Here is a 55,283-nt window from a genome sequence, read left to right as displayed (position 1 = left end):
CTCACAGCCAGCAGTTTTAACCCTGAATCTAATAAAAGATTGAGTTTATATGTTATGTCTTTTCATTTCATTTTTCTAATAACTAGTTTTTATTGTATTTCACGAAAATATCAGTCCATAACAGATGGGAAATTTTAAGATGTCACCCTTCATTACAGACAGTTTGAGAAGAACTGTTCTACAGGCAATACTTTTAGTCATGTGACATAAGAATGCATCAGCAGGGACTTCCCTGGTGGCACAGTGGTTAAGAATCCGCCTGCCAATGCAGGGGACACGGGTTCGAGCCCTCGTCCGGGAAAAGCCCACATGCTGTGGAGCAACTAAGCCTGTGAGCCATAACTACTGAGCCTGCGCTCTAGAGCCCATGAGCCACAACTACTGAGCCCGTGCACCACAACTACTGAAGCCCACGTGCCTAGAGCCTGTGCTCCACAACAAGAGAAGCCACCGCAATGAGAAGACCACACACTGCAATAGAGTAGCTCTCTCTCGCTGCAACTAGAGAAAGCCCGCACACAGTAAGGGAGACCAAACGCAGCCAAAAAATATATAAATAAATTTATTTTTTTAAAAAAGAAAAAAGTAAAATAAAATAAAAAAATTTTAAAAAGAGAATGCATTAGCACTGGGGTTTCTGGTGTTTTTTAAAAAAATATTTATTTATTTGGTTGCTCCGGGTCTTAGTTGTGGCAGGCAGGCTCCTCAGTTGCGGCTTGTGGGCTCCTTAGTTGTGGCATGCAAAACTCTTAGTTGCAGCATGCATGTGGAATCTAATACCCTGAGCAGGGATCAAACCCAGTCCCCCTGCACTGGGAGCCCAGAGTCTTAACCACTGAGTCACCAGGGAAGTCCCACATTGTTACTGTTGAATTAAACCAGAGGGACTGAATGGAGTTGCTGAGATCACACTATATATGCAATTTTAGAGTCTGCTTTATTCATTTAGCTGTGAAAAACATTCTCTATGTCTTAAAAATTTCTTCAAAAACGTTATTAATGTCTATAACATAGCCCATATAGTTCATGTATTTAACATTCCCATAATATTGGACAGTTTTCCATTTTCATTAATTTATATAATTCTGCAATGTATATCTTTGGGTATAATATCTTTATTTACATTTCTAATTATCTCCTTAGAATGCTAGGACAGAAATTACTAGATCAAAGAGCATGAAATTTTAAAAAATTAGGTTTTTGCAGATTATAATACATACTCATTGTAGAAAATTTAGAAAATATTTAAAAAGCAAAAAAAGGTTAAAATAATTCATGATACCATCACCAAATGATAGCTACTTGCAACATTTTGATGTATTTTCTTCTAATCATATTTGTAATTAGAATCACACTATGCATCTTATTTTGTAACCTGCTTTTTCCATTTAACACTGTAAACAATTCACCATATTAAATGGGATATACAATAATTTACTTAATCCATCCACTATACAATAACCATCTAGAGGGGTAAGTTTTGATATATAGAAGAATGTTATGTTGCAAATCCCTTGTAGGGGGGCTCTGTTGGCATTGTTCTCTCTGGATCATTTTTTTTTTTTGGCCGCACCATGCTGCACGCGGGATCTTAGTTCCCTGACCAGGGATCGAACCTGTGCCCCCTGCCTGCAGGGGAAGCCAGAGTCTTAACCACTGGACTGCCAGGGAAGTCCTGAGTCGTTTCCTTTAGGGTACTGATCCTCTCTTCCTCCAAATGACTGGTGGGATTAATGGTTAGCAGAATCTGCCTCCCCCTGACCAGGACACTCCTGCTCAAGGCTATAGAATAGATACAGACTCCCTTCCCTTCTGCAATCAGAATTTGAATTCTGAGGGCGGCACCCAGGAAGTAAAGCCAGTTGAAGCTGAGTCACCAGCTGGCAGCACCCTGGAGAGACAGACACCAGTTTCTGGCACTGAGATCCCTAGAGGGGTCAGCGTGTCATCTTTCCCAGCTCAAGTCATCTCACTCCTTACAACCCTGAGTGCTATCAGCGTCTCCTAACAGATCGCTGCTTGCTGAAATTCCTCAGCGCCATGTTTTATTATTTACAAAGATTCCTTCCTGATTCATCTTTGTACCTAAATCTTTGTGCCTGGGTTTATTTCCTTGGACTATACTCCTAGAAGGGAAGTTGTGTCAAAGGGTAGGCACCTTTTAAAGGCACTTTTTGCATATGACCTAATGTCCTCCAGAAAATCTGTATCAATTAACAAAGAAAGAGGGCACAGGTGAGAGAAAACTGGTACACCCTATGCGGCCAGTACTCCTTGATCCAGAATGAAGCCCAGCCTGACTCTTGCAAATCAACACAAATCTGCCCTCGTGGGGCTTGCGAAACCTCTCAGTTGCCTTCCTACCACTCCCAGTGTAGCATGACAAGGCCCCTTCCTCTGCAAGGAACACACATTTTAAAAATACAGATTGCCAAATGCAATGTGGTACACTGGACTGAATCTTGGGACAGAAAAAAGGACACCAGTGGGAAAACTGGTGAAAATGAATAAAGTCTAGAGTTTAGTTAATAATAATATGTTAATATTGGTTTCTTAGTTTTGACAAATGTACCACAAGAATGTAAGATGTTAACCTTAGGGATATACAGGAACTCTCTGTACTGTTTTTGCAACTTTTCTGTAAATTTAAAACTATTCCAAAATTAAAAGTTTATTTAAAACTCTATTACACCAATTTATAGTCCCACTAAGAGGGCATAGAAGTGTTAGTCTTACCACGACCTTGCCGACAGCAAGTATTTTTAAAAATTCAGTCCTTCAGCAAATATTTATTAAGTACCGTCTCTGTGCCAGGCACTATCCTAGGTACTTGGAATCTGTCATTAAACAAAGCAGACGTAGATTGATGCCCTCATGGTGTTGACATTGCAAAGAAAGACAGATACTTTAGTATGTTAGAAGTAACAAGAGCTTTGAACAACAAGGATTTACTGTATGGCACAAGGAACTATATTCAATAGCTTTTAATAAACTATAACGGAAAAGAATTGAAAAAAGAATATAGATATATACATATATAACCAAGTCACTTTGCTGTACACCTGAAACTAACACAATATTGTAAATCAACTATACTTCAATTGAAAAAAAAAGAAGTAGGAACTTCCATGGTGGCGCAGCGGTTAAGAATCCGCCTGCCAATGCAGGGGACACAGGTTCGAGCCCTGGTCTGGGAAGATCTCACATGTCACAGAGGAACTAAGCCTGTGCGCCACAACTACTGAGCCCGTGTGCCACACTACTGAACCCTGCACACCTAGAGCCCGTGCTCCGCAACAAGAGAAGCCATCGCAATGAGAAGCTCACACACTGCAACTAAAAGTAGCCCCTGCTCAACACAACTAGAGAAAGCCTGAACGCAGCAATGAAGACCCAACGCAGACAAAAATAAAGAAATTTAAAGAAAAAAAAAGAAGTAATAAGCACTTTAGAAAAAGCAGAATAAGGGACAGCATGGGTGAAGGAGAGGAATAAAGGGTGGGTTACGATTTTCAGTAGGGTGATCATGAAAGGCTTCATTGAGGAGGAGACATCTCGGCAACGACTTGAAGGAGGTGAAGAGGTAAGCCATGTGGATATCTGGAGAAAAGGTTTGAGAGATAAGGTGGAAGGACAGATCGTGTATGGCCTTGTGGAGGTCACACAAGATGTGGCAGAGACCACTAAACGCTCACCCCAAACCCCAATTACTCTGCTACATTCCCCAGCCCCTTGTAGCTAGACAGGTCTATATGAACAGTTAGGACCAATGAAATGTGAGAGGAAGTATAGTGTGTCACTTCCAGGCTCACAGGCGACAAAAATCCCACATGTGATTTTCTGGTCTTTCTTTCCCTCATCGGTATCTGTGGTCCAGAGAGTGCAGCTACAAGATGGTAGAGCCTCCATCAGCCTGGGTCACTACTGAGTGGCTACATGGAGCAGAACCTCCCCCTACTATCCTGTGTGTGACAAGTGTCATGAGCTGAGTCACCAGCTGGTGGCACCCTGCAGAGACAGCCAGGCACTGTCTGGCACTGAGACTTACTATCTTCAGCTACTGAGATTTGGGGGGTGGTCATCACCGCAACACAACTTAGCCCATCTGGCCTTATACAGAAGGACTTGGCTTTGACCCAGTGTTAACCGAATCCACTGATCGTTTGAAAACTACAAGCGTCATTGTTTAGTTTTCATTTTTTATAATTACTGAAATAGCAGATTGTATTTTCTAAGATGGCCATAACAAACTCTCCCAGCCCCCTTGCTCTCCTTATCATGGCATCGGCACTCCTCCCATTGAGAGTTGGCATCTATGTTCCCTTCCCTTGAATCTGGGCAGGCCTAGAACTACACTGAAAGTGAGGCTCTGGGACCTCTAAAGCTAGTCACAAATGATATGGCTTCCATCCAGTCCTGTTGGAACATTTGTTCTTGGTAGCCTACTGCCATGCTGTGAGGGAGCCAAGGTGACACAGAGGAGTCAAGTGTAGGTTCCAGTTGACGTTCCCAGCTGAGGTCCTAGCTGACAACTAAACATGTGAGGAAGCCTTTGGGAGGACTCCAGCCATTGTCTGTCTGCAATCCCATGAGTGACCCTAAGACAGAACTGCTTGGTTGAGCTCAGGCAAGCCCAGAACCATAATGATAATGATGATGGTGATGTGATGCTGTTTCAAGCCACTACGTTTTTTGTTTTTTGTTTTTTTAATAAATTTATTTATTTTATTTATTTATTTTTGGCTGCGTTGGGTCTTTGTTGCGTGGGCTTTCTCTAGTTGCAGTGAGTGGGGGCTACTCTTCGTTGCAGTGCGCTGGCTTCTCATTGCAGTGGCTTCTCTTGTTGTGGAGCACGGGCTCTAGGCACGTGGGCTTCAGTAATTGTGGCATGCAGGCTCACTAGCTGTGGCGCATGGGCTTAGTTGCTCTGTGGCATGTGGGATCTTCCCGGACCAAAGCGCAAACTCATGTCCCCTGCGTTGGCAGGCGAATTCTTAACCACTGCACCACCAGGGAAGTCCCCTAAGCCACTAAGTTGTAGGGTGGTTTGTTACATAGCAATAGATAACTGCAAGAGTGAGGCTGAATATTTTCACTATTTTTACCTAATATATTGAAGTTTTTTTACACCAACATGCCACTCCTTACCAAGCCTGGCTTTTCTCTTTCCAGATAAATATGTGAAAAAGGGTGAGACAATGGATGGAACTACCAGACATGTCCCTCAAAATGGACTCAGAACAAAAATGTTCTGGGAATAGCTGTTTGGTTAACCCACGTAGGTATTCAATAAATATTTGTTAAATGAATAAATGATCCTATCCATGGGGAGTGGGGAGATGGAAGATGTTGGTCAAAGGGTACAGACCTCTAGTTATAAGAGGAATAAATTCTGGGATCTAATGTACAGCATGATGACTACAGTTAACAATACTGTATTCTATACTTGAAAGTTGCTGAAAGAGTAGATCTTAAATGTTCTCACCACACACACACACACACACACACACACACACACACACACACACATGATAATTATGTGAGGTTTATGGAGGTGTTAACTAACCCTGTTGTGGTAATCATTTTGCAATACATACATGTAACAAATCATCACATTGTACACCTTAAATTTATACAATGTTATATGTCAATTATATCTTAATAAAGACAGAAGAATAATAATAATGCTGTGCAAACTAACACAACATTGTAAAACAACTATACCCCAATAAAAATAAATAAAATAAAATAATGCTGTCCACATTTCTGCATCTTGTTTATATATATTATAATCAACCTAATTAAATGCTTTCATGAAATTATACAACATTCCCCAGAAATACCAATCTATTAAATAATTTTATTATAAAAGGCTTACAGCAAAGTTTTACTTTTTTCTTCTCTTCTGTTTCCTTTTCATTAAACACATAAAATAATGTATATTGTATCTCAATGTAAAAGACTCAAGTAATAGATATGAAGGTAAGATAAAACATATTTGCAACCTATTTTCCCCAGAGGAAAGGTTTATTGATAGTTTGGTATGGATCCCTCCAGACTTTCTTTCTATATATTATTTGCATTTATGTATATGAACTTTCTGTGGCAGAATGTATTTTCCAAAAATGGCCATGACAACATTTCCCATCCCACATGCTCTTCCAAAACCTTACCACACCCACTCAGTGGAGGCTCTGTCCTCTACCCCACAGCCTGGGCAGGCCTCTGGGCCTGTCTCACTAAGGTGTGACAAAAGTGGTGCTAGGTGACACCCAAGGCTTGTCATAAGAAGCAATATTGATTCCCCTTGGCTGTCTGTGTTAGGACACATACTTCTAGAGCCGTAAGCCACATTGTAAGAAGTCTGGCTACCCTGAAGCCCCCATGCTGGAGAGACCACAAAGACAGGCTACAGAGGGAATAGATCACAGCTTTTCCGGACCCCTGCTTGCGTGAGTGTTCCCACCCCATGTGCCAGACATGTGAGGAAGCTTTCACCTTAACCCCTATCAGAGTGTGACAGTGTGAGACCCTGAACGAAAAAGCCACTAACCATTAGATAATTGATTAATATACATATACCTATGTATATTTTGCTTACTTGCATAAATGACCTACTATTATATAGATTGCTCTGAGACTTGCTTTTTTCACTGAGCAATTCTGAGACTGATGTGTGTCAGTGGTCTCAGATCCACTCCATGTTTTGTAAGGCTGTGCAGCATTCCATAGCATTAGATATTCCATAACAGGGCATAGAAGAGTTTCAAACATCATTTAGCTGTGGCCTGCCTCTTCAAAGGAAAAGTATTCTTGGAAGCCCACTGTTTAAAACAAGTGAAGCAAGCCGCTGGGTCCCAGACAGAGCCTCTCCTCACTATACTCCATGGAGGGGGGGGGGGGGCCTTCCTTGAAAGAACTCCTAGCTTTTGATGACACATTTAAAAATCACTCACCTTGGGACTTCCCTGGCAGTCTAGGGGTTAAGACTCCACCCTTCCACTGCAGGGGGCACTGGTTCGATCCCCGGTGGGGGAATTAAGATCCCACAAGCTGTGCTTGCATGGCCAAAAAAAAAAAAAAAACACTCACCTCATACAGGTTCCAACAGTAGGTCACAGCAGTGCTTCTTGTCTGTTTTTTATTCCCTTTTTCTTTTTTTAAGGTATAATTGGCATATAACATTATATTAGGTTCAGGTGTACAACATAATGATGATTCTATATTTGTATATATTGTGAAATGACCAGCACAATCCATCACCACACGTAGTTCCAATTTTTTTTTTCTTGTGATAAGCGCGTCTCAGTCTTGAATGTACATTCGAATCACCTCTGAATCTTGTTAAATGCAAGTTGTGGGACTTCCCTGGTGGTCCGGTGGTTAAGACCCCATGCTCCCAATGGAGGGGGCACGGTTTTGATCCCTGGTTGGAGAACTAAGACCCCGCATGCCGCACGGCAGGGCCAAAAAAAAGAAAGGTTAAAAAAAAAAAATGCGAGTTGTGATGAGTAGGTCTAGAGTGGGCCGAGATTCTCAGCAGTTCTGACCATCACCCAGGTGATGCTTGTGCCCACTTGAGTGGTCAGGGATTAGCAAACCCCAGCTAGCTCCTGAGGACCGCTGCTTTCCTCTCTCACCTTCCCAAATGGTGGTGGGGGTTATCTTTCCCTCCTCCTTATTATTATTAATTAATTTATTTATTTAGGCTGTGAGGCATGTGGGGTCTTAGTTCCCCGACCAGGGATCGAACCTGCGCCCCCCGCAGTGGGAGCGTGGAGTCTTAACCACTGGACCGGCAAGGAAGTCTTTCCCTAAAGATTGGAAGCTCCTATTTTCACCTCCAGTCTTTGGCTCCCCTTCTATTCTCCAGAATTCCTCACAGATCGGGGGCCATGCCACCACAACCATCTGTGCAAATTCCCTCTGTGCCGCTGCGCTGCTGAACTTCACGGGGTGGAGACAGGAAGTTGCTGAACGAATGGGCTGTGGATTTGATTCTCACCTTTCCAGAACTTCAGTTCTCTCATTTCCACTTTAAATATCTGTTTTAGGAGAGAAACGGGTAGAAAACAGGAGTTGAGAATTGTGTTCCCTCTGTCATCTGTCACCATTACTCAGCCTGCTCCAGCAGAGAACCCTTATTTGGCCCTATCTCAACACTTTTGCTCCAGACATGACCTTCCCCCACCCCCTGCCATGAGAGAAAGAGAGAAACTTCTAAGATGGTCCACAATCCTCTACCAGGCTTTGAGCATCCTGGTACTATGCCAACAGATTTGCACCATTCTGGAATCTGGCCTTGGTTACATGTGACCCTCTCCTTCTGTAGGGGATGGAAGGAGAGGGCCTTTGTAGCAAGGCACCATACATACATTATTTACGTTAACTACTGTAATCTCTGCAGTACTTTATGAGTATCACTCTCCTGTTATCACTGAGGAAATTGAGGCTCAGAAAGGGTCAGTGACTCACCTAAGGTCACACCGCTAGAAATGACTGAGCTGGGATTGGCTCTCAGCCCTGCCTGAATCAGCATTTTCCCTAGGCTTTCTCTAAACCTGAGCAATTCTGAGGTCCCTGTGTGACCATGCTGGGTCTCTGAGTGGCCTTTTCTCCCTCATTGGCACTTTCAGTCCTGAATTCATGAGGATACAGTCCCAACTACGCCCTGGGGTCTCCCCTCCGTGTGGAGTCCTGGGCCCCTCCAGCGTTCCTGTAACCACGTAGTCAGGGTTCTCTTATTAGGCAACAGTGAAACCCTTTTGTCCCTGACCCGACTGGGCTCACACAGGCCTGGGTTGGAATCCCACAGGCACCTGTTGTATGAATACCAACACGTTCCTTAACCTCTCTGAGCTTCAGTTTCAGCATCTGTAACATGAGGATGATAACTCTATGTCAGATGGGCTATGGGAGGATGAGAAGAGTGCCGCTAATGCCTTTCAGAGTGCTTAGTAGCATCAAGCAGGAATGAAAACAAAACAAGCTTGTACCTTTTTTATGCTCAATTTTGTAACTTTCTCATGGATCAGGACTAAGGTGGCCTCTCATTGGCCCCTGCGTCTTCGCAGCAACACAGCCCTCCAGGGGCAAGTCAGGAGTGTGTGAGATGGAGCAATTTCCCAGCTCTTACTGAGAGCAGGAGGGGCTGAAGCACACCCCGTTCCCTGTGGAATTTGGGGACTATGCCAGGACAGACCGCAAGCAGTTATTAACCAGTATGTGCAACACGTGTGAGTGGAGAGCGATGGGAGAACCAGTTTGGCGAGACACCAGCGGGCACCTGGCACTCTGTGGTGGTGGTGGACCACCACGGTGCCCACCCCTTGTCACTTCCCCAGCTCCCTGTCACAGGTGCTCAGTAAAACTTGTTGAACGAAGATGGTCTTTGGGGATAGGGGCTGAGCCAATGGGGGAAGCGACAGAAGAATGGTGATGGCCCTGTGTCGACACTGCATGAAGGCCTGAGCTGCTTCCTGATAGACCTGTTAGAGGTTTGGTTGGGTGGGTGACAGGGCTCAAAGGAGAAACAACAGAGTCGTTCCTATTGATGGTTACCTCTGTCAAACTCCAGCCAACTTGAAAATAAGTTTAAAGTAATAGAATAAAAATAATGAAATACCGTGGGGAACTTCAGCTTTGAGAACACTGAGACTTCCAGGATGAGTGAGGGATCCCGCTGCCAGGTTGCCTCTCCTCTGCAGAGCCTCTGTCTGACTGGGAGGCCAGTGCAGTCTCCAGCCAGCCTCTCCTCCCATTCCAACTCCTGCCAAGCTTCTACCCTCCGGCCTTTGCAGTTCTGCAGAAGCTCCTACCTTTTAGTGGATGGGGCAAATCCTTGACCCCTTCTATCACCCGATGAAAAATGCTTGACCTGGTCTTTTGTCCCCTACCTCCCGTCCCCACCCCCAACAGCCCTCAACAGATAGTCTGGAGCTTCCCTGCTGGCGCAGTGGTTAAGAATCCACCTACTGGGCTTCCCTGGTGGTGCAGTGGTTGGGAGTCCGCCTGCCGATGCAGGGGACGCGGGTTCGTGCCCCGGTCCAGGAGGATCCCACGTGCCGCGGAGCGGCTGGGCCCGTGAGTCATGGCCGCTGAGCCTGCGCGTCCGGAGCCTGTGCTCCGCAACGGGAGAGGCCACAACAGTGAGAGGCCCGCATACCACAAACCCCACCCCCCCAAAAAAAGAATCCACCTACCAATGCAGGGGACACAGGTTGGATCCCTGGTCCAGGAAGATCCTACATGCCCTGGAGCAACTAAGCCCACGGCGCCACAACTACTGACCCTGCGCTCTAGAGCCTGTGAGCCACAACTACTGAAGCCCGCGCACCTAGAGCCTGTGCTCTGCAACAGGAGAAGCCACTGCAATGAGAAGCCCGGGCAACGCAACGAAGAGTAGCCTCCACTCATCGCAGCTAGAGGAAGCCCGTGTGCAGCAACGAAGACCCAACACAGCCAAAAATAAATTAATTAATTAAAAAAAAGAGAGTCTGATGACTACCTCACAGGCAACCCCACACACACAATCATAGCATCCTGGAGAAGGACCATACACACACTCATTAACACGTGGAGTGACAAGTACATCTCTCCTCTGTAACCATCATGAGGAGGATGGGAGAGGGAGCCTTGAGCTTTGTCCACCCTGTTCCTTTACTGTCTCCTTGCCTCCCCTGCCCCCTACAAACGGTGCCAGGGCCCCCTCCTATGCCGCCAGGTACACAGCCTCTGGTTGCTTAGCAACGGCGTGCCTCTTCCCCCTACCTCAGCAACCTCCCCTTGTAGCTCTAGTAGCAGCCACAGCAGGGAGAGCCAGGCTGGACCTGCCAGGAGTTGCTGCTGCTGCTGAAAGGGAATGTGTGGGACAAGCCCCCAAACGGGCCCAGGTGTGAAACCCAAGGGTTTTTTTAACACACAGGTCCCACACTGACTCTCGGAAAGTCCTGCCACCCTCCCCTGTCCCTAGCTTCTGCCAGGCTGCTGGTTCCCCCTCCCACACTGGACATCTCACCCCACTGCTGTGCTTTCTCTGCCCTGGGTCTCTGGATCTGCCCCATGTGGTCTGTTCCCCGCTTGAGGCTCAAGGCCCCTTGTCCTTTGTCATCCTATAACTCCACATCCACGTGTGTTTGTCTCTGGGGTCTCAGTGGTTGTCCTAGGCTCTCTTTCAGCCCCTCCTGCTCAGACTGAGTAACTAACTGCCTGTTTCCCCTTCACTAACACCAATCCCCTCACTCCCCACCTCCAAAGACTGGTCACTGGGATGACTCCATGTTGCCCCAGCAACCATGACCACACCCCTTGTTACCACCTTTCCCGGAAAGGTCTGTGGTGGGAGGGGCTTCACCAAAATGGCCCCCAGGGGAATCCTGCTTTCTGCACTCAGCCTGCCCTGGGCTTCAGTTTCAATGGAAACTGACACTGGACTTCTGGCCAACTAGAAGACCAGGTCCAGAAAAGAAAGAAATTCCTCCCTGCTGCCTTCCCTCCATCCAATCAGCTACAATGTCAGAGTCCCCAAGAGAAGCTCCTGAAGAGGCTCAGCGCCTGCAGTGGGCAGGAACCTGCCCCACCCAAAACAGTGCTGCCCAGCCCCCAGCTGATAGAGTGCCCTCCCAGGGCATGGTGTCCATCTGCCTGTCTGTTTCCACCTGACCTGACCTCTTTACCTACACTCCCTGCCACCCCACCTCCCTCAGTCCCTTAGACTTGGGTTTGACCTGTGGGTTAAGAACCAGGACTAGAGAGCAGTCAGCAAAGAGATGGCTGAGAGGAAATACTTTGAGCAAAGGGAGATGGGGTGGAGCCCAGGCACAGCAGGGTTGGAGGGATGCTGAAATGAGAGCATAAGGGAGATTTAGGGAGGGAGGCCTGGATTCTGCCTTCTAGCAGAGGAAGCCAGCAAACAGCAGATGGAACGTTCAGGCAGGAGGCTGGACTGAGTGACCTCACCCAAACCCTGTGGTCTGCTGCTTTTGCAACCTGGCGAGTCTCCCAGCTCTCCTGGGTCCCCAAGTAGGAGAGCTTTTTATAGTTCACTCCCCAACTTGGGTTTGAATAATTAAACAAGATGGACAGAAATAGTAGCCGGACAGCTAAGGCAGGTTATTTTGGGGTTTTCTGGAACACAGAGTGCTCCTGGGCGGCACCCTACCCTGCAGGGGGTGGAGCCAGCAAGAAGGCCGATGGGAGATTCCTGTGGGGGAAACCCACTCGCACCCCCCAGGGTTCCTTGGGTTGACAGGTTTGCTCTCAGCCAGAGGAGGGTCTCACCACATCTTCCTGGTCTTCAAGGAAGGAGAGGGCTCCCACTGCTTTCTGCTCATAGCTCCTCCCCTGGCAGGAAGTCCCTTCTGTTGTCTGTCAGCCCTTCTACTTCAGAGATGGTGACAGATATTGAAAATCAGATCGATAAGCAGCTTCAAGACAGGCTGAACCTGGACGAGGTGGCTACTGCTCCTCTGGCCAAGGAGCTGGAATCAGGTGATAGGAGGTCTTGTGTCCCCCCTCGCCCTCCACTATAACTGTTGGAAAGCTATGGAGGGAATGAGGGTTGGAGTGGGGGATGGGAGGCAGAGCTGGGGAGATGAATTGATGGGGGGGAGAGACTAGGCTCCAGGGAAGAAAAGGCCAAAGATGGATTAGTGTTGGGGCTGAGAAACTCTGAAGGGGCAAGAAGCTCTCTTCTTCTAGCTCCCTAGTGTCCTGTGTTCCTGGCAGATGCCCAGCCTGGGTTTGCTGGGACAGGGTTCTAGCAGCTGGAGATGGAGAGAGGTGGAGAGGGCGCCCCTTCAGGTCTCCATTGCAGACCAATCATTTGAGGCTTGTTTGCATAATACTTTTGGTTCAACTGCAGAGATTAGAGCCTCACCCCAACTCTACCTTGAGGCTCTACCACAGAGCTTAAAACCTGGGGCCAGAGGGGGCACTTGTAATGTTTTCTCCCTTTGGTTACAACTTCAGGGGTGGGTTTGGAGGTCAGATTTCAGGAAATACTGAAATATTCATTCATGTTTATTCATTCAACAAACATTTTAAAAGCACCAACTATAAGCCTTGCATTGTGTTGGTGCTGGGAATAAATTAGTATGGCAAGCTCCTTGCTCTCAAGAGGCTCTGAAGTTTAGTGGGGGAGATGGCCATCTTAAAACCTGCTCTCCAACATTATTGAGTGCTTACTATGCATTAGATACCATATAGGAACTTCACAAAAATTGTTCCATTTAATCCTCATAACAAATCTGTGGTCTAAGTAACATTAGCCCCCTTTGACAGTTATTAGAACCAAGATGAAGAGATTTGTCCAAAGTCACTCAGCTTATAAACTATATAAATGGAACTGGAACCTACGTTTATGTGATTCCAAGTTCTGTGCTCTTAACCACTGCTCTTGTGGTCGCTAATGCCTAGAAGGAAGATGTAAATTCATTAAACACCATGGGTGTTCAAAAGAGAGTGAGATTGCCTTTAGCTTCATGTATGTGCTATGCTTGGCTGGGTGGGGCAATCAGGTAAAGCCTCCTAAAAGAGGTGGCTTTGCACTGTACTCCATTCATTCTACAAATACTTAAATTGAGCATCTACTACGCCCTTGCTGTTGGTGCTGAGGATCCCGAAGTGACCGAAGTCCTTGCGCTGTGGACATGCTGGGCAGGGACTGAGGAAAGGCTGAAATTATAATTGCGCGAGTCATAAATGCCAAGTTTCCTTTACCCTCAGAGTTGTTCTGCTCCTCCTGGGTTTCTCTCCCAGGAGCAAATACCCAAACTTCTGGGGAATCTAGAGGAAAGGCCTGTCCGTCCTACTCTGGGAAGTCCTTCCTAACGTCTATCCTGCATTTCTTTCTGTTCCAACAGAGCTCCCCACCTTCCATTTCATTCCTCTTTTTCAAGGCCAAATCTCACAGCACTAACACGGCAGGCCGAGAGCGTCTGGCCCTTTAAGGCCACCTTCTTCCCCCCACGGGCCGTCTGGTTGGGCTGGCGACGCTGACGCACGCGTGACGTCAATGGCAGCTGGCGGAGTCTGGGCACGAGGAGCGAAGATGGGGTGGGGGTGGGGGGGGCGAAAGCGAGAGGGCGGTTCATTTGCATTTAAAGGGTCCACTCCAGGATTAGCGATCAAGGCTTTAAAGAAATGTGTATTTGGAAAACTTTCCGTCTTGCGCTATGGGGCAAGAAAAAGGCGTGGTATAGCTAAAGTCGGTGGTGACTCAAGTTTGCAATGTCAATTATGTCCTTCCGCGGAAAGGGGGAAATAGTCCGTCGGTGCCCGGGCTAGAACCACGTGACATGGAGGGGGCGGTTGGGGGTGGGGAGAGAGAAGAAGGGAGGAGCTGGGGAGATGACTGTCAGGCTTCGTTTCAGCTGCCCCCACCCCCACATCCTGCCCACCCTCCTGCAGCTGCCACCACATCCTGCCCATCCGGGGGCAGGGAAATCGTGGGGGGGGGGGGCACTCACCCAGGACCCAGGTTAGGCACCCCTTCCCTACCTCCTTCAGTTCCAGGGTGGGGCGTCTGCCCTTTGCCCTGGGCCTGGCCCCAGGCACCCTGGCATTGAGCTTGGGGCACAGCTCTGCCAACACAGTCTTGGACACCTCTCTGCCCGATTCCGCCCCACACCCTGCCCCTGCCCGAAGCGGGACTTGTTTGGTCCCAGATTAGAGCCCCATCCCTGGACTAGCACAGTTATCAATAGACAATTAGAAGAGTTCAATAACGTTTTTATAATCTTAACTCAGATACACAGCTACAAACACATATACAGATTCATGAAACAGACGTTTGCTGAGCACATTCCATGCCAGGCCCTGAAAAGCCCTGAAGACTCAAAGTTGAGTTAAACTGCTGCCCTCAAGGAGCTCAAAATCTAGTGAAGGAGAGTAAATTAGAAACCAAAAATGTCAGTACAATGCAGTGCGTACTGATGACGTAGATACACAGAGTGGAGAACACTATACAAAAGCAGAGGTACAGGAAGACACACAAGTCCACATGGAGAATATGTACACAGAAGGATCACCAGTATATTAACCCGTGCTGATGGCCCTTCCCCTCACAAGTGAGGTGGAAGATGGGAGAGATTGGGGGACTTTGCTGGGATTACTGGAAAACTGGGAGGAAGAATGATCAGCCCAATGGAAAGGGTGACATGGATGGAGGTGAGGATGGAGATTGTCCCATTGAGAAGAGGACAAGAAGGTTAAGGCAAGAGGGTGGAGAAGGCAAGAGGGTTAACCAAGCAGCCAGTTAGAGGCTGAAACAGAGGTAATGGCTTCCCATAGTTATGAAACAACAGTCAGGAGAGAAGCAGCCCTTGTGGATGAGGAAGACCTTTCCAAATTAAGTTGGATAGGGATGCTTGGGGAGGTGTGAATAAAGGGAGCTATTGATGACCCTTTGTCATATATATTGATGAAGATGATACTGTACAGAGGAGTTTACACACTTTTTAGGACTTTGGTGGGCATCTGTCCGACTCACAGGGGATTTTATAGCAACGTTAGTTGACTTTTCTCTAAGAAAGACTGAGTTGGTAGTCAGAGGGAGAGAAGGAAAAATGAGACTCAGCCATCTGAGCCTGCCTAAGCATTTTCCACCTAGCACATCCTGGGATGGGTAATCCAGGGGCTAGAAGAAAAAGATGTAGTGAGTCATTTTCAGGAAGTCTTTATTATAATCTAACTTCCAGCAACACTCCCTAGATCCTTTCTTAGTTCTCCATGGAAATCAAGACCTCATGTTTGTTACTTTTCCTTTCCTATGAAGTTCTCTCTATAAATACATATATATGTAAATTCTATTCTACTTGTAATGTCAGCCTCTCCTACTCTTTCCTACTCTGTTTTCCAGTGGATTATCATTTCATCATCTCAGGGTCCAGGACACTCCATCTCCCCCATTGAGCTTTTCCCTGCCCTCCTTTCTCCCTCCTGCTCTTCCTGGCCCTTTAACACCCTCCTAGGTGACTCACCTACCTTCCTTCCTCATTCCTTTATTTAGGACCCAACATTCCAAGGCAGGGAGGACCAGCTGGCCAATCACAGCCCTGGCAAACCTACCTCGGGCTTGAGATTGGCTGGAGCTGTGGTTGGTGGGAGGCTCACCACTCAGATCTGTAGGACGTTGGGGAGGGGGTTTTCTGGGAATCAGCCCTGGGAAATAATTTGTTCTGGGGCTGCTAATGGTTTTGGAGAGAATCCTTCCAATAGAGCTGGGGTCAGAGGGGTCTCTAGCTTGAGAGCCTCAAAACTGGAGGCAGGCTGAGAACCCAGCTTTCTCAGTGTCCTGGGGGCAGCCCACTTTTTTTTTCCTGTGCTCTGGGACCCAGTGGTCTGAAGGCTGAGTTCCCAGGCCTGTTCCTAAGAAGTCTTTTCCAGCAGCCCTGGATCTCTCCAGTCTCAACATTCTGCTTTCCCGACGTCGGAAACAGCCGGAAAATAAACACCCTGATGACTAAACGGTTTCTCCAGCTAGAGCCTGGGGAAGCACTAAAAATAGAGGCCACAAGTGAGGGGAGGTTCCCCACTTGAGGGAGGGGGGGGGGCACTTTCCCATCCTGCTATTGCCACAGCCCCAGGCCTGGCACAAGGCTCTGTTCTCATAGTCCTTGGGGACAGAGCAGATGGGCTGGCCCTGCCTACACTGAGGTCCTTCAGGCAAGCTAGCCCTGCCTGGTAGGGAAGACTGACATCTTCTGGTGCTGGGGCCCCATCTCTCAAATCTAATGGGGAACTAAGAAGCCATGTTTGGGGACAAAGTGGGACACTTTAAATCAGGTTTCCTGAAGGAGCGGCCAAGTGGTAGAGTTGGAAACTGAGGCCAAGGAAATAGGAGCTTGCTGGCTTCCTGTCTTAAAGCATACAAGATAAGCCTCCAACCTATTTGCAAAGCAATTCCACTGAACTTGCCTCCTCCGCTGATGCTTGTATGAGATAATGGGCCTAAAGGGGGTCTTGACAGTCCAGCCCTTGAATTATAATGCAGCATGAGGTACTGTTCAAAGCAATCTACTTGTATGGACTAATTTAATCTTCACACCAATTTATGAGTTAGGTACTATTATCATCATCTCTATTTTACCCATGAGGATCATGAGGTACAGGGAAGTTAAGTAACGGGCCTGTGTTCCCAGTTAATAAATGGTGGAATAAGGATTTGAACCAAGGTAGCTTGACTACTCCAAAGTTGACGCCTCTTATCACCATAACATGCTGCCTCTTTCAGGATATATTCTTCTCTTCAGCCCTTAACCTAGAATTGAGTCTTTGTCCAGTAAATCAGACCCAGCCAGATAGAAATCAGGGTGTGTGAAGAGCTGAGTGCACTTCTGTTCTCCAAGGTTCTCTGAGATATAAGCCAGATTCCATCATTTCCTCAAGCTCAAGGTAGGAAGCAGACGTTGGAGTAACAGGGATGCTGGGAGAGGAAGTCTGATGGGTCAGTTCTCCAGTAGGCATGGCACCCACACTCCTGTTGCAGGGCATGAGAAGATTCACCACACCCTTGAGCAAACAGGAATTAAAAACTTTTTAAAACAGCTACTACTGCTTCTTTAATAAGATGCTTTTGGGCGTTTCCTGTGCTGGGGGAAATTAGGGTCACACCCCTTTAAATTGCCCCCCTCGGCTGTAAGTAAGTGTTCTGGGGCCGCAGGCACTGGGGATTAGGTCACCCACGAACTATGAACTGTCGCTTTAAATTGCTGGGCGTCTGCCGAGCCGGGCTCCGGGAGGGGAGGGGGCCTGTCTCAGGTAGAGGGAGCAAGCGAGCTCTCCAGGTAACACCCCCCCCCAGAAATGAACGTGTCCCTTTAAGTGAAGCTTCGGCACACCCTAAGTGAGGGAGATGGAATCTTTTCAACACTTAGCATCTACCCTTAATTTATCTACTTAGACTCCCACCTCCCAAATCTCCTGGGGCTTGGGGGATGGGGGGAGCTGTCGAGGTAGCGTGTGTGTGTATCAGAGAGTATGCACGCAGTCCGAGGAAGCTCCCGGGAAAGGACCTCCTCGAGCGCACGGTGGCAGCAGTGCTAGGCGGCCGTCCGGCCAGCTCGAAGCGGGGGCACCACGGGCGCGGGCCGATCCCTTTAGGGGCCTCAGGGTCTCGCCTGCCTACTTTGCCTCGGTCCCTCGCTGTCTCCCTCCCTCCCGGCTGGCGGAGGGATCTGCAGCTCCCGGCGCCGCAGCCTAGCTTGGAAGGGCGGTGGGGTGGGCCGACCCGGCCCGGCTCGGCCGGCCCGAGGAAAGCGAGGGGCGGGGCCGCGTCCCTGGGACCGCCTCTACTCCGGCCCCGCCCCACGCCCCCACGGGTTCCTCCCATTGGCCCCCCGCCTGTCCATCACCCCTGTTTCCCCCACCCCTCAAGCTAGGCTGAGCTGTGCCTACGTCGGCCTTGACTCTTGGGGGCTGGAGGAGTTACCTTTGGAGCCCGAAAGGAGGAAGGAAGCAAAATATCAACAACAGCCGAGGCGACTAGGACGCTCGGCCCGGGTCCCCCGCCTGCCTGCCCGCCCCCGCGCCCACGACGGGGGCCTAGGCCCCCCGGCGCCGCCCAGGGCTCGCGCGGACGCCGGCCTCATTTATTATTCCCCCCGCCCGGAGCTGCGGCTTCCAGGTGCTGAAGATCCCCCGGACTAGGGGCGAGGGCTACCTGCTCCCAGCCGTGACACCCCCTTTCCCCCCAGTGGGGCCGGTGAGTATAGAAAAATAATGAGTCTGCCGCTTTAAGAGGCCCCCTCCCCCACCCCGTCCTGGGGTTGGGGTGGAGGGTGGTCTAGACCGTCCCCCTGAGGGGTGGGATGGGGTGGCCTTCTGGACTGGGAGGAACTCGCGGAGCGGGCTGTTTTCGTGTGGCGTTGGTGGGAGATTATATGGGGGACTGTTTGGGTGAGGGAGTCGGCTGTGGGGGACAAGTGGAGTGGGCTGTAATTCCCTTGGGTGTTAGGGTCGGGGTGGGGACCGGGGGCTTGGGGGCGCGCCGGTCTGTTGGTGTCCGGGGGTTAGGGCGATCCCCGAGTGGTCTGGGAAAGGGGCGCCATCCTCAGAGGGGGTCTCTGGTGACAGCCGGGAGCGACTGACATTTTAACAGCCGGCCCTCCCTCCCTCTCCCTCCTCGCGCCGCCTGTTCCCTCCTCCTTGGCCCGAAATGGTGCAGAAGGGGGCCTGGGAGGGCGGCGGGCGGGTGGGGGCGGGGGGAGCCGCAGCTGTTTGGGAAGCGGGGGAGGGAGGGGGGATGTTGTTCAGATGACACCAGGGTGGTGGGTTGGGGTGTGTGAGTGTGTATGTGTCCGGGGCCCGGGTTTGCCCGGCGCCTGTGCAGTTGGGACGCGGAGTCACCACGGAGGTGGGCACGCAGGACCCTTCCTTGGGACCTCTTAGACCGCTCCCGAGACCCCTGATCTGGTTTGTCAGCAGCCCCAGCTGGAGAACCCCCGGCCAGAAGTTTGCAGCTGTTCAGCATCTGGGCAAGAGTTCTCCAGTTCCTCTCTCCACCTATGGCTAGCTGAACTGGGCTGGGAGCGGGGGTCTAGTGAGTGTTGGGGGGCTTTTGGGGAGGGACGGCCAAGGAGGCTAAGATGCATCTAGTCACTCACCCCAGTGCTAGCCCCTTTCCTATCAGGTTTGGTCTTACAGGGCCTCCTTTCCCCTAGTGATTGAAGCTCATCTGTCAGTGGCCTCCTGAGGTCTCTCCCCAATGAAAGGAGGGCTCCTGAGTGTGGGCACCCTTGGAACCACTGACTCGGTTATCCCAGGTTTGTCCTTTGAGTGGGAGACTCTCTCTGCCTTCTCTTAAGCAGCCCATTGTTGATGGGTTGGGGGAGGGCACAGTGGGTGGATCCTGTGTCCCCCTTCTCAGTACCCAGCCCCCTTTGGAGGTCTCCTTGTAGGCCTGGTTTCTTTGGTTTGGGGGAGTGGCCCTCTGCTGCCCCTTCCCCCATCCCCTCAGTGGGTCTCCTAGGCAATTCAGGGGCCAGCCTGGACTATGGGAAGTTTACCGTCTGGGGCGGTGACCTTGGGCTGCTCTGGCCTCGAGATAGCAGGGGAGCCCTGACCAGCAGAACATTGGGTATTTTGAAGTTAGGGAGCTGTCCACCTCCCGCTCCCCTCCAAACCCCCAACAGAGAAGTCTTAGTAGTCAAGGAGAGCATTGAAAAAGGCACATGTCAGTGTTCACAGATGTCTACCCGCCTGTGGCCGCCGGGTCACACCCGCCCCAGGACTTAACGTGGCTGTCCCAGCTCCCACGGCCTGCCTGGGAATGAATTTCCTTCCTGTGGTTTCCCAGTGTGTTGGGCAGGAGATGGGGGTGGGGTGGGATCAGTGTAAGGGTGGCTGAAGACCCGTTTATATGGAGAGATTGGGGGTTCACTAGAGCTTATGTGTAGCTCTTTCTCCACTTTCCCCAGCAGACATTTGGACCCTTGGGTCTCAGTAGTCATATTCTCTTTGTTGTAACTTCCCTGCCACCCCTCCCCCAACACAGCCTGTGTGTGTTAGTGTATTTGTGTGTATATATATGTATATGCATGTGCATTTGTAAAGGGCAGGGTCTCTGGTTTCTCTGGGAGAAGGGAAAGCTTTCACTTACATACTTTTAGAGGCCAGAGAGGTGGTTTTTTTAAATTTGAGGTCACACAGCAAATCTGTGTCAGAGCTTTAGTCCAACCACCACTCTTTCAGGCATGGCTTCATAGCAGGGAGAGACCATAGGAAGGAAGACACAATCCTTCCCCTTGGAGGCCCTGGTCCAAGTGGAGAAGCAGGACCCTTGTGTTGGGGGATGGGCTTGAGAGGTTGGGCTAGACCTTCTGTCTGCTGTGCCCAGTTCCTGGAATAGAGTAGTGGAGGACATGAGAGGGTGGCGGGGACTGCCCATTGTCTACACTGCTCTGTACCTGCTGTTCCTGGACTGGAGGAGCCTGGGCTTCCCAGCTCTGCCCCTCTTGGCTCCTGGTTCTTCTCATAGGCTCAGAGATATGATAGTCTTTCTGGCTGCTGTTACATAATCTCTCCAGAAGATTTTTTTTTTTTTTAATCTTTCCTGGATCTTTCCTGGGAGTTGTGATGAGGGGAGAAGGCAGAGGGTAGACTCCCCAGGTTGGGGCTGGAGGACCAGTAGCAAGGAAGCTGGGAGAGGCCTCCTGGCCTCTGAGGGGGACAGGAAAGAGGACACCTTGGGTTTAGACCCTCACTGATTGTGACCTAGCCTCTCCCACCCTCCTCCCCGACCCTTCCCTGGGAAGGTCTCTCTGCTGTGGGTATCCCTGGGCCTTGTGCCCTCAGAGAGGCCTGCCCCTCTGCTCATCCTGTCAACCTTCTTCTTCTGGCCAGCTGGGCCCCTTGCCCTCCCCAGTTGGCTTTGGTCCAGAATTTCAATGCTTACCCTGGCCTGGTATGGGAGGGCCCTGTGTTGGACACTTTACCACCCACTTCTGTACCTCTCTGGGGGCAAGAGGAGTCAGGAACAAATGGGTGGGTCCAGCATTTCCCTAGTTGTATTTAAAGCCAGGCTCCCTGCTTCTCTGCCTCTCTAGTCCAGAGGGTGGTGGCCTTACTGGAGAAGGGGAGTCAGTGGGGTATGTGTAATGGAGGCCTCGACCTCTTGGGAACAAGTCATAGTTGGTGTTCAGCTGGGTTCTGGAGAGGATCAGACATGGGCCTAGAATCCATCCTCAAGGGTCAGACTATGGGTCTGTGGCACTGTGGTGGCGGGTTCTCCCCACCCCTTGAGATCATAGCTGGGACTCTCCAGGCTCTCTGAGGCCAACTGGTTTGAGGCAGTTATCTCCCTTTTAGAGGGAAGGAGGAGATGGTGGCAGGGCCAGCATAGCCTCAGCATCACTGTAATCTCTGGTGACTTTTATGAGCCAGTCATGGGGCCGGAGTCTGGCCAACCGTCTGTCCTTCTGTCCCAGTTTGGTGACTTACTCATGGGGTGAGGGGGAGGTGTTAGGTGCTAGTAGTTCTGTTCTGGGAGCTGAACACCTTTCTGTGGTTGATGTCCCCCTGTCTGTCTACAACTGCAGCAGGCAGAATGGAGCTTAGACTTCAGGAAGAACTTATCAGTGGAGGTAGATGGGAGAGAGAGAGAGAGCTCTAACTTGGCTTGGGAAGGATGGGATCTCAAAATACTTTCTTCGCCAGTAGCTCTTGGTGGCTCTGCTTAAAGACCTTGAACTTTGGCCTAGTGGGGATGGTGCTGTTTGGCTCCTGTAATATTTATTTTCTCTTCTCCCCCCATGCCTGGGACTGAAAGTAGCCTGAGGAGAGTTTGTCCTGAGAGCTGTGGGATGGCTAGCCTTTGGGCTCCTTTCCCCTCACGGGGGCGGGGTGGGGGTCTTGTGCAGACTGGAATGCCCAGATGCACCTGGCAGGTCCACAACATGTAGTGGCACACATGCATGGAGGTGTGCAGCACATACACACGAGCGTGTAGACACCCATGGAGCAGCTGCACCCTGTAGGGGGTGGGGGTAGTGAAAGGCAAAGATAATTAAAAGATTGGAGACTGGGGACAGGGTGAGGGGACTGGAGGCAAGAAGGCAGAGGCATGCAAAACTCTGAAGAGAGGAGTGTTGACCTGGTGCAAAAGGGATTGAGTTTAGACCTAGAGCATGGCGTGTGAGTTGGGGAGCCCTGGCTGACTTCCCTCACTGCCCCTTGCAGCACTCCACCCCCGCCACCATTTATCCCTCTCTGTGCCCCTGGCTCAGCCTGCCTTGGCCCCTCACTCGAACCGCATGTCTTTGGGTAAGTCTGCTTTCCAGATGAACAGGAGTTTCACCTAGCCTTGTGGTGAGCAGAGCACCTGGGTGTTTTGGTGGTTTGTCACTGGTCTCTTTTGCCCTTCCCACTCACCCAGATAAGCAAGGCCATTCTGAGATATCAAGGTTACATCTGAGCCCTCAAGCATTTTGGGGCCAACTCTTGGCCTGGGTGATCCCCAAGGCACTTTGCATCTGATTTTTTCTTTTCTTGAGGCTATAGCCACAACCTCTCCTTCCTGGGAGCCTAGCCATGCTTCTCTTCTCTGGCCGGTCCTGGCTAGTGTGGAGACAGGGGGATGCATTCACTGACTCTGCACAGGACCCTGATAGCCTGGGGTTGGGGGGTGGCAGTTGTGCCTATTGTCTGATCTCTCTCCCCTCTGTTGTAGGCTGGGAAGGGAAGGACTTGTATGGAGCTCTGGCCTGTTGCTGGCCTCACCCAGGTGGGACCATATATACTCAAGAGGCTCCAGGCTCTAGGCCTGGTCACTGACCTTGGCTTGGTGCCTCTGGCTGGGTGCTCTGGCCACTCCCCTAGGAGTTGGAGAGACCAGGGAAGCACATAGAGAAGGAACTTTTTTTGCCCCCTGGTCATGAGCACTTTTACCCAAGGACAGTACCCCACTCACCCTATTTTCCAATATACTTTGGAGACCAAAAACTAAAACTTTTGATATCTCTGGGGATTGGAGGAAGGAAACTTCCATTTGTTGTGTCCCGGTGTGCCAAGCTCAGTGCTGGGCATGGAAACATAGGAAGACTCATTTATTTTTCTCCACACTGTTTTTTGTAATTGTGGAGACTGAGTCAGAGATTTAAGTGACTTGCTCAAGCTTTCCCGGTTAGGAGGTGTTAAGGGCTTTTGTCTAAGGTTAAGGGAAGGATCCTGCCCTGCAGGAGGGGCAGTGGAAAAGGAGGCCCAGGGAGACCTGGGAAGAGGAGGAGGATACATTGAAAGGAAGAACGAACCCAGTAGGATTCCCTGGCAGGAGTGCAGAGATGTGGGGTGGGGGGAGGGACATGGTTTGGTTCCCTGAGGAGGTATTGTCTTCTGATTGAGTGCCATGGGAGGAAGCCCCCAAAGCAGGGGTATGTAGGCAGGAACAAGTGACACTCAGAGACCCTTCCTGGGTACCAGTTAGTAAAGCTGCCATATGAGATGGATGAGGAGAGAGACTAGATCAGGAAAGACTTGAGCCACAAGAGTCCTGGGCTTGTGCAAAGGCAAGAGGCATGGCTGACTTGAGCCTCCCAGGCCCAGATATTAGGGAATCTGCCCTGGAAGGAATGTGCTGTTACTCCTGGGAGGGAGAACCTGCCTGTTCTCAGCCCAAGTTGTGCAGGGAAGCGCTGTGCTCAGCAGTCAGCCCTCCTCTGCCACTTATTCCTGGTGACCTTGGGCATGTCCCTGCACATCTCTGAGTTGGTTTCCATTTCTATGAAACAGAGATGCCTCCCCTGTAAAAGGAAGGAGGTTCCATGGGAAAACGTGTGGTACTCAACAGAGTGGGTGCTTGGAAAGTGTCTGCATCCTTTCTTCCAGACATCAGCTCCAACCTGGCCCTGGACTTGCCTGCTAAGGCAGCGGTCCAGAAGGTGGGGTGGAGGCATGCAGTGTTCTGGGTAGGGACTTGATGTGAGGGGGACTTAGGAGGCCCTGAGAGGACCCTGGGACAGGCTTGGGAAGCTGAGCCCAGCTCTGCCCTCCCCAAGCAGCTGCCTCCTTGTGTCAGAACCTACCCACTCCACATTTCACCCCAGAGTCTTACCAGATCCCTCTGGCTGGGTGCTTACTTATCTCTCATGATCTCCCTGCCCCCACCCCTGCCAGCAAATACTTGGGATTGAGGGTTGGGAGAACAAGGAATAAGAGAGAGCTCATCCTCAAATCTCAAGGGAAGACATACGGGCGGGAGTGGGTGTGGGTAGGGAGAGGAGGGTTGGTCTCTTTTTGTGGAGTCTTCCCACTCCAGTGGGATCGAGTAACACGGAGGCAAGGGGATGGAGCAGGTGACCTCAGACCTTCAAAGCATGCATGTGTTAATGGTTGGGGGTAGACCGGGAGGAAGGACTGATCTTGAAAAGGTTGCCTCAGGCCTCCCCAAGCACATCTCTCTTTGACCTCTGAGCCCCTTTTCTCCATCCCCCACAGCTGCCTGCCTCTCTGCTGACTCCCCTATGCATACCCCATGGCAGGCCTGTGGGGCCCAGGCTGACTGGGTGGGGACAGGTGTCCTGGCCCAGCTGTTCCCTCTTGTCTCCCCCACCTGTCAGCCCAGAGGGTGGGGAGCTGACAGGGAGCAGAGATGAGGAACCCCTTGGCCTCCTCACCTGCTCCCTGGGGTGGGGCCCTGGTTATAAAATGTAGCAGAGAGATTGAGAGTAGACAATAGGCAGGACTTCCCACTCAGAGAAAGGATAAATCCTGACCATAGGAATGGCAGAGAATGCCGAGTACATAGAGATCCTAGCTGTCAGAAATCAGAGGGGTCTTTGCACAATATCTTCATGAAAGGGTGAGAAACTGGGTATCGGTAAGGGGCACGGATCAAGTCTGGGGGCAAGTATTTGCTTAGGTGTGTGTAGGTGCTTCCCCCCGCCGCCTGCTAGTGTGGCAGGGTCTGGGTGGCTCCATCTGGCTGGGCATCTTAGCCTCACCTGGCACCTTTCCTGAAAGCAGCAAGCTAATCCTATAAGAGCTGCCTGGCTGGCCGCCTCAGCAGGCCCACGTAGCCGCACTGCCGGCCCTCCCTTGCCAGGGGCTTAGAGGACTGTCCTTCCAGTCAGAAGGAGATCCAGCTGCCACCCTGAGCGGCCCCTTTAAATCCCCGGTGGCTTCCCGAGGTCACGATGTCTCTAGGAGGATTTGCTTTCTGTGATTGGATTGGCCTCTTTGTGGGGGGCAGTGCTGTCTGTAATTGTAGGTGAACACTTCACATTCTCATCCTCCACCTTTCCTTCCATCGGAATTGGTGCTGTCCAGTCTGAGGGCCCAGGCCTCAGGCCTCCTCCCTTCTCTCCTTGCTCTCACGTTCCAGCAATTAGGACCTGGACCCCCTTCATCTGTTTCAGCTAGAGCAGCCTTGCCCCTGTTCTGTGGATGGGAAAAAACGATCTTGCTGCTTTAAACAAGGGGACAGACCACTGCCCTGGAGTACAGTGCCTTCCGAGACTGTCTACTGCCTGTTTTTCTCTACCTTTTCCTCTTCAGCTTGTTCTTCCTTTGGCCAGGGGCCCATGCTCCATAGTTTTCCCAAGCCCTCATTTCCATAGGCAGTCCCTCTCCTGATCTAACCACCAGCCCGCCTGCTGCAACGGCAGGCAGCCCAGACCCAGCACTGGTGGCATTATGCTCACCCCAACGGCTCTCAAGCTGACCCGCCCCCAAGGCCCCAGCTGCCACTTTCACTTCTGTCTCCTGAGACCCCAGAGGGAAGTTGGGTGGGGAGGTGGAAGGTGACCCACTAACCGTCCCAACCGCCCCACCTCTCCTCAGCCGAGGCTTCGGATGGCCAGGGGCCCCTGTCCACCACTCTCATCTAGATGAGTGGGATGGGCTTAGGTTGCAGGGGAAGGGTTGGCTGCAGTGGGAGGAATGGTGGTTAAATAGCAGGAAGGACTTCCCGGGATAGGAGACCACTGCCTGCTTGGCTTCATTGTTTCAGAGGGTACAGCTAGAAGCATAGATAGGTATTATAACTGGACAAACAGAGGTCAGTTTGACCTCTTCAAGGTAGGCAGAGGATTGGCTGTCTTCTAGCTCCCATTAGTTGGACTACAATGCTGAGGCTGCCATGACCTCCCAAGTGTTACCAGCTGCCCATGCTTAGTCAGGTAACTTCTAACAAAACAAATTTTAGCCCCAGGGCCTACTTTGAGTTCAAAGACTCAGCCTGGGAAGTCCTCTCTGTAGTCTTACATCTATCTTGCCTGCTGTACTAGGCTATTTCCTCTCGTTTTGCACTTTGGGGAGTGGAATTTAGAAGTGGGAATAGAGGTGGAAGTAAGGACAGTCCACCCATATCCTACTGCTGCCCCAGCCTTGGCACTAAAGAGGGGAATAGGGTTTTTCTCCTGAGGAATCCCCAGGCAGTTTTGGAGCCATCACACTTTACCCCATGAATCTTATCAAATTCCTCTAGCTGCAGTGCTTACTTGTTCCTCATAATTACACCTCCTCCCCTCAAATCCCTTCCTGGACATGGAACCTGGACAAGAGTGGAGGACCCAGTTGGATTGAGAGCTCTAGACAGTACCACTAGATCAATTCAGAAATGTTTTCTGCAGAAGGATGAGACTGGAGACCTGAGGTGCCAAGAACTCCACTTTGGGTCCCTAACTGCCTAGGGATGCTGGGTGGGGGTGTCCCAGGTCCTAGAATGGGAAGTAGAACTTGATGGAATAAGGTCAGAGACACTATGCCAATCCCCATGCAAATGAGCAGTAGTGAGTCATTACTGATTGGCCTGCTGGGTGGAGCATGAAGCAAGGCTCAGGCTCAGGTTCCAGAGCTGGCCCCACTAATGACCATGACAGTGACCTTGGGCCAGTCACTACTCTAACCAGAAGCAGGATCCCAAGCCCTGGGTCTGATAGGCATTCCAGGTGTGTGAGGGGATTGGCTTGGCAGAATCTCTGCTGCCAGGGCCTGTACGCCCTGCCTGACACCTGCCCTGGCTGACCATGAGCCTCTGTCAACTCTTGGCCATCTGTTGTGGAGGTTATCGTTCCGAAAGCACCTCCGTCTTCATCAGGCCTGTTCCTCCACTCTTTTGGCCTCCACATTGCCTTCCCCTCCTAAGCTGGAGGACAGGGGACCTAACTGGACCATCTCTTCTGTTATCTCTCCATGGAATCACACAGTCCTGACCTCCTTTCCTTTTGAGTCTCTATAAAGAGCATAAGAACAGAATGTCTAGGCTGGAAGGGCACTTGGGTACCTAGTCCACTCCACCTACCCATTGTACTGGTCAGTGGGGTGAACTCTGGAGGGGGCAGTGCCTTATTCAAGTTCACACAGTGAGTTAGGGCCAGGGCAGGGACTAGAACCCAGGCATCCAGAATCCCTACCCATAGTCCCTGTATTTCCCTGGGCTGTTAATTACCCTACCTCACCTACCCCTTTTCTACTAGGACTCAATCTCCTGTTACCCCAGATTCTTCCTGAGGTCAGTGGGGTGGCTCTGGGAACTTGTGGGCGCAGAGTGGTTCCTAGGAGCCAGCCTAGACGTCACCAGGGCAAGGCCAGAGCTGGGGTGGGAAGTGCTGGAGGTCGGGGGTGCAGGGGTGGCTGCTGCCTCTGTAGGGGGCCATACAGCCTCAGTGCTGCTACAGGAAGGATGAGAGCTAGACTACAGGAAGGACAAGCCGGGATGGGGAAGCAGTGGAGGCGGCTCGGGAGACAGACCCTCACTGGAGAGGCATCTCCTGGGCAGAGAACACGCGGGCCCCATCCCAGGAGATTTGCCAAGGAGAAGAGGGCGGGAAGCCTAGGGTGGGGCGCGGGAGAGTTGTCCAGCGGAAACTGGAGGGAGGGCTCCTAGCTCTGCTCCCCACACTGGGTGCTCCTCTTGGCAAGTCGATTCCTGTCCCTTAAGCGAAGGCTTCAGTGCCGGTCTCTGCTTATGTTCTTAGGGTGCCTGGGACCTGAGACCACCCCCGCCCCAGGTCCAGCTTTCTTGGACTGGCCCTCTCTCCCTTCCCCCAGCCCAACAGTCGGCCCCCAGGTCCCTTGTCGGTGAGTTAAAATTAGCTCAGTGCCCAGACTAAAAATAGCCCCTGCCCAACCCTGAGGCTGTTGGGCTGGGGGAGGGGAGTCCCCGAGGGAGGGGAGGATGGTGGGAACCAGGGGTTTGGGGAGTGAGCCTGCCAAACAGAACTTTGAAGGGAGGAGGAGGAGGACGGGGATGGGGACCCGCCTGTGCCTTTGAGAGCAGACCCTAGAAGAACTTTGGGGCGAATGAAAAGAGGCTGCCTTGTTGGGAGGGAGAGCAGAGAGGGGGCAGAGAGAATGGAGAACAGGGAGGAGCCAGGGAGCAGTGGGTGGGGAGCAGGCTGGGGGTGTGAGAATTGGACTGTGGGCGGTGGGGGAGAGGGGCAGCCTGAGACCCCAGCCCTGCCTTTGCCCAGACTTCGAGGGGAGGGTGATGTCCCCCACTTCGGGGCTAGTAGAGTGTGAAGGAAGGGCTCTCTGTAGATTCCAGAGGCTGCGAACCCCAGGACTCTCTTGCCTGGGCCCCATCTCTTGGTGGTCACTGAGTTTACCCTCCCACCCATCTTCCAGAACTCCTCAGCATGTGTCTCTGCCTAGAGGGCTGCGGTTCAGAGAGAGTGGCTTGGAAGGTTTGTGCGCCCTGGGGTGAGGCAGGAATGGAGGCAGTACCCAGGGCCTTGAGAGGGCTGCTGGGCCTTGTGCCCACCTCTGCCCACTCTCAGGGCCTGCTTGCCCTGGAGCCTGGACCTAGCCAGAGCCTCAAGAGCCAAGATGCTCCATCCCCAGCCAGGTCTGGGCTCAGTCCTGGCCCCTGAGGGCCTCCTTGCCTCTCCCTGCCCTGCCCTAGGTGGGCCCTGCCCTTCCCTTGTCTGTCTCTTGGCAGGACTGCAGGATTTCAGAGGACAGGGTTGGAGTCCTGTCGAGTTTCGCCCACGTGCTTGGCCTAGCATCAGCTTCGTGCAAGCAGTTGTTGAACCTGCCTCTTGTTCTCTACCTGCTTCTCTCAATCCCTGTCTCTGTCTAGTCTTCTGCCTCTCCCTCTCTCCTCTGGCCCTCTCCTTGTCCGCCTCTGCCCCTCACTCTGCCTTCCTCTTGGACTCTTCTACCTCTTTTTCTCTGTCTCTTTTCCTGTGTCTGTGTGTCCCCCTCTGCCACCCCCCTCTGTGTCTGCCTCACCCACGCCTCCTCCCTCGTTAGTGAGCAGGCTGCTTGAGGCCGCCTGACTGTGGGGGTGACAGGTGGATTGGATTGTCACCCCCTCCCCCAGCGCCTGCTGCTTATTTCATGCCCTGCAGCCCAGCTACAGGGAAGGGGCGGGAGGAGGGATGACAGCTGTCTCCAGCACCTCCTGCCTTCCCCTCCAGTCCACAGCCTACAGCCCTGAGCAGCCTGGGAGGACGGGATGAAGGGCCTGCTTAATGAGAATTTCTCACTGTGTGGAAGAGCAGGGTTTGAAGCCCGATGCTCTGTGACGGGGGCTGCTCACTCAGCCTCTCTGGGCAGCTGCTCCATTTTGACTTGCTCTGGTATGGCAGCTCTAAAAGCAGATGCTCTGCAGTTCCTCTGAAACTCTGGGCCACTGGGACAGAGGATGGATATGGGTGGAAGGGTGCAGGGGAGAAGGGGAGGTAGGTAGTCCCCTGACAACAGCAGGAGAAAGGAGGTGGAGGCTAGCCACTGGAAGGCGCTTCTCCTGCAGCTCCCCCAGGAAGGGCAGCCCTGCTGCAACTGCAGCTTCAGGAGGCTGCCCTGACCGCTCCCCCCAACTCCTCCCGCTGGCCCCAAGCCACCTTCACACAGGAACTGAGATAGCATCATTCTGAAACCCTAGAATGGTTTGAATATTGCTCAGGTACCAAGTGGTGTTACATTGGGGGAGGCAGGAGCCTGTTACTTCTCCCATGCCCCCTCCAAACCAAGATCCCCTTTAGGGTACATTTTATATGTTATTTGCACCTTATTTGCATGTCAGTACAACCCACATGTTCCTATTGGGTCTGTAGCCCAGCTGAGGAAATCGGTTGTCTGTGGGGTCCTTCTGGAACCCCCACCGTTTCTGGTCCCCTCACTCAGCCTCTACTCCTTGTCAAGAGTGTTGTCAGATGAGCCACCTGCCCTGTGTCCTGTCTCATTTGCAAAGGCTTCTCTGCAACTACCCTTCTCCACAGACGGTGGGTCTGCGCCTGCCTCCCTGGGGCTCAGCCCAGCTGCCATCCTCCTCCCTCTTTGCTCCTTCTGTCTCTGTTGGGGGAGGCCCTATCTCTGTCTGCTCCCACTTACTCCCCAGGAGGTCTACCCTGCCTAATCCTGTCCTGCCAGCACTGCTCCGAGTAGGTGAATCAGAATCAGAAGCAGCTGGGTTCTTCGAGGGGGTACTTTTGGTGACAGAGATGCTGCCAGCCCAAGGAGTCACAGCTGTGGCCTGAGGTCAGGATTGGGTGGGCCCTGGGGCCATCAGAGCAGGAAGGCCATCCTGGATAACCCCGTCTCCGTGGCAGCCCTAAACCTTCCCAAGCCTTTGGCCTCCAGGAGAAGCAGCCAAAAGCCAGGTCATCTGGGAGGGCCTCCTGGAGGAGGAGCAGGCTGGAAAGGGGAAGAGGAATGGGGCCGGCCCAGGCGAAGAAAAGGCTCACATCTGGATAACAGATGCCCAGGCCTCCTGCTCCTGGCAGTTGGTTAGGTAATTAGGAAGAGAGCTAATTAAGGAGGTCCAGGTGTTCATTAAAATCTCCCTAATTGGATAGGAGGGAAGCTTGGACAAGATAGGCCTCCATACCTTGGATAGGGTCAGTTTAGGGTTCATTGTGCCCACCCAGGCCCCAGCCACCCCTTTTTCCAAAGTAAGGGCTGAGCTCTTGCCCTTAGTGTTCTTGCCCCCAAGCTTTCCAAGACTGCAACAGTGTAGAATGGATAGCAGAAGGGGAAAGAGATGAGTACAGACTGAGCCTGCTTTGTAGGAAGGCTCCTGGTTAGATAGGAGGAAGGACTGCCCAAGGTAGGGGCATCTCCTCCTCTGGAAGTGTTGGCACAGAGGTGGTAGGAGTGGCAATGGGGAAGGCGCCATGGGAACATGGAATCATAAAAAGTGCTTTGGGCTACTGGGTATAGATGAGGCCTGGTCTTTTTAACCCTGACTTTGCTCTGTCAGAGGATGCTCAGTGGGTCTCTGTGGCTTCCCTGTCTTCTCAGCCCTGATCCCTCTAGCATCCCAGCTCCCCCAGCATGAGGCGGGGGTGGGGGTGCTGGTGTAGGAGATCAGCCAGGGAGCTGGTTGCCAGGTGACAGTTGCCTAAGCAACCCAGTCCTCTCCATCTCCATGTACTCAGGGCTGCTCCTTAGAAGACTTTAGAGTCTCACCTTCTGTACCAACCAACCTGAGGGTAGGGAGGGTTGAGGACTGGAGTAGCAGGGGTGGTTGGAGGGTAGGTGGCATCCAAACAGGCAAGCTGCTGGCATAGCTGGGAGAGGAAGAGTTCTATCTCCACAGAGGATAGAGTGTGAAGAGCTGGTCCTGCAACAGAAATTAGACCAGAAGAAGGACTTCTCACAGGGTCACAGCGATGAAACAATCCTTTCTTCCTTTCAACAGACATTTCCCAAGCTCCTCCTTACAGGGGATAGAGTGGTGAAGGATACAGATGTGATTCCTGCCCTCATGGAGCTTCAGTCTCATAGGGGAGCCAGGCATTAATAGAAGCACAAAATTGTAATTATTTACAATCATGATAAGTGCTAGAAAGAAAAGAACAAAATACTCTGGGAGTCAGTAATCTTGGGAGAACCAAAGGAATGAAGTTAGCTTGTAGGAATGACTTTTCTGAGGATCGTGAGAGCAGAGAGAGGGATCTCTCCCAACTTCAAGGAAGAGATAGCATTGGCCATAAACTGGTAGAGGTTACCTCTCAGCAAAAATTTGCTGATGAACAAAAGGTGGCGAGAAGGAGATAGTAAAATGGGAGAGGGATGAAAGGTGGATACTGTGAGCCAGAGGAGGGTGATGGTGACTGCATTTACCAGTCTAGATTGGGGTTTTCAAGGCCAGGCCAGAGAATTCCATTTAAAAAACCCTCTTCCTGAAAAATTAAAAAAAGAAAAGAAAAAAAAAAAAAAGCCCTTTTCTTAGCCCTCCCTTGCCCTCAGTGTGCCCTCCCCCCACTTCTCTGCCAAACCTGTACCACTGCAACTCTGGAAAATACAGCCTTTGGATTGCACTGGGAGGCGGGGCAGCCGAAGTCCTCAGGCTGGAGCCTTTGCTGTGGCGTGTTTGGCAGAGATCGGGGTCACAGGCGAGGGATGGGGTGGCTGGAGCTGGTTCTGGGTCCAGATATCTGCTCAGCCAACTCAGGGTTGGCTGGGCAGGTGATGGTGATGTCCTAGGGCATGTGTGAGGGTGGACAGTAGGAGGCCCAGGGCCCGTGGAGCACCTTGAGATAAGGAAGAAGGGAAGAAGGTTTGAAGATTTCTCCCTGGGGAGAGAGAGGGAGGTGTGGAGGGTCCTTCTAGGAGTGGGGAGGGGGCTACATTGATTTCTGAAGGTACCTGGACAGAGCAGAAGCTCTCTTTCCAGCTGGGCTAGGGAATGCCTGAGGGAAAGTCCTCGTAATGGGAAAGGGTGGGGAGGGATATTCCTGCCTCCTCCCAAGTCCATAGATTCCCTGCCTTCCCTCTCTCCTTCCCTCTATGGCCAAGATGCCAAGGCTGAACTTTGGCATCTACTATGGAACCTTGGGGCCCACGGTTGAGTGGATATGGTAAAGGCTAGAGAAACTCAGCAGCCACTGGAAATGGGGGCTGGGGAGAGGGTTCCTAATTACAGGTGTCTCTGTCGTCAAACACACACCCTCTGCCCAGGTTGGTTGGGGGGAGGTGAGAGCCTACCTTCCTGGACTCTGTAGTGGGCCCTCTGGCAGGGACACTGTGGAAGGGAAACTCTGGAGAGGAGGTCTGGGCTTCTGTGGTCTGGACTCCTCCCAGGACCCTATCAGAGTGGCTTTAGAAAGCGTGGGCCCCATGCCTACTGCCCCTTTCCACCAGCTCCCACTATTCCATCTCTGGAATCACAGAGCCAGAAGGGCCCTGGGGTCATCTTATGCCTCCATCCTGGGCCCTTCCAGTCCCCGGGGGCTCACCCAGCCTGTTTAGGTGCTACCCATACCTGAGAACATGCACCTTTTCTGGCTCAGGCTGGGCTGCCATCCCTGTGTCTCCTTCCATCCTGTGGTACCTCATGCTGTACAGTGCAGGGCCTCCGTTTCCCTTCCTGGCTCTTTAATTGGAGCTCTTCAACCAGTGGGCCATGATGGGTTTATAGGTATACTGAGACAAGGATCCCTCCACCTGGTGCCTGTGTCCCCCTGGCTGCCAGCAACCTCTTTCCTGTCTGGCATTGGTTCTATATTTTCTCTACATGCTCTGAGTTGAGCAACGTTGGGAGGCAGTGCTCTTAGGCTGAGCTTGGGTTCTAGACATGCCCCACTCCTCTAGAGCAGGAGTTGGCAAACTGTGACCCATGGGCCAAATCTGGCCATGCCTGTTCTTATAAATCTAGTGTTATTGGGGGCACAGTCACACTCATTCTTTTAAATGTGTTGTCTATAGCTGCTTTCATGCTGCAATGGCAGAGTTGAGTAGTTACAACAGAGACGGTATGGCCTGCAAAACTTGAAATACTATTTGGCTTCTTTTTTTTAAAATATTTATTTACCTTTTTTTTTTTTTTTTTTTTTTTTTGCTGTAATAGGTCTTAGTTGCGGCATGCGGGATCTTTCGTTGTGGCACGTGGGCTCCAGAGCACGTGGGCTCTTTGTTGCAGCACACGGGCTCTCTAGCTGAGGTGCGCAAGCTCAGTAGTTGTGGCGCAAGGGCCTTAGTTGCCCCGCAGCATGTGGGATCTTAGTTCCCCAACCAGGGATCAAACCCACATCCCCTGCATTGGAAGGCAGATTCTTTACCACTGGACCGCCAGGGAAGTCCCTACTTGGCATTTTAAAGAAAAAATTTACTGACCTCTGGTGTAGAAGGGTGGTTTGTTTGTTTGTTTGTTTAAAGCAGCAGAATCCTTTCTTCAAAGCAGAAATTTAGGCCAAGGCCCACTGAGTAAAACAGATTGGTGTAGAGGAGCCCTGGTTAAAGGGAGATAGGGGTTCTGCAGCCCAAGCCCTACTTTGGGACTCCAGACTCCAGGGTTTCATGTGTCTGGTATGAGGACCACTGCTCTAGACCTGCTCTGGTATATTCTTGAGCCAGGGATGCAGACACACTTCCATTCTGGCAGCAGGTACACCAGGCTAGCTGTTCACAGCCTCGGCGGGTGTTCACTCAGCATGTTCTCTGCACTGGGCTCTGTATGGGAACCACCATCCTAGGCCAGCGGGGCAGCTGGCGAGCCCAGATGTCTCTACTTCTGGTGCGCTCTGGGGAGAAGTGAGGGGGTGGGACGTTCTCTAAGACCCAGACCCTTAGGAGCCAGGGAGCTCCCTGATTGTGTTCTGTCTGACCTAGAACCTGAGGGCAGCAGTGATGGTGTGGAAGGAGCCTGGAGCAGAGTCCTGGGCCCTGAGTGAATTCCAGCTTGTGCCTGGCTGTGGCATGCCATCACCTCAGGTCGCCACCATTTCCTTAGTTTGTGGATGGGGCTCAGATGCTTCCAGCGTCTCACAGCGGTGCTGTGAGGCTGGCCCGTGTGCCAAAGGAGCAGGCCTGAGGGTTGCCAGGGCTGACAGTCCTCTTGTGACCCTCCCACCCAGGAGGCTGTGCAGAAGGTGTCCTGCAGACCATGAACTGAGTGCTGGTCCGAGACTGTTCATGAGCACAGTGTAAGGTGTGCCGAGACCCGCCACCCAGCGATCCCCTCCCCTCCCCGGCACTGAGGATACCCGGAAAAGATGGGGAGGAAAAAGATTCAGATCCAGCGAATCACCGATGAGCGGAACCGACAGGTGAGGGGATCCGGGAGCTTCACGGAATGGATGAGGGCAGGGAGCTGGCCTCTGCCTCCACTCCACTTCCAGCCACTCCAAGAAGGCTTCCTGGAAGAAGGGGGCTCTGGAGTCTGTTATGGAAGGGCAAGGGCTGAGTTGGGAGAAGAGGAATCCCCACCTCCCTGCAGCTCTTAGGACCCTGTGTCCTAGAACCCCAAGACTCATCTGCTGCAACCAGGCAGACCTGAGCCCCTACCATATGCAATATGCAAACCTCAGGCCGCACCCAGGCACTTCCCCTTTGCCAAGATGAATCCTTCCCCTCCTCCTACCCCAAGGGAAGAGCCTGGAAGCTCTTCTGTTCTCCCTCCCTCACCTATTGATAGCCCCCAGCACAGAGGTGTGGAGTTATGTCCATCTGAATTTCTCTGCTTTCAGTGAATTGGCCCTGGGCTATGTCTTGGCCACGTGTTGGCCGAGGGGTGTTGACCTGTTCCTTGCCCAGACCAGGGGCTCCTGAGAACAGGGTTACCCTGAGGCAGGGGCTGGCTATGTCCAGCTTCCTGTAGGTGGGACTCCTGGTCTGACCTTGACTGAGCCAGACCTGGCCACCCACATGCCCACCTACAGGTGACATTCACCAAGAGGAAGTTCGGGCTGATGAAGAAGGCGTATGAGCTGAGTGTGCTCTGTGACTGCGAGATCGCGCTCATCATCTTCAACCACTCCAACAAGCTGTTCCAGTACGCCAGCACGGACATGGACAAGGTGCTGCTCAAGTACACGGAGTACAATGAGCCGCACGAGAGCCGCACCAACGCCGACATCATCGAGGTGGGCCCACGCACGCGGACCCCACCCCTGCCTGCAACTGCACACCACGTGCCCATGCAGCATGCACACTTGGACCTCCCTGTGCACACACACATGTACACCTGCCCATTGAAGCCCCCTCACCTGTGTGCACACACATATAAACCCACATCCTCTGCTACAAACCCCAGGCCCGAGAAGGAAGGAGGGCCATGAGGTAGACGTCAGATGGGGCTGCCCACCCAGCCCAGTCCCACCCCAGCCCTCTCTGAGCTGCTTTCTTCATGTGTGTCAGGCACAACATGACATCTCTGCTCTGTCTGCTCTCAAATTCTCTCTTTCTCTCTCTTTCCTTCCTTCTCCATCTTTTGATATGCTCCTGCATCTGTCTTCCTTTCTCTGTCTCCCTCTTTGTTTCCGTCTCTGCTGCTCTGTCTCTGTCCCTTTGTGGGTCCCTGTGGCTCTATTTTCTGTTTCAAAGAGCTGACATTGTAAACCATTAAAGGACGTGGGCTTTGGAATCCAGCTCTGTCCTTTACTGGCTGTGTGGCCTTGGGCAGGTGGTTTCGCTTCCCAGAGCCTTGGTGCCCACCTCCACGAAATGGGGCCAGTGCCTGCTTTGAAGGGTGTTGTGTGAATTGAATGAGACAGCCCAGTTCCTGCTTCTCACACTGGGGGTACAGGACCTGTGCCGATGAGGAAAGGTGCCTGGGAAGCCACAGGCCTGCCTTCCTGGAGCGAGACTTCCACTCCACAGATGTGGGGGAAATTCCTTTATTTTTATATTAGAGAAAACAGATTTACTTTAGACTAGAATGTAAAATTCACATTCATTTTCAAGACAAAAGAAGCATCTGTGAAGATGTTTTGAGCATGGAGAGGTCAGCTTTGGGGTCTCCTCCACACCACCAGGTGTGCATCCCCTACTTTGTGTGGGTGCATGGGAGAAGCTGTGGCCTTTGCTTGAGGACAGCGTACAAGGTGGTACATGGTAGAAACTCAGTAAATGAAAAGAAATGTTTTGTCTTTCTCCCTTTTATTCTTCTAGCTCTCTGTCTCCATTTCGATTTCTCTTTTCCCTTCTTTTAAGCAGAGCCCAGGAATTGAGCTGGGCAAAGTCAGCCCTGACTGCCTTGTGCTGGAGAGCCCTCAGTGCCTTCTCTCTGGGCCTTACCTAAGGGTGGACAGGCACAGGCTGGCTCAGGGCACCAGCCCCTCAGCTCATCCCCCAGAAACCCCCCACCCCACCTGTCACCTTGGAAGCACATGTCTCTGTGGCGGCTGCATTCCCTGGGTTAGGCCCACCTTCCACGTGACCCTGTATTCTGTCGCCTCCCCCACCAACCACACAGTCACACAGTGCCCTAGTAGGAGAGTCTTAGGGAAGGGCTGGAAGGAACGCCAGGGATGCGGGGGGTCGGGGCTGGGAGGACCCTCACCCCTACTGACGGTAGTGGTGCGGTTACAGACCCTGAGGAAGAAGGGCTTCAACGGCTGCGACAGCCCGGAGCCCGACGGGGAGGACTCGCTGGAACAGAGCCCCCTGCTGGAGGACAAGTACCGGCGCGCCAGCGAGGAGCTCGACGGGCTCTTCCGGCGCTATGGGGTGAGCCCCACTCACTCTCTCTCTGTTGGCCCCCCCTTCCGGCCCCTTCCCCCCCAGGCGCTGCACAAGAAGCACAGGGAATGTGAGAGCCCTGAGGTGGACGAGGTGTTTGCCCTGACCCCCCAGACGGAGGAGAAATATAAAAAGATAGACGAGGAGTTTGATAAAATGATGCAGAGTTATAGACTGGCCGTGAGTAGTCGCATGGAGGAGAGCCTCCCTGTGGTGCATGGTGTGGCTTCGCGCCCCGCCCCGGCCCTCGGCTGCCTCTGATGGATGTTCTGCTCTGAGCCATGCTGGGGCTATTGGTGACCACTGAGGAACCTCTGACGTTGGTCGTGATAAACCCGTGACCCTTGCTGAGACTCATCTTGGATGGAGCATAAGCCGGGAGAGGCCTGGAGTGTCCCCCTCACCAGCAAGAAGTGTGTAGATGACCTGAGATCCTTAGATGACAGGAAAGTAGAGAATGTACTCTTTGTCCAGATTTGTTTTGGGGAGAGGCCCCTTTGGGCCTGCTCTGACACCCCCAGCCCAAGATACTCAATAGCACTGTCAAGGGGAGGCAGAGACTCCTGCTGAAGGGGAGGGCAATGAGGTGGGTGAACGCCCTCTGCAGCAGGCAGACAGATGAGAGACGACAAGTGAGGTGACGCCCCGACCCACGCGCTCATCCTTAACAGCTGTGTGTGTGAGTTTGGGTCTGTACTCGGGGCCTCTAACCTGCTCTCTGTGTGTCCTGCCTGGCTGAGGACTAACCCACCTCCGCTAGGGGGGTTCCAGGTGTCCCCGGGTCTCTCTGCAGTGAGCAGAGCCTTCTTATTCTCTGGGCCAGAGCTGGATCCCAAAGCACTCCAACCAGCATACTTCCTTGGTGGGAGTGGCAGGCATGACTCCAGGGGGTTCCAGAGCAGAGAGATGGAGCTACTGGCCCAAGGACGCACAGCCCAGAGACTAGAGGAACCCTGGCCTGCCCTCCCAGGCAAAGAGAGTCCAGGGTAAGGGGTCACCCTGCCCTGACCCTGCCTCTCCATCTTCTGTCTAGTCAGCTGTCCCGGCCCCCAACTTTGCCATGCCTGTCACGGTGCCCGTGTCCAATCAGAGCTCACTGCAGTTCAGCAATCCCAGCGGCTCCCTGGTCACCCCTTCCCTGGTGACGTCATCCCTCACGGACCCACGACTCCTGTCCCCCCAGCAGCCAGCACTACAGAGGAACAGTGTATCTCCCGGCCTGCCCCAGCGGCCAGCCAGCGCAGGTAAGTGATCTGATAGGTGGGTAGGTGACGTGGCAATGAGGTGTGGTGAGACTTTGGGATTCCATTTTCCATGGTGACTATTTCCCTTCATCTACCACAGCACTCTCCCATGTATGTGGTTCCAGAGGGAAGGGACTGTGACTCCCAGTGAGTCCAGTTCCCAGGACTCACTCTGGAAGAGGGTGTCCTGTCGGCTTATGGTTCTCTTTTTCTTCCAGGGGCCATGCTGGGGGGAGACCTCAACAGTGCTAACGGAGCCTGCCCCAGCCCTGTCGGTGAGTAAAGCTGCCCTTCTGCCTGGGGGAGGGCCAGGGTCTGCCTGCTCGGTGGCCTCAGGTGTTCCAGGGACTGAGAGTGACCTAGATTAGGGGAGAGGAAGATCCCAGGGCCTGAGCTGGATGTAGTGTCTGAGGATTTTTAAGCCCCTGGATTTTTTTTGTCTGTAGCAGTGATTGGTGTGGATGATTGGCAGAGATGTAGGCTCAGGGAATTCTGGGAAAACTCTGAGAACTGACCAACATTTCTAGTTGGAAGAGAGGTTCCAGATTTTTCCAGTTCATTGGGGGGGGGGGGTGCGTCTGGTTGGGATCTGGAAGATACGAATATCTGACATTGGCAACAGATAAGAGGCACAGACTCACACACACTTACACACGTGTAGACATTTTCTCTTATGGAAATACCCAGACGTTAGATGTGCACTGGTAAGCACACGTCTATGAACCACAGAAGAAAGGCTGCTCGCTCCATGCCACCCCGCCCCCGCAGCAGCTGACAGCCCATCCTGCCCTGTGCCGTTGTCCGGCTGGTGACTATGACTTCGAATGTCACCATTGACGTCACCCCAACATTCCTGCCATTCCCGGAGTGATCCGGGAATTGGGATGGAGGCAGCTACACACTTCCAGGGAAGCAGTGTGCTCTCAGGGCAGAGGGCGAGGTGATACTTCTGACGTTGGTCACCTCCACATCTCTGGATTTTAGAGTTCCCCAGCTTGGCCCCAGGAACCATGTACTACCTCCTTGGCAGCAGTTGTGTACGGGGGCAGGAAATGGGGGGAATGGATGAATACCCCTCCCTCTCCAAGGAAAGGGCCAGAGAAGTGCCTGCAGACCTCAAAGGAACGGTGATACTTCTAGGCCCTCAAGCGCAACATGTAGAAAGTGGTTGTGTGGCCCTGGAGAAGTCATCACACCTCTCCCAACCAGTGGTTGGCAGGTGTTTCCTCGTCTGTAAATAGGGCTAATGATACATGTCCTGTCCGTCTTGCAGGGTTAGTGTGAGGATTAAATACAATGATATGCATGTGAAGGCCCTGTGTTGGCTATAGAGTGTGGAACAAACGTAAAAGATGGTTATTCTGCTTGTTATTACCAGTCTGATTTTGGTGGCAGCTATGTCATCAGTCCCCCAGTTCCAGTAACACCAGCACTGCAAGTGAATGGCTCGTCTTTTTCCCAGAGCTACAGGCATCTTGTCATGTGCTTATCCAAATCACAGCATCCCGAGCTCAAAGCGAGGGGAGCAGTCTGAGTGGTTGATTTGCCCTCGTGACCGGGATCCACACTGAGTCTCAACTTCCAGGCTGCCACCCTTCTCCAACCTGCGTCATTATGGGCCCAGTTGAGGGCAGGTGCTGGATTTCCTGTCGTTGGAGACCAGCTCCTACGACCCAGTCCCATCACATGTAGCTTAGAGGCAGGGAGATGAACCCAATGATTGAGGAGTAAGGAGTGTTCTCCCCTTACTCCCAAGACCAGGGTGGTTTTAGGGGAAAATTAGAGAACTCAGTAGCCACTCAAAGTCTGAACATGGCTTTGAGAAGTTCTGGGTGACAGGAGTATTGGTTTGGGAGCAGTTAACAGGGCTAAGTGGTGGGTCCATGTTTTTCCTTTTACCCTCATCTCTTCACCTTTCCAGGGAATGGCTACGTCAGTGCCCGGGCTTCCCCTGGCCTCCTCCCCGTGGCCAACGGCAACAGCCTAAACAAGGTCATCCCTGCCAAGTCTCCGCCCCCACCCACCCACAGCGCCCAGCTTGGAGCCCCCAGCCGCAAGCCTGACCTGAGGGTCATCACTTCCCAGGGAGGAAAGGGGTTAATGCATCATTTGGTGAGTGGGGTGTCTGGACCGAGGGTCAGGGGCTGGGGAATGGGAGAGTGGGGAGCAGTAGGGTGGGAGGACAGAGGTGACCCCTAGCAGGAGAGATAACCAGCAGTTAGGACTTACCTAGAGAGATCGGGGAATCGTGGCTTTTTATGAGCTCTTCCTTCCCGAAGGGCCTTACAAGAGGTTGGAACACAGAAGTACCAGTCTCAAGGGCAGTAAAAAGGGACAGGAAGTGGGAGAGAAGGTTCCCTGGTGATGATAGGAGGATGATCAGAGGATCTGCCTTTACAGCAGAGGGATGAGGATTAGACTGAGGGTTTCCTAACTGGTGGGCGTTGGGATATAGCATCTTCTGGAAATCAGTCAGGACAGTGAAGAGCTCTGCCCTTCTAGGCTGGAGAGCCATCCTGCTCCGATGCACAGAGGTAGATGGCATGGCTGTGGGGGCAGGCGCGTGAGGGGAGGGCTGGGGCCAGAGACTGAACCACCCCCTTGGTTTTATTTCTGCTCCCAGACTGAGGACCATTTAGATCTGGTAAGTGAGGCTATGAGATGTTTGCTGTGGCTTTAAATTCTGGGTTAGCCCATTGCTCTGCGGTCCCCCAGCATGGAGTATGTGTGTGCCTCTGTCCTTTTGCCTTTGTGTGTAGTATGTGGTGTTTGTTTATCTGGTTATTTGCCAAGAGCTATGCTCAGTGCCAAGTGGGATGCAGAGATGAACGGGGTGGGGGCGAGGGGTTCAATGCATGTGTATGTACCTGAGTGTCCGTGTATGTTTTCATGGGATGTTGTGTTCATGCAGACACACCTTTGTGTGTGTGTGTGTGTGTGTGTGTGTGTGTGTGTGCACGCACACTTGCGCCAGTGGAGTGGGCCTGCCTCAGGCCTCAGAGGTCCCATCTCAGTGTATCCCAGAGTACCTGGATTAGGCCCTTGGACTGGGGGTTGGATTGTGCTTGCCCTCTGACTCTACTCATGCCCACCCAGGACAGGGATCTCCTTAGGAGGGATGCCAGCCAGACAGGAAAATCGGTTTTCTAGGGAAAGCTGAGGCCCAAGGCAAGGCCAGAGTTGTCCTTGGTCAGGGGCTTCCCTGCTTCCCTCTGTCTCCTGGTGCTCCCTCCTGCACGCAGCCTGTCTCACAGACACTCAGAGGCATATGCAGCGCTCTTCCTCTGTCACACATATACACGCTTACATACTCACTCTCAGCCAGAAGTGGGGCGGGGGCTCCTCCCTCCCGAACTCCCTGACGGGAGGCCAGAGAGGCTGGAAAAGGCAGGCAGGCTTTGGCGGCCAACACGGCGGCAGTTACGGCCCCAGCGTGGAGTTGGAATAAACAAGTGACTCAGCAGCAGATGGAGCTGACAGCCCCACACACGTGTGTGCGTACACGCAGGCACACGCCACGCCAGGCCCTGCATTCCCCTCACAGATGCCAGCACACTTCTACCGGGGCGTGTGCTGCAGTGTGGCGGATGGAGGATAGACTCTTGGGGGACTAACCAGGAGATGAATGGAGACAGGGCCCATGGCTGGTGTTGGGGCCACAGGGCCAGCATATGTACCTTCCTTTTTGCATGTGTATAGGCGTCAGTGAATCTGTGTGTGCATGTCTCTCCCCATGGATCTCAGTGTCTCTGTGAATGCACCAGTGTGTGTTTATGTATCTGCGGGGCCTCCATGCTGAGGCATCCCTCCTGGGCCTTGAGATTCAAGGACCCCAGCTTGTCCTTGGAATGGGGGGCCTGGGTAAAGCAGCCCTCCCATTTGCCACCTCTTGACAGACTCTTTTCTCCTGCAGAACAATGCCCAGCGCCTTGGGGTCTCCCAGTCTACCCACTCGCTCACCACCCCAGTGGTTTCCGTGGCAACACCGAGTTTACTCAGCCAGGGCCTCCCCTTCTCTTCCATGCCCACCGCCTACAACACAGGTGAGTGTTCATGTGACATGTAGCTGTGTGCACTTGGCCTTGGGGCACAGGAGGGACCAGAGAAGGAACACGAGGTTCTCTGGGGGATGCCCCAATCTGAGGAGGGCCATTGATTTGGGGTAGCTCCTACCTAATTAAGGTTGCCAGATTTAGCAAATAGTAACATCAGTTGCCATTCACATGGTGATGGTGTTACTGGAACTGTCTCAAAGACATACTTGTGCAAAAATTATTCATTGTTCTGTCTGAAAATCAAATTTAAGTGGGTATGAGTCTCCCTTATTTTTAAATAGGACCTAATGGAGAAGGAAAGCCCTGTCCTTGGGGAGCTCCCATCTGAGGTGGGTTGAGCAGCTGGGTGACTCGGGCTGACCAGGGTCGGGGAGTGGGGAGGGGAGGGTGCCGAGGTTAGCAAGGCTTCCTGGAGGAGAAGAATGAAGGAATGAGAGAGAGACAAAGACAGAGAGAGACAGGGAGGCTGAGGAGGCCCGAGAGGAAGCATGGTCGGGAAGATTTATCCAGCTTCCTGGGAAAGCCAAGTAAGGACTCCAGGGCGGGGCGGAGGAGGAAGAAGGGGGTCTCTCACCCTGATGATGGTTTGGTAGAATGATGAGGGGGAAAGGGAGGAGGAGGTCTGATGAAAGTGGGGGAGGGGATCTGAAGGGGAAGAATCACTTGGAGACATGGGAGAGACCTCTGGGTAGAAAAATTCAGAAAGGACACCCAGTGCTTGGGCCGTCCTGGGTCCCCAGGGCTGTCCTGGCCTCTGTCACCCACTCACACCCTCCCAGGAACAGTCTGTGACATTTTCAGCCATCCTTGCCTGCATTCCAAGCTGCTGTGTCAGGAAGGACTTCCCAGTGCGGAAATGCCTTGTCACCATATTTCAGAGCATCGATGTGGCTGGGAACCTGGTCTGTTTCTCCCACTGAAGAGGCTTCTGATGTTCCCCAGCTTTTCTCACCTGTGAATGGCTTGCATCAGGGCTGTTCTGTGGTGAGATCAGACTAGACCAAAAGACCCCTAAACTTCTACCCACTCCCCAAGCCCACATTCCAGAGTTGAACCATGCTAGGTAGGTCCCAGACACCAGTACAAATACCCACAAAATCCCACCTCTTCCCTGTGTGTAAAAATCCAGAACCCAATCCTGTGTGTGGGAAAGCCCTTCGGGGCAGGTATAAGAGCTGGAGGAACCGACTCGTGTTGAGAGGCCAGACCCTGGCATGTGGGTTGGTGTTCAGATTTTATCACCTGGGTGGGTGTCTTGTGAAGTCCCTCGTCGCTTGTGTGTGCTCCCATGTGTGTACCCGCTCCCAAGTTATCATGTCCTTGGGCCGCTTCAGAGAGGACCGCTTCAGATGGCTGCACCTTCGGGGGCCAGTAGGAGTTCTCATATGTGAGTTGTGGGTGGACAGGAGGTCTCTGAGGCCCTTCTAGCCCTGCCAGTGGGGGCAGTTGGTAGAGGGCAGCACAGGCCACTTTTCAGGAGCTGCTGTTTATTTGGGAATCCCATGGTGGTGGTTTCCTGCCACCTTCTCAGGTCCCCCACCAGTCTCTGTGAAGCAGGAGGCAGGTTAGTGGGTGTCAGTGAACCTGCGACAGGCGCTCAGCAAGGCCAGAGTTTAGACTCTTTTTGTCAGTCTGGTGTGAAAGCAGGTTCTGACCCTGGGCCTGCCGTTGGAGCCCTGCTGGGAAATATTTGGGCTTTCTCACATCCTCTCAGAAACCAAGTGCTCCAGTTTCTCTTGCTGCAGGAGTAGTTAAGCAGACCTCAGTTTTAAACAGCAGGTGTTTTCAGGTGACCCTATGTATATAAACAAATCCCCAATGAACACATTGCAGTGTAGGTGTTCACTATTTACAGTGCTTGGCCCCAGTCCAAGTTCCGGCTGGGGGTGATCCGCCCGTGGTAATATCATGGATAAGGGCCGCACCTGGCCCCTTGTTGACACTGGCTGCAGAGGTCTGGCTGTGGTCGCTCTAGGAGAAGACCGAGGGGCCTGCTGGGGAGCCAGATCTCCAGGTAGACAGGGCTGGAGTGTGGTGGGAAAGTGCAAGACTGGGGTTTGAGTCCCTACCATTCACTGGCTGGGGGACATTGGGCAACACTGCACTGTTCAGGGTTGGTTTCCTTGTTTGTAAAATGAATGTTGTAAATAGTTGGTCCTAGAGGCCCCTGTCTGCCCTTGGTCTGCTTTTTATTTTTTATTTATTTATTTTTTTTGTGGTACGTGGGCCTCTCACTGTTGTGGCCTCTCCTGTTGCGGAGCACAGGCTCTGGACGCACAGGCTCAGCGGCCATGGTTCACGGGCCCGGCTGCTCCGCGGCATGTGGGATCTTCCCAGACCGGGGCACGAACCTGTGTCCCCTGCATCGGCAGGCGGACTCTCAACCACTGCACCACCAGGGAAGCCCTGGTCTGCTTTTTAAATGTAAGCATCTCAAAACTCCTGGCTAATTAACATTGTTATGAGACCAGAGGCAAGCGTGGACCGTCTATAGAGTGAGATTTAAAGGTAATAGAGAAGCCTGGGGCCTTGTCTTAGCTCTGCCATTGGCTTTCTCTGTGACCTGGGGAGAGTTCCTCAAACTTGAGGCTGCAGTCACCTCATTTGTAAATTAATAATAACAGCAGGTAAGTATTTTGATTATTTATCATGTGCCAGACACTGTTCTACATACTTCGTGTGTATTAACGTGCTCAGTCCTCATAGCAGCTGAGTGATGCAAGCAGGATTATTGCCTCCAGTTTATGGACAGACTAAGTAACTCGCCGAAGGTCACATGGACTGTAAGTGGAGGTGGCCAGGAAGTTTGACCCCATCGCTCATGCCCTTCACCTTACTGTTCTATTGCACAGATAATCCTGTCTTCCCTGCGTAAAGACAGAGGGCTGGAGCAGATGGCCCCTCAAGTAGGAGCACGTGGTGTAGCGTTGGGAAGACTGGCGGGTGTGCCCTCCTCATCACACCACGGTGCGGGTCAGCCTGTGTTCCTCAGGGAAGGCATTTTCTAAAGTGTCCCAAACAGGCTGCAGCATGAAACATAACAGAGCTGTGTAAATTGTGAAACATTTCATGGTTCTGTTTGTTCTGTGACAGTGCAAACATCACAATTTCTTCATTAAGACAGAAATTTTGAAAACAACAAGTGCCACCTCTTGGGAAAATCCGCCAGAACCTTGGCCAGTTGTACCGCAGGCCTGTTTCACTCACAGCCCCTCTGCTCTTGTAGGCCCTTCTGGGCGGCAGATGTGCATCTTCTGTGTTTGTGGGCACGGCAGCCCGAACGCTTGCTGCTACCTATTTGTACCTGTTTTATGTGTTGACAGTCTTCAGGAGACTCAGGGACTTTGAGGAAGGTGGAATGGTAGTTACAGTCATTTGCTTCAGATGTGCCATTCACCTAGCATTTCCCACCATTCCCCTCTAATCTCAGAAAGGCTCTTGAAGACTTGACAGTTGAAGAGATGACAATTACACATATATTAGACCTTCCCTACCTACCTTTTTTCCCCTTTTTTATTTTTTTAAAATTTATTTATTTATATTTTTAATTTTGCCAGGTTTGGGTCTTCGCTGCCGCACGCGGGCTTTCTCTCGTTGCAGTGAGCGGGGGCTACTCTTTGTTGCGGTGCGCGGCCTTGTCATTGTGGTGGCTTCTCTTGTTGCGGAGCACAGGCTCTAGGCACGCGGGCTTCAGTAGTTGTGGCACGCAGGCTCAGTAGTTGTGGCACACGGGCTTAACTGCTCCGCGGCATGTGGGATCTTCCTGGACCAGGGCTCAAACCCGTGTCCCCTGCCTTGGCAGGCGGATTCTTAACCACTGTGCCACCAGGGAAGTCCCTCGCCTTCTTTTTTAAAATTGACATTCTAAAAGTGATACCTACACATGGTTTAAAAAAAAAAAAAAAAAAAAAGTTAAACATTATTTTAAAAAAACCACCGGGCTTCCCTGGTGGCGCAGTGGTTGAGAGTCCGCCTGCTGATGCAGGGGACACGGGTTCGTGCCCCAGTCTGGGAGGATCCCACATGCCGCAGAGCAGCTGGGCCCGTGAGCCATGGCCGCTGAGCCTGTGCGTCCGGAGCCTGTGCTGCACAAGGGGAGAGGCCACAGCAGTGAGAGGCCCGCGTACCGCAAAAAAAAAAAAGAAGAAGAAAAGAGAAAAAAACTACCTCTCTTATCGTAGCACCTCGTAGTTTGCGTTTCTTTGAGTGCCATCTTCACTGAATTCGTACGGGCTTATTTGATTATTCACATCTGTCGTTAACAACTGCCCCTACCCCGATAGTCCTGGAGGTGGCTCCCGCATGGGAGCCTCGGTCCTCTCTCCCACTGCAAGAAGCTCACCTGCACTTTCTTCCCCACCCCGTGCAGATTACCAGTTGACCAGTGCAGAGCTCTCCTCCTTACCGGCCTTCAGTTCGCCTGGGGGGCTGTCGCTAGGCAGTGTCACCGCCTGGCAGCAGCCGCCGCAGCCACAGCAGCCGCCGCAGCCGCCACAGCCCCAGCCGCAGCCGCAGCCACAGCCTCCCCAGCAGCCCCAGCCGCCACCTCAGCAGCAGCCCCACCTGGTCCCCGTGTCCCTCAGCAACCTAATGTGAGTCCCGGGGATGCCCCGCCAGTGTTGGGGAAGGGGGAGCTGAGGGGTGGGAAGACGAGGGGCCTCTTGAGAGCTGAGATCCCTTTGAGGTTATCTGTCATCAGTGGACAGCACATAAGCCACTAAGTGTCAGCCCTGGAGTCCCCTGTCTAGGCCTGGGAGAGCCATCCTGAACATTTCCCCCAGCCAGCCCAGGCTTGGGGTGGGGTGTGGGGCCCTCCTGGCTCTGCAGAAGACAGCATGGGATGGAAAGACAACTCATGTGACTTCTTTTCCTTCTCTTCCCTTCACTTGGCCCTCTCTCTCTCCTGCTGCCCCTGTCTCCATCCACTTGCCTCACCCCACCCCCAACCCCCATCCTCTCACTTTCTGTCCTCTCTCACTCCCTGTCGTGTGACCTCCCATCACTTTTTCTGTCCCTCACCTCCTCTATTTCTGTCCCCTGTACTCCATGCCCACTTCCTGTCTCCAGCCCCGGCAGCCCCTTACCCCACGTGGGTGCTGCCCTCACGGTCACCACCCACCCCCACATCAGCATCAAGTCGGAACCAGTGTCCCCAAGCCGTGAGCGCAGCCCTGCGCCTCCCCCTCCAGCTGTGTTTCCGGCTACCCGCCCTGAGCCTGGCGACAGTCTCAGCAGCCCGGCTGGGGCCTCCTATGAGACGGGGGACCGGGATGATGGACGGGGAGACTTCGGTCCCACACTGGGCCTGCTGCGCCCAGCCCCAGAGCCTGAGGCTGAGGGCTCAGCTGTGAAGAGGATGCGGCTCGATACTTGGGTACTGTAGCATCACCCCTCCGGTCTGCCGTTGTCTGCTACACCCAGGGACTGGTCCATATGCCCCCAGCCTGTCTCATCTCCCACCTAAGAGGCCCTGTGGCCAGCTAGCCCTCCCATCTGCCCTATGGGGCAGCACCGACACCCTTTCACCCCCGCCAATGGCCTGTCTCCCCTCCCTCCAGCATCAGCCCTTCTGCTCGATGGCTTCCTCCCCTCAGAGCTGGCCCTGCCACTAGAATCCCGGCCCTACTGGGAGAGGGACGTGGGGGGGCACATACCCCGTAGCCTGGGCCACGCCCTCACACCCCCTTCTCCATCTCCTCTCTTCACAGACATTAAAGTGACGGTTCCCACTCCCCTCCTCTCAGCCTCCCTGATGAAGAGTTGACAATCTCACCGCCCACCCCTCCCTGTCCTGGGCTCCTCCCGCTCGACCCCCACTTCCTTTCTTGTGCTCCGTGTCCTGTTGACGGTTACATTTGTGTATAATTATTATTATATTATTATTATTATTATATTTTTTTTAATTTGGATTCTCGCTTTAGAGAGGGGGATGCTCCCATCCCCTCTTTCTGCACCCCCCACCAGTTTCACTGGCTGGTGGGCTCTTTTTTTGCGGGAAGGGGGGGGACACTTTGCACGTTGTACACATATGCTGCAGGAGGGGGTGGGGGGCCTGATAGGCCTTGGGAAAGGACAGGTGCCGAGCCCTGCATGCGGGGCCCTCCCACCCCATCCCCCAGACAGAGGGAAATAACCAAAAACTACCAAACAACAAAAACCCCTTACAATAGACTAAAACCCCAAAGTCGGCCTCATGGATGGTTTTGTGTTTCAGGGGGAAAGTGAGGCAGAGGTTCTGAAGAAGGTCTCTGCTTCTTGGCTCTTCCTATGGCCACAGGCACACGGGGCAGAATACCCAAGCCTGGGCCCCAGAGGCCCCTGCACACACACCACACACTCTCAACTGATTCTTGTGTGATCTGCACCTCCAAGGTGTGTGGGTGCTGGCCGAGGTTTGGGGCTGGGAAGGCTGCCTGGGAATCGAGGCTGGAGGGGAGGGGCTTGAGGTGGGGCCCCTATGAAGCACAGTTAGAGAGAAAGACAGAGAGCCATGAGGAGAGGGCTGAGGAGGGGCAGAAGGGCTGGGGCAGGGGGTGAATTGGGGGCCCCCTCCCTTCCCCAGCACTTTCTCTAAGATACACAGTGCAATAGCTCCCCATCCCTCAGTTGACACCAGCCCTGTAAAGCTGGCCACAAAGCGCAGGGAGAACTGGGGAGAGTGAAGTGGCTCAGCAGGAGGCGGCCTCAGGCACCCCGGGGTGCCCGAGGACTGGAAACCCTTGCATCCAGGGACTAGCGTGAGTGAGGGGACTTGCTCTTCCTTGCACGTACACATCCCCAGAGGAGTGGACATTGGGGTGGTGTGTGAGGGTGGGCGAGGGGATGGAGGAGGTCCGCAAAAGGCCCGCCTCCCTTCTTTCCTCCTTGGCCCCTCTCCCCAGCCCTCCTCCCAGCTCCTTCCGCTCCTGACCCCTCCTCCCTGCTCTTGGCGCCCTCATTGTCTCGCTACCTCCTGTCCCACCACCCCCAGGCCGCATCCCACCTTCTGTCTTGGCTACTGTAATTGTAAATAGCAACCTTTGGAAAACGTTAGCAGTGTAACAGTCCAGGAAACTGTTTTTTTTTTGTTGTTGTTGTTGTATTGATATGAAATGAGATTCTATTTTTGTCAAAGTATATTGTAATAATAATGACTCAAACGGCCCGTACTGTACAGATGAGATTCTTCTGCTGTTGTTCTTGCTCCCCTCCCCTCCCCCCAAGTCCGCCCTCTCTACTGCCTCCCCAGTGGGGGCAGCCAAAGCGTGGGGTCCTGAGACCCCAGGCTGGATCACAGATCAAACTGGAGGGGGCAGGCCCCCGGCCCGCAATCCACCACTACCCACTGCCCTAAGGGGCCTGTCCTGGGGTGACATGGGCAGGCAGACTGGGGCCTGCCCCGCTCCTTCACATAAGAAGCCCAGCCCCTCTGCCCAAGGGGTGCAGTGCTCCCTTGGGTTTTCATCCTGGTGGGAAAGTAGAGTTAGATAAGGCCCGGTTTGTGGTAGGTGACACTCTGCCTTGCCTCTATGATCCAGCCGCTTGCAGTATTCCGACACTTGATGCAGGGAAGGAAACCAGAGCAGAGGGGTGCGTGTGACCGCACAGGTACCCAAGTGTGTTTATGAGGGCATCTGGTATTTATGTGTCTGAGTGTACCTTTGTATTTATGTGTGTGTGTGTATGGTTGCATGGGTTTACCTTTATGTGTCTCTGAGCCCATCTGGGCATGTGTGTGTGAATCTGTGTGAACTGAGCTCTGAGAGTATGTGCCTGTGTGTGTGTGCGCATGCCTGAGTGTGTGTTTACAGAGGGACAGATGGCTCTTCTTGCAGCCACACAGCCCTGGCTTCCAGCTCTATGACCCTCCTTCCTGAGCCCCACTCTCTTCTTCCCTGCTGCATCCCCTGTTCTCACCCTCAACTCTAATACGTTTTTACTTCACTTGGGGATCTGGCACTTGGCCCTCTTTGCTTCTCCCTATAGCCCTACCTCTCCCGCAGCTCCACGCACAATTGTTCACCCAGTCCCCAGGCCTTTATACCCAGCTCCCTTTCTTGGAGTACCCTCTTCCCCCAACACCTCCTCCTGCTTTCAGGATGATACTCAAGTTCCTCTTCCTCTCTGCAGCTTTTTGCTCACCTGGGCTGTGATCCTTCCTTACAGCTTACCCCCCAACTGCTGATTGGGCACACAGCATGCCCAGTCTTCCTGCACGTTCCTAGAGGGAGTGTCAAGAATCGATGAGACTTGATCAGGACCTTGAAAGAAGCCAGGGTGTAGTCTTGTGCATGCATGCATGCATCCCCAGAGCCTTGCCCAGTGCCTGGCACATAGCCAGCGCTCAACAAATGCTGATTGGGTGAAAGGTGAATGATAGGTGCTCAATAAACGTTGAATGACTGGCCTTCCCTTCTCAGGCTATTCCCGCCATCAGTCTGCCCACCTTTCTAGGCTGGGCTTGGCCACCATTAAACATGGGGTCGGGGTGAGGGCCCCTGCAGTTCACGGTGCAATATTCACCAGTTTTGCCCTCTGCCTTGTAATGGCAAACCTGGCTTTTGATTACCATGTGTGGATGTGTGTGTGTCCTTTTCTCTCTATCCCTGGGGGCAGGGGGTGATCTGTGAATGAATATGTGACATTTCTACAATTCAGTATCCCGAGGTTTCTCTTGGGGTAGGGGCCCCTGGCCGGCCTGATGAATGGGTCTCTGGGAACCCAGACCTCAAGTGGGGACTTCATTTCTTCTTCCTCTCACAAGCCAAATTTGCCTCCACCCACTCCTTCCTCCGAAGAACTGGGCATTTGCCAAAGTAATCACTGGAGTCATCCAATGCCCCTCCCCTCCCCAGGTTTCCCACAGCTTTCAGGGATAGTGGGCAAGAGGACCTCCCACACATACACACCCCCCCCCCCAGTGGAACACACCATTTCCCCTCCCCCCAGCAGTGCACTCAATGCAGGGAGGAGACTGACCCCTGACCCTTATCCAGCCCTTCCCACCTTGGACAGGAAGGAAGTAATGCACCTTCTCTTGCTGATTATTTATTTGTTTGGAGAGACAGAAATGATGTAAAAGTGTATCTAGAAATATCTATATCTATATATTTTTAACTGACTCTTTGGAATCCCCTGGGGTGGGGTGGGGGGTGAAATTAGGCTTTCACGGAGGGGAGGAGACATGGAGCCTGGGAACGCTTCATCTCCCCTCCTGCCGCCTCTCCATCCCCTAAGCAGTTGGTAGAAGGAATGGGATTTGTAGCGGGGGAGGGGGGCTGGAGTGTTATATGGAGAATCTGGATTCTCTCTGTCTTCCCCATTCAAGTCTCAGAGGGAAGGGGGGAGGGAGAGGGAGGGGAGACAGGCCCGGAGGTGCCCCACCCTCAAACCCGACAATCACCCACACTCCTAGGGCTCATCCTGGGTCCTGGGGAGGGCGAGTCCAAGTGTGTGACTGTTGATTTGTTTTCAATATTTCTTTTTGTGCTGTATGGTGATGCTTTCTTAGTATTCTACACAATAAGAAAAGACAAAGTCCTCGAGATTCTTATGAGTTTTGTTTGAAAACTCTTTCACTATATTTGTTGTAAAGAGGTTTACTATTAAAAGAAAAAGAATACACGTTTCTGATACTTCGGCCTGGGTTCTGGTTTCTTTGGTGCGGTCGGCTGAGGAGGGGAAGGAAGGATCGTGTGGCCCTGCCAGGGTGGGAGTCCAGAGCTCCACCTCAGCAGGGAAGAAGGGCAGTTGGCCTGCCAGGTGGACACTCACGATGTCTGAGGTGGGGTTTTCAGGTGAGAATTTCTTCCAGGTGCTCTGTCAGAAGCAGAAGCAGCCCCAGGACTCAGGAGGGTTGTCTGGTTAGAAGCCAGAGGAGGGAATCCTGGGACACAAGAAAAACAAATACTACTCAAGGCCAAGTCAGGAACACATGGAGTGTGCGTGGAGGAGTGGGATAGAGGACCTTCAGCTACGGAAAACTTTTCCACGGCAGAAAGTTGCCCAGGCACTCTTATTAGGCACAGATGGATTCCACCCTCACGGCCCCCCGAGTTCCCTCCCGAAGGGGCAGCTGCCCTACCCCTCCCTTCTGAAGCCCCTTTTAACAGTGCCAGGAGCCTCTCCCTGCCCTCCTCACATACCCCAAAGGGCGTCCCCACCTGGTGCCTTTCTGCAGAGGCTGGCAGGGGCTGGTGGCTCTTGCTCCCGAAGCCGTGTGCCCTGCGCAGCTATGCTGTAGGGCAGATGCAGGGGCTCTGGAGGGAAGTGCACAGGGAGGGCCTGGCTCAATACTAACAGGGTTTGGCCACTCTTCTGTACTAGGCCCATGCTAGGTGCTGCAGAGGCAAAGATGGAGTACGAAGGGCCCACATATGATGGTGGTGACAGGCCTGCAAATGCCTAAAATCCACAAACTGTGGTTTTAATGCTTTGGTTGCTGCATATGCAGGCACATCACAGAATGTCTTCATTCCTTGGGTTCCTCATCTGAAAACTGCAGTCATCTGTACCAGTCCTGCCTCCCTCTCAGGGTCATTACAGATTTTGCTTCACTTCTCCCTCAGCTGGAGCAGAGGTGAAAGATGCTGAGCAGGAAAGGGTTAAGAAGATACTATCGCCTGGATGAGGTTCCCCTGCTGGCTGCCTGTGACTAGAACAGCCTTGACCTAACACAAATCCTGAGCAAAACCTCTCTCCTTTGCACATCTCATACACTGACTGTTTGGCCTCATCCCTCCTTCTCTATAGGCATCGGCCCCTGATGTCCTGGGTAGGCATTACTATTGCCCACAAATATTTCCTGCCCTCTCTGCTTCCTGGACACATAGAAGACTGTATTTTCCAGTCCCTGTGTAGTCAAGTGAGGTCATGAGACTAGTTCTGGCCAGTGGACCATACTGGAAGTAATGTGTGTCACTTCCAAAATCAAGCTGGTGTGTGATTCTCCAAGTGTTCTTTCCCAATCGTGGCAACTATGGAAGCATGTCAAAGCAGCCTGGATGGCTAAGCTGCCTTAAGGTGATGTCCAGCGCCACAGTGGACTTTGTGTGAATGGAAAATAAGCGTGTTATGTTAAGCCACAGAGATTTCAGAATTGTGTCTGCAACATAACCTATCCTATCCTGATTAATGGAGTATCCATTCACACTGGGACAACCTTGAAGCCCCATCTACTGCATACCCGCTGTGGTGTGGTACAAAGATCTCTGGACTTGGCATAGTCCAGAACTTGTTCAACTCCTAGTTCTGTTGCTTACCATGTGGCCTTGGGTAGTCACCATTTGCCCAAGCCACTCTTTCAACTGGAAGACAGAGCTAATAGCTACCTGTTTTCTCTAACCCAAGCCTTCGCCTTCTCTAATCCATCCTCCCATCTTTGGCACAGCACTGATCATCCAGCACCTCGTGGTTCTCTACTGCCCAGCAAATAAGCCCAAACTCCTGGCAGGGCTCCCAAGGCCTTTGAAGAACTGACACAACCTCTTTTGCAGGCGTAGTCCATGCAACTCACTGCACATCCCTTGGCCACTAGGGCAACCAGGCAGTACAGTCCATTCCTTGACAGACCCTTTTGAGTCTTCAGTCATGCCATCCTCCCGTCTTAAATGCAACAAACATTTATTAAGCACCTGCTGTGTGTGAAACTCTTTGTTAGGTATTGGAGATATAGAGAGGAACAAGACAGCTCCTGCCTCTCAACTCAGTTAAGCGGCGAGAAGAGACAAGTGAACCAACAGTTAACACTTGAGTCAGCAGGCTGCATTAAATGACATGTAGGAAGGCTGTGAGTGGGCTGTGGGATCAGAGGAGGCACACCGAAATCCGAGCCAGTACAGATCAGAGGAGGCTACTTAGGGGAGGTATTTGAGCTGGATTTGGAAGACATGTACAAATGAGGGCAGGGAAGTCATTCCTGGTAGCCAGAATAGCATGTAAAGTATGGAGAGAAAATGGTGCATTCAGGAAATCAAATACTGTGGTATGGGTCAAAGGTATAGCAGAGAAAGCTGAAGAGGTAGGTGGAAACCTCACTGTGAAGGGCCTTGATTGCCATAATTTGGATTTTATTCTGCAGGAGATATTTGGTCATCAAAGGATTTTAAAGAGGAGGGACTTGATCAGATTTGCACTTCAGAAAGCTTCCTGCCAGTATAAGCTC

The 55,283-nt window shown here is 52.5% G+C and overlaps 1 protein-coding gene across 4 annotated transcripts; it reads left to right on the top strand.

Moving 5' to 3' along the window:
* The first annotated feature begins 18,399 nt into the window (after nt 1-18,399).
* MEF2D (myocyte enhancer factor 2D) lies at nt 18,400-52,755 on the top strand. 4 transcript variants are annotated; one of them, XM_059055122.2, is made up of 12 exons: nt 18,400-18,703; nt 35,238-35,429; nt 36,042-36,245; nt 37,888-38,022; nt 38,876-39,086; nt 39,305-39,361; nt 41,008-41,198; nt 41,710-41,730; nt 43,000-43,129; nt 47,511-47,733; nt 48,209-48,515; nt 48,850-52,755. In XM_059055122.2, the coding sequence occupies exons 2-12, from the start codon at nt 35,376-35,378 to the stop codon at nt 48,859-48,861; spliced, it is 1,545 nt and encodes a 514-aa protein (XP_058911105.1). In that variant the 5' UTR covers nt 18,400-18,703; nt 35,238-35,375; the 3' UTR covers nt 48,862-52,755. The 4 variants fall into 4 exon arrangements, with proteins under 4 accessions (XP_058911105.1, XP_058911126.1, XP_058911082.1 ...); XM_059055099.2 differs by lacking the exon at nt 37,888-38,022 and adding an exon at nt 37,693-37,830 and having other exon boundaries at nt 18,407-18,703; XM_059055143.2 differs by lacking the exon at nt 41,710-41,730.
* The last annotated feature ends 2,528 nt before the right edge of the window (nt 52,756-55,283 follow it).

The sequence above is a fragment of the Kogia breviceps genome, chromosome 1 (assembly GCF_026419965.1).
Source record: "Kogia breviceps isolate mKogBre1 chromosome 1, mKogBre1 haplotype 1, whole genome shotgun sequence".
Lineage (NCBI taxonomy): Eukaryota > Metazoa > Chordata > Mammalia > Artiodactyla > Physeteridae > Kogia > Kogia breviceps.
The sequence above is the reverse complement of the archived record's forward strand: the minus strand, read 5'-3'. Positions and strand labels throughout refer to the sequence as shown.

What these genes read in the sequence shown, in the direction of transcription:
- MEF2D (XM_059055099.2), top strand. Translation starts at nt 35,376, where the DNA reads ATGGGGAGGAAAAAGATTCAGATCCAGCGAATCACCGATGAGCGGAAC. An exon ending in CCAACGCCGACATCATCGAG is followed by an intron (nt 36,246 to 37,692) that starts GTGGGCCCACGC and finishes GTGCGGTTACAG; the next exon opens with ACCCTGAGGAAGAAGGGCTT. An exon ending in GGCTCTTCCGGCGCTATGGG is followed by an intron (nt 37,831 to 38,875) that starts GTGAGCCCCACT and finishes TCTTCTGTCTAG; the next exon opens with TCAGCTGTCCCGGCCCCCAA.